At 37.8% G+C, this 72,089-nt stretch overlaps 1 protein-coding gene across 1 annotated transcript; it reads right to left on the bottom strand.

Moving 5' to 3' along the window:
* Window positions 1-37,736: 37,736 nt before the first annotated feature.
* gnai1 (guanine nucleotide binding protein (G protein), alpha inhibiting activity polypeptide 1) lies at window positions 37,737-69,792 on the bottom strand. Its single transcript, XM_059325763.1, has 9 exons — window positions 69,331-69,792; window positions 58,629-58,671; window positions 54,747-54,888; window positions 53,299-53,456; window positions 47,351-47,479; window positions 44,278-44,407; window positions 43,136-43,289; window positions 40,367-40,591; window positions 37,737-38,989 (listed from the first exon to the last, which is right to left on the bottom strand). The coding sequence occupies exons 1-8, from the start codon at window positions 69,446-69,448 to the stop codon at window positions 40,401-40,403; spliced, it is 1,065 nt and encodes a 354-aa protein (XP_059181746.1). The 5' UTR covers window positions 69,449-69,792; the 3' UTR covers window positions 37,737-38,989; window positions 40,367-40,400.
* Between the last annotated feature and the right edge of the window lie 2,297 nt (window positions 69,793-72,089).

Raw genomic sequence — 72,089 nt, 5'->3', positions numbered from 1 at the left:
CAAAAAAAAACCCCACACACACACACCTCCTCTGCAGAGCGCACCAAAGTCAGACAGATAGATGACGGCTACTGGTTCTTTGTTTCTTAGTTTGTCGGAGTTTAATTCGCATCAACGGTGTCATTGCGGCAGAGCGGCTTGTTGAGCAAACATGATGAATAATTGAATTGGGCCTGGACAAACACGGCTCATGATTAAAAACAGACTGTGACAACATTAAGAGCTCGACAAACACAAATCAGCAGTCGTGGAAGAAAACGCGGGGCGCCGTCAGGAAATTGGTGGGGTCCTACAATCGCGCCCTGAGGGACAACTTGCACGCCCAAACTGCTGATTTTAAACAGAATAAAAATAAATGAAGGACTTGTGGCTGTAGGTAATAGAGGTGACTGTTTGTTAGGGCTGTTTTGGGACAGAGCCAGACTCTCTGTGGGGAATGGCTTTTACTTTACTTCAGACTGTAGAGCAGGAATACCAATGAGAAATTCATAACTAGGACCGCAGCCAAAACAAGCTCTCACAGCCTCCTTTCTAGATGGGCTCTGATGTCCCTGCTTAGCGTGGTAATAAGAAGCTGGAATTAAGTATTGAGGCTGAGAGAGACGGGTTTGCAGTGCAGGAAACGCCTCTTTGCATTTCTCTCTCTGACTGTAGGTAGGGGGTTAAGTGGGTATATTAGGCTAAGATCAAAAAGATGATTATGATGTGCTGTGAAGTTGCACTTGAGTCTTAAAACGCTCCTTGCTAATGTGTCATTATTGCAAACAGGCATTACTGCTGCTCAGAGTGAGGCAGACATTTCCAGCCTTGGATGTTTTGAGCCTCACAATAAAGGGACTTAATAACAGTTCACTCTCAGCACAGCCACACTCTCTTTCTTATCAGAACCACAATGTATTCAAGTGCAAAGTGATGCCAAAGTGCTAATGGAATCAAGAATTAATAGAACACATTCGTAAAAATGCTATCACATGCATAAGTGATAGTAATATTGTAATTTAATCGACTAAAGGCATTACACAACTTTTTACTGTATTATTCACTTTGGGCCCAGAGTTTATAGGATAATGCTGGTGATGTGCTTAATGTTGTTTTATTGTCAACAAATCCCATGAAACAAACTGTGTATCTGTGTATTCAAAACCTGTAGAGCTCCATTGTTGTAATATAATTTTTATATATATATATAAAAACACCAGAGAGCCACATTGTTGCTCTGGGTAACATTTTCCTTCATTAACAAAGGTCTTGTAGCTTATATTGAATCAGTAATACAACACCGTCTTGTAAATACTCAGAGCCCCAACTGTTAAAACTATTAATGCCCAGCTGTTTTAGAAAATGATTTTCCTTGAAAATGTCTTCTAACGACAGTTAAGGCTTTGGGTTTCAAATAGGAACAAATGGGTGTCCTATATTCTTGAATTTCTTAGCTATTGTAAAGAATTATCTCTGTTTTTGGGGGATGAGGTGGATGGCACAAACCTAGAGATATTTTTTGTGTCCTGTTGGAAACTCCTTTACTCATGCGTCGTTCCGGTGAAATATTTGCATCCAGTAGTTCTGTACGTGAGTTATTTTAAACCTGTTCTTTTTCCTAACCTTAAATAGGTGGTTTTGTTGGTTAACCTTAAGCAGTGAAGTATCACAATGTTACCAATGTGTTTAAAACAGTGTCCATGAGGTGTTTAAATAAAATCGCTATTTCGTAAGATATCATGCGAACAAAAATAACAAAGTTTTCATTAACTTTGGTCGTCCACTGATCAGCAGGTGGGTGGTTCGATCTCTGACCATAGCATCCTACATGTCAAAGTATCATTGGGTAAGATTCTGAACCCCAAATTGCTCCTGATGCTGTATGCATCGGTGTGTGAACAGATTCCTGATGGTGGCAGGTGGGACCGTTTAGGGTAGCCTCAGCCACCAGCATGAATGGGTGTAAATGGGTGAATGAGCACCATCTGTAGTGTTAAAGCACTTTGGGTAGTCAATAAGACTAGAAAAGCGCTACAAAAGGTGCCACGAAAAGAGTTGGGAAGTGAAAAAGTCTTGGGGTAGACTGCTGCTAACAAAATTTGATACAGGGTCATTTGAACTACAAATCTTTGAAATGTTATCACATCTTTCAGTGTTGAAAAATACTCAGAAATAGACTCCAATGTCAATTTTGCTTTGTTATACAATGAGAAAAGGCAAGGTCAGATATGTTTCTTTTTCCCAGTGTTATGAGGGCAGTTGCAGGGGGATTGTGTAAGCTTCAAAGTATGCGTCATCCATGACGATAATCGTACAGAAATGTAGAAATGTATTGCAAAATACAAAAGTAGAGTCATAAAACATCTTATTAGGAGAAGCTAAGGTCCCACGGGCTTCTCTGTAATTTTCACCCTGCACTCTCCATGATTATTTCCTCTAACAGAGTCATAAACCAGAAGTATTTTCTTTTAACAACACAAACTGTAGCTGTGACATACTGTATTTCCGGTAAAAGTTCAATTTGGGGTTTAATTCTGTTCCCTTGAAGCAGAAATGAGCGCATTTATGTTTTCCTTTACATATTTGATTGCATCTCTTTCTTTTGATGAATCCTTTGCCAATGATGAGCTGACTCGCGGAGCTCTGGGATTGTAGCGATGTTTTCAACATTCCCCCAAATTATTAAACGCACAAAGTTAGAGTGCACACTTGGACAGAATTCAAAATGATACGAGGGTGTCAACAAAGTTTATCTGTGAACTTGTAGTGTGTCATGTTTCCCTCCAGAGGGCAGGTTCATGACACGACCATGAGGCCAATCCTGCTCTACTGAACTCGTCCCTACATGCAGGCACAGTTTTTTCCCCTTTGCTTCATGCACACTATTTGTCCCGCCTGTCACTAATGCCTGATCTGGGAGCAGCAGAATGCACTTTGCTGCTCTCCAGTCAGGCATCGGGAACAAGGCGTTTCCAGGCTAACAGCGTCCTGAGTGGATGTCACTCTGGCTCTAACGGGATAGAGAAGCACAGAAAGAAAACAGTGTGCAGCAATTCATTATCAAGGAAATGTTAAAGGCCTTTGTTTGTCCTTTCACCTGCTTCTCACTTCAATGGAGCCACATTGCCTCCTACAGTATTTTCTTACCGCTCTATTCCTCTTTCATGTCTCGCTTGACCCCGCCTGCACTTTCCCTGTCTCTGCCTCCTACGATGCTTGTTTTCTGTCACCTCTTTACATTTCTATTTTATATTCTTCTCTCCTTGTGGCTATGCGCTTATCAGCGTGAGCAACAGAAGATAAGGCTTGAACAGCAGGAGCATTTCTGGATTGTTTGAAGTGGTGAGATACCGGAAAGGTAATTTGGACATTCCAGTTTTCCGACTCCTGCCTTGAAATAGTAAACAGTGAAAGACTTTCTGGAGGTTTTCTAAGGTCGAATGTTAAGATTAATCAATGTGATTGACAACTTGTGTTTCTTGACACCATCTGACTTCCTTTTAGCAACGTTATTTTTACAACCGATGATGACAATTTCATCCGTTACCATATCGTCTGGTCCTCTCTTCTGTGCTCTGGGGGTGGGGAATGTGGTTGTGAGAATATTGACTGATAAAAATATTGAGCGGACTTTGACTTTGAAAGCTGCTTGTGGAATATTTATAGCACAAATAACACATTTGAATGCTAAGATAACATAGATCTATACTTAACTTTATACCATTTAACTTTAAGTGAAATTAAACGTGTATGCCTCTTTTAGGGCCTGTTTTGTGCAAATTAAGCAGTTTTTAATAAGACCCCAGGGCATTTCTTGCATGCACAAAATCCACATACTATGCAGGTAGAACCAGAGGTGTGGACTCGAGTCATGAATTTCTGACTCAAATTGACAAAATGTAAAGAGACTTGCAACTCCACTTGGACTTAATAACTTGTGACTTCACTTGGACTTGAGCCTTTTGACTTGAAAAGACTTGCTACTTTCCCCAAAACCCAAAGATTAAAAAGTCTGTTACTAAGGACCGCTCCATCTCTCTGTGTCTGTGTGTGTCTGACGTGTCCTGTCGACACAATGTCCAATCAAATTCGATCCACCTTATTTTGATCCAAAATCATCCATCCAATCAAATTGCAGGACAACCAATGAAGAAGAACTGTCAAAAAACTGCGCCAGTTGGCAAAAATGATGCCAAAGATAGTAAGCACACACACACTCACATTTTTTCAAATGTGTTTGAAGAATGTTCTTGCAAAAAAGTTTTGATAAATAAATGCAGATTTTAAGAGCATACATGATCCGTGTAAATATTATTACTCTGTTGTTAATAGGACTCAAAAGGCCTTGAAACTCAAACTGTAGGACTCAGGAATTGACTTGAGACTTGTCAGTCTTGACTTGGGACTTGAGGGCAAAGACTTGAGACTTACTTGTGACTTGCAAAACAATGACTTGGTCTCACCTCTGGTTAGAACTCACTGCATGCTCAGTTTTACATTATACTTATGAATGGTATAGTATGAATGGTGAACAGTATGTTAGTATGCAATTTAGAACACATAACATTGTATTATAAGATATAAATGAGAGCCAAAAACAGACTGGAATTATAATAAACTGGAATTATTCTTTATAGGAAGAGTTTACCATTTGGGAAATATGCTTTCTTGGCAAATGTTAGATGAGAGGATCGATACCACTCTCATGTCTGTGCACTATGGAGCTATTAGAGCCCAGAGATGATTAGCTTAACTTAGCATAAAAACAATGAGGGAACAGCTCACTATTTCTGTGTTCACACATAAACAATGTGGATGTATTTATGTGTGATTATCTATTACTTTACACCTTGCCTGCCCTCCTTTGTGCAGCCTCAGTTGATCGATGCCTGCAAAAGGTTCTGGGGGATACAAATTCAGTGCAGCAGAAGTAGCGGAAACGCCGCGTCACCAGCCTGCGAAAGGTCGACCGGAGTGCTGACCGTAAAAGGTCCTGTCACGAGACGCCAAGCTCACGAGCCCAGGCCGCAAACTGTCCGCCCCGAAACCGCCAGCATGCACTTCAGCCCTCTTCAGGGTGCCAACACAACAAGCAACATCTCTCCAATCTTTGCTGAGTGCCATCCTGCTCTTGTCGAAAGCTGAGAGAGCGACGGCGAATGCGGCAACAGGGCCATGCATAAAAGATGAGTCATGAAATAATGTGAAAGTGCATATGAATGAGTGCATAAGTGCACGTCTGTGAGTCTATTCGTGCGTGTGTGTGTTGGTTGCAATGGACAGGAAGAAGACACTCTGCACCCACTGCCTCTTTTATCTACTCCTTTTGTCATTCTTTCTGCCTTTTCCCGCATCTCAAAGGGATTAAACGAGTAAAAGGAATCCGTAGACTTCCTGTCTCAATCTGGCCATATTTCAAAAAGGTGGATAGGTCGTGCAGAGGCTTCTTAAAAAGGCCGAAACGAAAGGTTTTTGTTTGGAAGACACGCTGAGAGAGAGAGAGGGTGTCAGTTCAGCTTTTCTCGAGAAGTTTTTGTTTTCAGAGGGAACACGAGGTGAAAGTACAGACAAGGTGAAGTGGAGATGAGATATAGCAAACTCAAAAGAACTGCAAACACACACCAGACTGTCCTTTGTGTGTGTGTGTGTGTGTGTGTGTGTGTGTGTGTGAGGAGATGATTATGCATCTTCCTGAAGCACAGAGGAGGGGTGAGGATGACAGATTTCTCTCCCCTTGACTGTCAGCGCTTCCGGTCTCTGTGTGGGCTGATAACACGGGAGTGTGCTAATTAATTACCTATTGATGCATTTATCGTCTGGTGCGAGCATTCATAACAGTCAAACACCCGTTGGCCTTCAGACTAGGGGGGCACTGATGCCCTGTGGACGCCGTTGAATAGTCAGCTTCTTCTTGCAACACTGACCGTCCGCTGCAATCGCAATAGCTTCTAATCACACTATTAATAATAAATCACTCCAAGTGCTTCACAAAAGGCATGAAAGCATGAAGCACAACATTTGAAATGCAACAATGCCACGATCCAAGATTAAAATGCTTTACATTATGTGTTACTAGGATGTGCAAAAACAAGAGCCACGAAAATCCACATCTTGTTGAGTGATTTTGATGATTATTGATCCCAAAACTCATACATTTCATAATACAAGAATGTGTAATAGGCAGAGATTATTTCCCTTGTTTCCAATAGAAAATAATGTTTTTACGATGTTGATGATTATCCTCAAGTATAAGGAAAATCACTTTGTTTTTTGTTGTTGGTTTTCACTGTTGGCACTATTTGTATCTGCCAATATACTGATTGACAATTTTTTTTTGCTAAATTCCTTAAAACAAGGAAGCTGCAAATGGGGAAACTGGAATGATCTTACCTTATCTTTGGAAGAAGAACAAATCTGAATGGATATAAAATGACACCTTCAAATGGATGTTCTTGCTCTGGACTGTGACTTGAAAATACTTGCACCCTTCCAGTGGAAGTACAAGTACAATGCCAGTGGCTCTCTAACAAATATGTACAAATTTGCAAAAGCATTCAAATTAATATATTCTTACTCTGCATTTCATTCGGTGAAGAGCACATTATCACTTGTTCAGGACTGAAAATTGGAAGTTCAGGACGTGGGACTTCAGGGCAAAAACTTGGACTTGTTACCTGCAAAACAATGACTTGGTCCCTGTGCTCTGAATTAAATATCAGGGCCAGCAGAAGAACATTTACTCAATTTAAAGCAGAACTATGCAGCATTTTCAACTTAATAAAACAGTTTACACTGAAAAAAGAAAATAGTTGAACCAACTTAATTGAATTGTTTCATTTGGTAACACCTAAATTAATTAAGTTCTTTCAAATTAATTTAATAAGTTAGATTAACACAACTGATTTTCAATTAATTTGAAAGAACTTAATTCATTTAGGTGTTACCAAATGAAACAATTCAATTAAGTTGGTTCTTTTTTCAGTGTAGAAATCATCCTTCCTTCGTTTTCGTCTTTGTCAACTTTTTTCATACGTAAACCTTTTTGGTTGATTTGAAATGTATTTCATCTATCTGGTTTTATGACGTAATAAACTTAATGAGGCTGAGATGGATAAGACAAAGGAAATAAAAACAACATTTATTGTAACTTTTTTGAATCTGGCACCAAACAAATACCCCATTACAAAAAACTAAAACTAAAACTAATAAAAACTAAACTAAAACTTTTCATTTCCAAAAAATAAAAACAAATTAAAACTTGTGAACTCACTCTAAAAACGAATTAAAACTAACTGAATTTGAAAATAAAAAGTATTCATTGATTAAGTTGTGTAAAGCTCTTTGAGTGGTCGCAAAGTGACTAGAAAATCGATATATAAGTGCAGGTCCATTCACCGGTCCATTACCTTTAACTAGATTCCTTTCGGGAATAGCATAAAAATATCAGTAGTAGTAGTAACATAGAACAACAACCATGGCAACGTTGGGGCAGACCTATAGATGGTGATTTATCCTCAGTAACAAAGACTTTCATTCATGAATTATCTATAAACCGCTCTAAAATCAAGTCATGGGGGGCTGGAGCCAATCCCAGCTGACATCTGGCAGGTCGCCAGACTATCACAGGACAGAAGATATTTAGAAAATCCAAAAAGATTCAAGGTTTTTGAGAAAAGATTTGAGGCTAGAACCCAAGTAGGGTGATTCTCATGAAGCCAGTCTAAGCTATGTCCGTGAAGATTATAAGGACATACTTTATTAAACTAAATATATTTCACTTTTATATGAATTAACAATATAGCCATAATGAGGCACAATTCATTGTTTTGTGTTAAAATAATATTTTCTATATTTTTAAACATATTTTTGATTCACAAATTCATTACCATAATGCGTCCAGATAAATGGTTTCATGGTTTCCCCACACTTATATACAAAAAATATTGATAAACTTTATAAACATAAATATACATTTGTTTAAAAATGTATAATTTAACAGAATATAATCAAACATAATGGTTTTTAACTGTGTATAAAGAACAAAATCTGAATGAGCATATTTAAGTGCTTGCCAAATTTAAAAATGTGTTACGGTAATGAATTTTGCTCAAAGTGTCTCTTAAAATGTCAGAAAACACCTTAACATTTTTAAATAGATTAGAAATTCATATTAAACAGTGACTTAAGATTATATACAGTACAGGCCAAAAGTTTGGACACACCTTCTCATTCAATGTTTTTCCTTTATTTTCATGACTATTGACATTGTAAATTCATCAAAACTATGAATGAACACATGTGGAATTATGTACTTAACAAAAAAGTGTGAAATAACTGAAAACATGTCTTATATTCTAGTAAGCAAAGGGTGGCTACTTTGAGGAATCTAAAATACAAGACATGTTTTCAGTTATTTCACACTTTTTTTGTTATGTACATAATTCCATATGTGTTTATTCATAGTTTTGATGCCTTCAGTGAGAATCTACAATGTAAATAGTCATGAAAATAAAGAAAAACGCATTGAATGAGATGGGTGTGTCCAAACTTTTGGCCTGTACTGTATGTTATAAAGGACCAAAGAATATAGTATTCAATAAAAAGAGTATCCAATTCTCTTGGATTTTTGCTATGAGCTGTACCATGTTCATGAGGATCACTCAGTAGCCACCGTGCACCGCCCCTGGGCTCAACTTCGTTAAGGTTTAAGTTAAAATGCCGATATGTTGTCTAAGTGGCACAGTTTTACTGTGACTCTTGATGGAATTAAGCAATCTTCTAAGCCTGGCAGCCAAGACAAGACAAAGTGTCTGCTTTGACAACTGAATAGTGTTAAGAAAAACACTTGTTCAGAAGCCAAAACTAAATGTTGCAGTGTTATCTTATTAGAAAAGATACCCTGCACATCTAAGCATGCCATAACAAGCAAAAGCTGCAATTAAGACACAGAAAACAAACACAATATGACAGCCTTTTGATTTTGGGACACTAATGGTCTTGAAGATGAAGATCAAAGCTAAAAGCCGATATTAGAATTTGAGAGAAAGTTGTCATAAAAATGTTACTTGGCAGTGTCTGGCGTCTCCCGTCTCTGCAGCGCTTTTGCTTCCACATTATAATTAATGTGACAAACCCAGACCATTACAGGCAGGATTGGCAGCCTCTGTGGGCCGCTACATAACATTTCAACTTCTGTATCGAGGAGTTGGGTTTCAGGGGAAAAGTGCTGATGTGCGTTATCTATTCCAGCTACATAGTCTCAGCTGTATGGTGTTTGCAACAGAATTCACTGGAGTATTTAGGAAATATAGTCTCAATTTTGAGTATATCTAAAAATGTTATAGTCCTAAAACCCTAAACCTGAACTCTTCACTCCACCTGGTCGGCAATGGAGAGATTATAAAAGTTGGGATAAATGGCACCAACTAAAAACTCTCAACTACTGAATTCTTAATGAATTGGAGATATGAGAACATCTTAGAAAACTGGGAGCGTCTGGGTAGTTTAAAGAGGAGATAAAAGCATGAATGACCTTCTTTAAATCTGCAGAGGATAACAATGTTTTGATGTTTGAATTGATTCTCAGTTGGCAAAGTGGATTATTGTCTCTACCTGCTTCTTGGGGATCTAAACAGGCCCTTAAAGTTTCAGGCCTCTGGCTTAAAGTTGAAGGACAGACCGCCAAGATCACTTCAAATTATTTTGATTTTCTCATCATCAGTTTGTCATAAATGACTGCAAAGGGAGAATTATTGCTCTGGGCCAATCTTGTTTTCTGCAGTCTTTTGACACGGTGTGATGTTGCATGGTGATTGGGTTTGCCTTCCTATTGCTCATCTCTCTGCCTTCCCTTTCACTGCTGCCATCAGATGCTCCAGGCACAATTTTGTTCTTCTACTTTCATTAACCTGAATAAATATTCCTGGCATTACAATCACAGCAAATGATTAATTTGTCACGTTTAGGGCATTTTATTCTGTTTTTAGACTAATCTAGCCGTTATCTGGCAGAAAAAGGGACTGATGGGGGGAAAAAAGAAAAAGATAATGTTTTATAATTACATTTCCCAGTGTTTTTATTATTATTATTTGGCAAAAACAACAAGCCAATTGGATCTGTATCTGTGTCAGAGTAGCAGTCATCCGTCAGTGTTTGTTTATCTGGGTTACTTTCCTGATCCAGGGCACCAGAAGACACATATTGGTTGACTTATGACATTCTTGTTTTTCTTGCAGATAATTTTTTTCTGTGGACTTAAACAGTAGCTGTGTTTCCATTAAAGTCGGAGCAAATTCTGAAGAGAAATCTTCAAAATGTTGCATTAAAGAAAATGCAAATTAGGGACGTTTCCATCAACGGGTTTAGAGCAATTAAACAAAGCTGCAGTAACGTATTTTGGTCAGAAGATGGCAGTGTAATGCGTTGCTGTCAGCTAATCTTTCAGTAAACAGTAGAAGAAGTAGAGAGAAAACAACAACAACAAAAAGAGGTTGATAATTGGACAACTTTGACCACCCACAACAGAAAATGGGGAGATGTTTTTTTAATGTTTCTATCTCCCGTTTAGTGCATTAACTATTTTCCGAAGTAGACAAAAATCACCTCAAGTGAGCGTGAAAACTTTTATGCGCATTTTCAAAAAGTTTTATCAAATTTTGGTGTTTCCATCAAGCTTTTCTCATGCAAATCTTCAAAATTTGTTGTTAGAAACACGACTGCTGTGGTTCTATTGCAGATTTTGTTTGAATAATGAGGATTTTAATATTGAGGACATTTTCCTGACACTTGTTTCTCAAATGTTCCTGCGATGTATCAGATAAAAGTATGAAATCACACTCCATGATTCAAGGAAAGAGTGAGAGGGGATTATAAAATAAAATAAAAAATAAAAAACACTGACACAACAGTCCAATGGGAATCATGCAAGAACATTTTTCTTTTACTTTATAACTTATAATTCATTCAGGATGATGAATGAGTGGTTCTTGCATGACGCCCATTGGGAGTAAACAACTCTTTCTCCAAAAAATTATGCTTATGTGCTACAAATTTGTTTTCTTCATTAAGTTTTGTTGGGAAATGTAAATGCTGCCTAATTTGTGTTCACATGCAGTGTGTTTAATTGTGCCGGTGTGTAGGAAGTGGTCTAATTATGTACTGCACAAATAAAATACAATGTCAGTAAACATTTGCTCATTGTGTTGATAGAAAAAAAGATGATCTGGACAAGATTATGCTTCTTTCAAAATGTGTTTATAATGTGACATGAATAATACATAAAAAATGGCATGGATGACAAGTTAACATACTGATACAACAATTATATATACGGTATTATAAATATGAGTTTCTCAGTGTGTGCTGGATGATCGTCCCAAGTGGCCAAATATTAATTAATGCAGCTTTTAATGCACCATGTGGTTGGCTAATTTGTCATGAAGATATACATAATAACCATCTGATGTGAAGATAATTACAATACGACCAGAACAAATGCAATGCATCATGTTCCTAATGGATTCAGGGGCTTGTGACTATGTCACCATCTAAAACTATATTTTAAGCCCCTTTTCTTGCCTCTCCAGCAGGAGCTGACAGCTCATCTCAGTGAGTCATGACGCCATAATCCACAGAGATTACCGAGAGTCATATAAGGAATCAGTATCAGAGCCACGACTCCATCTGACTCCGGAGCAGTCTGGACCAATAGGGATGGATAAATGATCCTCATCCAAGAGGTGAAAGTTTGCAAAGTGACACTTTATTCATTTTCTTCCATCTTCCAACCTGATCACCTCTACTTTTGAAAACTCTTTGTCCCTGTGAGAAACCCATTACTGATCTTTATTGTGATCACCCGTCAGTCTTGCTGCTGGTGACTGTAGTTCACGCCGAGCTCATTCTCACACTGGAAGATTACAGGAGCCTCTTTCTTTAATAGGAGAGGTGCAGGAGGTGAGGAGAGAGGCATCAGGCATTAGCAGAGCCATATTTCACTTGCGCTGGAATGGTGTTGTCAGACTTTTTTCTTTCTTTTAATATATTCACCTTCAAATGTTCTCACACATTGTTCAGGTCCTATTATTTGGGGGGAGTGCAATAATGTCATGGAGTCAGTTTTCTGTTTGCTACGACAATAGATGTATAAGAACTGGATACGTCATTCGTTCCTATGATAGAGGAAGGCAAAAATTGTTTTACTTCCGGGTATAAAATTACCTGCATCTATGGGTCCATAGAGCAAGCAAACTACCGTTCCCTTTAGACCCGCCTCCCAACTGCAAAGTTTCTGGCTCATTCACACCAACAGAGGAAGGAAAATAATTCTAGATTGGGCCCTGTTCATTCCTATGAAAGAGGAAGACAAAAAAGTTCAACTTCCAGGTATAAAATGACTAATAAAAAAATGATCTATAGGGCCAATAGAGCAAGCATAGTACCATTTCCTTTAGCTCCAGAGGATCACAAATAAATATAGATTGGGCTATTATTTCAACTTTTGTGACATAGGATATGATTTCAATGTGGGCAAAAAAAAAGATAAAGTCTTTTGACCTAAAGTTACCAAAGTAAATACTGGCTCCATTTTTCGCAAGCCACATGTTCCCTGAACATACTGAGACAAAAATTGTATTTTCTGGCTGGACAAATCAAGAATTAATTGTTTGAGACCTGTCTCAGCAACTCATTTTCGGGACATCTGGCAACATAGATACAGTAGCATTAGCATTACCCAAAGTCTTGCCAGACTTTGCCAAAACTATTAAGGAACGTCCTCGCTAACTCATTTTTGTTATACTAATTGTGACTGTTCTGATCTAATGTTAGCAAAAGAAATAAAATATTCTTGACATTCAGAATACTTCCAAATGAGTTGCAGAAGAGGCGACCAGGCCCACTAAGGAGAAAGAAAGTTCATACGATTTTGTTGCATTGGCAAAAGCATGTAATACACCATCTTCCTTATATCCAGTATCTTTGGTATCTTTGCCTTCAACTCTCCAGCGCCCCCCTGTGGAGGCGTGCCTCATCATCTAAAAACCTCTCCACAGCCGAGGCCCTGTGAGGAGGTTTAAAAGGTAACAAACCTCTACCTCTAGGAGAGGATGATTACTCATTCCTAATCATCCAGTCTTGGGATTCAAACTGGCAACCACATTGGTTGGCACAGATGTGGTAGAGAGCACAGCAGTGTCTAAATTGCTTCCACAGGGCAATCCATATTGTTTACACAAGTTACTCCTGCTTATCACAAAGTCATTACAGCCTGAGGCGGATTATAAAATGCAGCTCTGCCCAAACAACAAAGTGTGTGTTGAGTGCAAGGAGCAAAAAAGCTGGTCTCACTGTGCGATGGTGTGGGTTTGACACTGCAGTGACTTTGTTGTTTGTTGTGTGTGTGTGTGTGTGTGTGTGTGTGTGTGTGTGTGTGTGTGTGTGGTAGATAGAGGGTGAGCTTGTGAGCGAGCTCCTCCAATGAGGAGAATGCGTGTTCTTCTCACGCTCCGCTGAAGCATGAACAACACTGTCGACAAGCAGCCTGGCAGCCAAATCAACACACACTGTTGGTCAGAGAAACCTCTTCTTCTCTACGATGTGACCTCTAAGGATCAGAGAAAACTCAACAGTGGATATCAATTATCAAAACCTGCGTATCTTGTGTCTTGTGTTCATGCTGCTGCGTTAGAGTTCAGTGATATGGCTTCAATCAGTATCACAGTATTCATGGCTATGTGGCTCCATTGAAAGGAGCTGAACCGAGTAATTCAAAGCTTCGTTCCTAACGTTGACATCTAATTTATTTGCATGTATGTTCATTCTGATAAAACCCAGTATTTCTGCACATTTTTTGAGCACCATCTTTGTTTTTTGAGACCAGGAGAGACCATATTTTAACTGGGGTAGATTTATGGGTGTATCTAAAAATCAATCTTTTAGTACAAATGAACGCTGAACCAGACATTTTAAATAGCAAAAAATGTTCAAGTAAACTTTCTGGAACTGAAAACACACAGTGAAAGGGTCAAAGTTAAATAGGTTAACGTCTATTTAGATGTACACAGTGCCGTAGATATGTATTGTTTTGCATCTCTCCTGATGATAGCTCACTTTGTTAGTGACCTGTCAATCACAAAGGTAGCCACGCCCCAAAATGGGACCATTATTTACACAGTTAACATCATATTGTCTTTAAGAAGACTTAAAATTAGTGATTGAGACCATAATGTTGCCACGAGAATTGTTTCTGAGGTAATATATCAAGTGACAAATAGTCTCATTTTGTATTGAGATAGATAGGACCGGACTTGCTTTTGCAACCTGTCCTGAACTGCCTCCAATCCCCACTGGATCAGCAAACTTTCTGTTACTGGTTAGACCTAGCCTGCTGTGAGATCCTGCATTGGGATTTCAGTACAGCTAGTGTTGGGTACCAGACGAGGTACTTTTAAGGGTACCGACCGAATTATGTCGGTACTACTGAGTATTGTTATGTTCAATCAATCGGTACATTATTTTGGTACCTCAGAGCGAATCTGGTTGAGGGATTAAGTTTTTTTTACAGCATATGTCTCTCAACCAAATGCACTCTCAGGTACAAAAAATCCAGGGACAGGTATCAGTATCAGTTCAAATTTGAATGGTGCCCAACCCTCGGTACAGCCTCGGTACCAAATGTCATGTCTTAAGATGTTAAGTCTAAACATATCAATCTATTTTTTGATTGATGGATAATTTAACTCTCCTTTACTCACTTTTATGAGCTTTCAAGACTCTAGACAACAACAAAGATGGAAATGTCTACCTATCTAATAAATCTGTTCTCTCTGAGCTTAAAATCAGAAACAGATTCCTCAAGATTAATGATTTAAAGGATCAATGAGAGGTAGTTTAAGGTGACTCTGTAGTGTGTTCCCTGATACAGCAGAAACATATCTCAGTCAGCTCCAGTGGAGTGAAGCAGCCATGCTGCCATCTGCTGGCGGAAGACACCAGTTGGGTGCCAGAAAGAAACTTGATGTGCTTTTCTAATCTGTTGCACAAACACACACATAGAAAATCTATAAGTTAAGTTAAAAAACTATACAAAAACTCATGTTCAAACACATGGTTGTAGCTTTGAAGTAAGACCGGCCACGAGTGTAAATCCACTCATTCAATCCGTGAATGTGCCCTGGGAGGACCTTGTGGCATCATGTCATGAGTCAACTTCTGCTGTGTCAACAAAGTTTAAAAGCACACACACACACACACACACACACACACTGTCGTGCACGCTAAATTTGTCATTCACACAGCGGAGTGCCTGGAGCTGCAGCTGAGTGACTGTTATATTGATTCAGAAGCTTCTCCTCACCTCTGCCAGCGATTCATGCCTTAGTTAGTTTCTGCTATTGATCTCGGCCCTCTCACAGCATCAGCAGTGATCGACCCATCAGCCAGCTGATTGAAGATAAATTTCACAGCCATATCACAACCCCGGGCTGTCTACAGCTTAATCCACTTATGCTTTCCTAATTACTGGAGTGTGTCAGAAAATGGAACACAGCATAATTTAATTCCTATTTTCTCAGATGTGCCCGGCACACTGAAACAACTAATAATATAGGCTATACACCACAGTGCCCCCCCACCCTCCCCTCCCGCTCCGCGGCTATCGCCTGTGGCCAGCCCCGTGATGTGACTTCCAATGAGTCCCTCTGTCTGACAAGAGGAGCCAAGGACGATCGTTCAGAATGGGAGGCAGTTTGGATAGATATGCAATGGCAGACATGATCCCTTCTGTGGACAAACAACGGGGTGTTGTTTGGAGGCACGATCGCATCAGCGGGGAGGGAGGGGTGGACTGAAACAAACACACCCCGCAAAACAAATTGATTGCTTGCGCCGCAGCTTACCCGACGTCCACGCCGTGACGCGTAGACGGGGAGATGGACAGCAGGAAGTCGGGGACAAACTCTATTTTACACTTTCACTTATTCAATCAGTCGCTTCACTGTCTCTCACACAAATCCATTTCCCTTCTTGTAGGAGGGAGACACACTGAGAGACACACTGCTGCACGCTGAGATCAAAGCCACAGATGACATATTGATTTCTGAATAGTGACTTACTGATTTAGTTTCATGGGATAACGCTTTTCATCGCGTCGCACTGCTCTGCTGGAGCACAACTGCTTATTTTAGACACAGGGAATCCTCCATTAAACTTTATCCAAACCATTGCCTCACTGAGGGGGCTCTGGCAAACAGGAACTGAATGGTGGAACATCAAAAACAATGTTGTATTTCAAGGGGACATCTGTTCATTTTCCTCTCTGAGAAACCTTGAAAAAACATGATTGGCCGAGGCCCGTTTTTTTTTTTTTTCTGCTGTGATGAAATGATAACTGTGGTGAAGATAAAGGGGGGGTGGGCTCAAGAACAAACAGACACACGGACATGCATCATCTGATGGATGCCAACCACGCGTGTCCTTGGGTTGATGTGCTGTTTCCACAGCAACACGGGGGTCTTTATCGTCATCACATGGAGAGCCGGGTTACGCCGGTGCAGGAGTTCTTTAAATAGCCATCGGCGGTTCTCAACGGCGGATGATTAGGCCAAATGCTACGGAGTCTAAAAATTGTCTGTGTCGTCAGCATCGCAGTAATTATCTCCTTTCTAAACAAAGTCACGCAGGTGCTCTGTGTTCCAGAGAAATTAGAATTAAAAGCTTGAATGAACTGCAGTGGGAAAGAGGCAGAGAGATACAATAGTGGTTCAAAAAATGGAAAACAATCATAAATAGTTCCATGTGCAAAGATGCAACAAATAGATCCTGAAGAAGAATTTAAGTGCTGACAGAAAACACCTTTACTCTCTACTTTCTTACAGGATTTAGGAGTTTGACCTATGAAAAGACAGAAATCTTCTCTGCCAATGACTTTATGTTGACAGAAGAAAGAGAAGATCTAGTATAAGGACAGACGTGGTCAAATTAGGAGGTGAAAGCCCTCATCTCTCTTACATCAGCTTCATTACCGTCTCATTCTAACAACTCTTCTTCTCAGACATTTAGTTTATAGAGACACCACAGCAGAAAACCCAAGACACTGTTTGGTGCACTTGACTACTACTCTAACTATAGTATGAAAGCACCCTGAGAGACTGCACTGCACTCAGTAGAATGCACATCTGGATCTGGAATACATTTACAGATGTACTAGTTTGAAATGGTACCATCTGTTCTATGGGTGCCAGTTTTTGAGCCATGATAAAGGCTAAAGTGTAGCCTGCAACAGACAAGAGGAGGCTTGTTTTTAGCCAACAAGATCTCCAACCTAAACAACAAAATAGAGTGATTTTGCAGGTGTAAAAAAAGCTGCAATTTAAGTGAATTTAGGCTACAAAACCACTGATGTAGGTTTAGGGGGGAAAACTTCCTGGTTAGGCGTTATAAAAGACAGTTTAAACAGTAAATGAAGTAGTTACGAGGGTGAAGTGAGCCATGTTAGTTAGCCAAAAAAACTTAATTCACTGAAGTTACGTAAAAAAACGTATTCACATGGGACGCAAACCCCGTTCTCCTGGGTGAAAGTTTGCTGTTTGTTCTTTTTCCTGAGTGTGACATCTGCCATTTAAACTCCACATAACCATCAAATACTACTACTATGTTAGCAAGATGTCAGTGGAGGATAGTCTAAAACGTAAATATGAGTTGTGTGTATGAGTTTTGCTGCCTGTACAAATGCCCTATATAGTTGTTTTTTGAGAGACACTGAAAAAAAATATTTTTTTTGGCCCTGTAATTATTATTTCAATCATCTATATAAATTCTACAAAGAAATAAGAATTCAGTGCTTTTTCTTTAAAATAGCAGTTTTTCATGTTGTGCATTACTTAGTGATTGTTTGTTATTATGTGTCCTCAGTTTTGTTCAAAGTAATATTCACTAAACCAGTTCAGTTGATATTTCCAAGTAAAATGTAATTGAGGGACATCAGTGAATCTGAAATTTACTTGTGAATTTTCATAAAAAAATAAGTGGTTATATTAAATAAACATTACTTAGAACAGCCTGAGTAAAAATTACAAACACTTTCTGTGTGGGAAAAACTTGCCTAGCTTTTTTTTAGTAAATGTCACTCCAATTTTTTTCAGTGTACGGTTGGGCTGAAGGATGATTTAAAAACCTGCCACCCATCCACACTTACACCTGGCCGTTTGTTTGAGTAGCATTCATTAAGAGCTTAAAAACAATTCTTATTTATTCAGTGGTGCACGGATTGATTTCAGGAGTGTGTCACTGAAGGTGCACACTTAGGCTGCAACATGAAAGAATCTAAAGTAGAAAGAGAATTCATTCAAGCTAATTCAAACAAGCATACACTTATCTTTAGAGTCTATGTAATGCACTTATTTCTGGTAATTTTCATATTATTTGAGTAGTTTGTGGGGACAATATCATCGTCCATCTTGATGTTTCATTGCGGACATTGTCATATGTCAATTTGGTAGATATTACCCAGCCCTATCTTGCACGTTACCAAAATAATATTGTTGCTAAGCGGAAACCAATTCAAACTGAGGTTGTTGTTAATGACCTGGCTGGTTAAGAGCAGCAAGGTGTCAGCAACCAATGATGATATACTACAGTCAATAAAACAGGTTTATCAAGAACTGTGAATGATCCCAACCACAACCAACAGTAGGCTAATGACCCCCCCAGGCTAACGCCTGGTGGAGGCAATAAGCAATAGACAAGCAAAAGGCTAATGGGGAAGACAATGGTTTTGCATGTATTTGGGGATAAAGTCCTGGAAAATTAACCACTTTTGACCTGAGGATGGCACTAGATTAAAAGGCAAAGTCGGTAGAATTCATCCTATGTGGACCAATAATACATATACAATATTTCATGGCAATCCATTCAATATTTATTGAGATATATCAGTGTGGTAGTCTCTCGAGCTGGTGGCTAAAAAAGCTGAAACACGTACATATACACATCCAATTTATTTTCATTTCAGCTAAACTGCATATTAGTCATTAGTGTGCTGCAGAAAATGGAGATGCATTGGAGTTAAGTTGCCTAATTATCTTAGTGAAGGTGATAATAGTGTAGTCATGATGCTCTCTCTATTGGCAGTATACAAACAATGAAGTGTTGCCTGTAAATTTGCTGATTTACTGTAAAATGATGACAGTTTTAAACAGCTATGCCTGGTGACAGATGTAGCCACCTGCACAAATTTAATAAGAAAGCTGTTTTTTTTACAAACACATTTTACTTTTTAGTCCTGATTGTTATGCAGCGTTGGTTGAGTCAGACTCCCTAATTGAGAGTTTTCTCCCTCCTACACTAGACAAAGAACAACACTGCAGGTTAATTGGCGGTTGTAGGGCCCACCGGGAGAGCTTTTAGCCGCCTGATTTGAAGCCATCATCATTTCTTTCTTCTTGTTTTTTTTTTTCCTGCATGGCAGATGTTGGAGGGTTAATTTGTGCTCGCGCACACCTTTGCTCAAGTACATTTAGGATGACTAAAAATGCTCTATGAATAACTTAGTTCCTCTTCAAATGCAACAAAACAACAAAAGCAGAATTATTCGAGGCAAGGTGAAAGTACCACAGAGTTTTAATGAGTTTTTACAGCTCCGCCAGTCACACATCATAAACTCTGGCTATTTATACTGAATAATTTGCAGTTTGATTAGACATACTTCAAATGTCTTTTTATACATTCAGACCCATGACACAGTTTTCTCTTCTGTTTGGGCTGTGGTGTGTGTTTGATTACTGAGCATCTTTTTGGTGTATACAGCTGAATTTAAAAAATGGATCCATTTCCTGCATATAAAACATGTGCAAGGGAGCTACTGCAGTTTACAGACAATTTACAATCTGAATGGTTGAATGTAGAAACAAGGAAAACAAGTGTAATCCCCAGAATGTCGGATTTCGAGGAAAAATGAATGGGTGATGAAGACGGGACTAATTAAGGGAACACAACAACTTTTTACAACAAACAAATTGATCATAAATCATAAATTTCAAATATAATCATTCCGTTTTCACACAGGTGTACAAGGCAGCCTTTATGACTGAAGTGCTTGACTAGGGGCGCAAGTAACAATTATTTTCATTATCTATTGATCTATCAATTATTTTATTTATTCTAGAAAATGCTAGAAAATAGAGAAAAATGTTTTCAAAGTCCAGGGTGTCCTAAATGTCTTGTTTTGTGAGTCTTAAACCCAATAATATTCAGTGTAATATGATACAAAATAGGGAAAAAAAGCAAGAAATCTCTATATTTTAGAGGCTGAAAGCAGCATTTCCCACTACAAAATTATGCTTAACAGAATATCAGAACAGTTGTTGGTCATTTTTCTCTCAATCGACTACTCCATTAGTTTACAAAATATTACAGGCCAACCAATATTGGATTTTTGAGACGGATGCTGATACTGATTTAAGAGGGGGAAAATTAATCAATAACTGATATGGTGGCTGATAAAGTCATTTTTTGAGCTGGAATTTGGAGCTTTTTTATGTGGACTGTGGACTCTGTGGACTTTTTCATCATACAAACAATGTAGCACATTGTCAGTCAATAAAAGTAATTCTATAAATGATAACTGAGAAAATAAAGAGTAAAAAGGAATAAAATAAACATCATTAATGTTCAGTCAATTGCTGAAGATATAAAAAAAAATTAAATAACAAAAAAAATCACGCCAAGCAACATTTTCTGCTTTATATTGTGTAAAGAAGTTTTCATAACCACACATATTGGACTGCATATACACTGATACCAATATGGCTTTGATAGGTCAATATCAGCTGATAATATCTGTTGGGCTCTACTATATATTGCAGTTTAACTTTGACTGTGCAAAAGAAAGACTATTTTAATTTCATGCCGCAATCATGTTTGGCAAATAATTTATTTTTCATACAACTTAATATCAAATTCATATTCAGAATTTCAGAATCAGGTAAAAAAAAACTGTAAAAGTCACATAATTTAACATATCCTGACAGTTTAGAACATATATTAATGTTAATTAAAATTCAGTTACGCTGTACATATAATTGTAGGTTTTAACTTTTTACTTATTTAATTAACATTTATATATGTGGGTCAGTGACAAATAAGGGTTGGCAAGATGGTGTAACCACAAAAAAATGATAAATATTAAATACTTCATCCACCTACATTGTATTTACGTGGACTTATACATATAATTACTTACTTTTAAAAAACATCAAATTAATTTTTTTTTTTTTGTATTTCTACATTTACACATTTTGTCAATATTGAGCAGAACATATTCTAAATACAATCATTTTTTTCTAAAGTTTTGACAAATGATGTAAAATTTGTCATATACCATAGTGTTGCAATGTAAACATGGATTATATTTTTTTCTCATTTTAGTTCACATTTATTTTCCTGTATATAATCAGATTTTTATGGGGAAAAAAATACTGGTTACACCAACTGGCACTGCGTTAGATCACGTCATTGACCCATGTACAGTATTTGTAGCTTTGTTTTGGAAATTCATGCATTTTATGATTACCATTATTTAGCTTGTTTATTATTTATATTTCAATAGAATATTGTGAAGCAGATGCATGCACACACACACACACATGCACACACACAGATATACCCCCCATGGCCACACATCATCTCTTCCATGCTGCTTCGTCACAGATGAGATTATCAGCGAGTTGTGGGTGGGGGCTGACTCAGGCGGGAAACATTCATCAGAGCTGTGTCAACATTAAGGTGTTGTGACATCAGCTGCATCTTCCAGCGACTGCAAACGTAGGAAGTGAAACCAGTCTAATCCAATAGCATCTAAACACTTCTGCCATAATGCCACAGTTATGCTATTACAGCTCAGGAAATTCCCCCTAATTGAAAAGCACAGTGTGAGCTCATACTTCACACTGCTGTAGTGCTGCAGAATGATCTCTAGAGGGAGCTAAGAGTATGGAAGCCAGGGCTGACTGTGCTGCATAATGTCCAATATCATACTATTATATTTTCATTCATATTTGCATCACATTTTGGGCAGAACAATAGCAAAGCAGCATTTGTCCTTGGATAGATTTTCAAAAATGTCCAGTTTAATGAACAAAACTGCATTTAAAAAAAAAAAAAAAAAAGGAAAATTGGAGTTCATTCCATATGTTTCTGGTGTCAACTTGCTTTCTTTCACTTTTCAAGTGTCAATCTATCAAAATAGGGTTGGGCGATAATTCAATATGACAATTTATCATCTTTCAATGCAATCTTATTGACACAATTAGGTCATCTAAATTGATTGAAAAAATTGAACACCCATATTCTAGTAGGGGTATAACAACACATCATTCTATATTGACATATATATCAATTGAATGATCAACGATACATGATGCGAAGTGAAAATATCAGTATGTATAGTCATCTTTAAGATGTGCCTTTATTTTGAAATCCCACCTTTATATTCTCATTTAAAAGAATCGATTGATTTTTATGTAAATGTCTGAAAAAGCTCAGTAAAGTCAAATCATGTTTTATTGGCTTTTAGGACTTGACATTGAATTACGACAAATTTATGAGATATATCATGATTGAGATATGAATTAACATATTGGGAAAGAAGAATCTGGCCATATCGCCCAGCCCTATGTCAAAACAATTTGAAAATAAAGAACATTTTGACGAAAATAAGTACTGAAAGAAATGTATTTTGCATTGGAAATAGGTTTAAATGGCCCCACAATGCTTGCACACTATTCTCATTTAAAAGAATCAATTGATTTTTATTTAAATGTCTGAAAAAGCTCAGTAAAATCAAATCATGATTTAGTTGCCCTTTGTGACCAGACATAGAATTATGACAAAACATGCTATATCATAAGATATATCATTATTGAGATATGAAATAACATATTGAGAAAGAAGAGTGTGGCCATATCGCCCAGCCCTATGTCAAAAAAATTGAAAGAAAAGAACATTTTGACCAAAATAAGTACTGAAAGAAATGTATTTTACATTGTAAATAGATTGGAGCGCCCCACAATGCTCGCACACTATTCCCCTTGTGAGAAAAGTAAGATTAGAAAAGTCAGAGTTCGATTAAGCGACGAGTTAAATTGGATGATGTTGCAGTGCGGCAGCCTGCTAATGTGCACACCACATAAAGCCATTAAGTGGACGCCGGCCGAGATGTATCCACTCTGACACTGTTTACTGTTGACAGTCAGCTCCTCCTCCTCCTCCTCCTCCTCCTCCTCCTCCTCCTCCTGCCTTTCTCCCTGTTAGATCACACACTGCTTCTGCTCAACCACCCTGACAGCAATTTCCGGATACAAAGATGAGGCGGGCATTTGTGTATGTGTGTGTTTGTTGGGCGCTGGGCGTGTGGATGTACGTGCGGGCGAGCAATCACAGAGTGATAAATAATTAAAGCTACTTTTCTGGCATAAAACATGTGGGAACAGAAATGATTTCAAAAGACACAGGCCGAGAGAGGATGATAATTACGGCTCCTATTGATTATGTGCTTTGCCTCTGAGAGATTTTTTCCCTTTGTAATTAGGCATCGGATTCCACTGGAAGTGCCTCTAAATGACCATTTACAGGATTAAATATAGATGAGTGCCGGTCTGAACCCTGCAGGCCCCCACCCACTGTTCCATTAACAACCATATCTCTTCATGCTTCACATCATGAACTGATGAATACAGATGACAGCGTGAGTTCAGCGGAAAGAACTTCCATTAGCATATTTACTATAGGTTTGTGCTTTTAAATGGATGAATCCAAAAGTTGTCTTCCACTGACTCAGAGGAGGTGATGAGTTCAGAGGAGATGCCCCTACGCAACGACAGACAAGCACGCAAATGGACGTGTGTTTGTGTTAATTGCAAAAAAGTGGGACAAAACAATAATTTCGTGCCACGATATTATGAATAAGGAGTGATTCATTCACAGTGAGAGCAGCAGAAGGCTGCTGCCCACGGACGGGCTGAGTAAGTGGAGGAGGGGGGTCCGCTCGGCAGACTCACACAGGAATATATTATATATATATATGACAGGAGCTGCATGAAAGCCGAGCATCTCTGTTCGACCGTGTTGGGATAAAAAACAGAAATCTATTAGTCGTTTCTTGTGGCTCAATTAACTCAATTAATGACTTGAACACAGTGAAATAATAAATCAAGTATTGAAGAGCAGAAAAAAAAAGTTAAAAGAGAAAGTTTGTGGACAATAATAAATGACAGCTGCTACGTTTAAAAATACAGCAGTAAAATATAAAACAGTGATTATTTTCATTGTCGTTCTTATGTTTTTATTAATGTATTTTTTTTTCTTGTATGTTCTTATTTTATATCTATGTACACATCATGTACGGTGTTTGCTTTGTTTGTACTTTTGACGCACACTGAGTCTGCAGCTGTCGTGTGAAATGCGCTATATAAATAAACTTGACTTATACGAGAGGAAACTACACATATGGCATAATCTCTGTGGAACAGTCACGCTCCTATTGGCTCTCACTAGATCGTGACTATAAATCATATATTCATATTCCCTCCACTTTGAAGACTAACTTGCTTAGTTAGTCTTACAGTGCTATGGGCTGGGCAATATGGCCAAAATCTTCTTTCCTGATCTAAGTCATTTCATATCTCAAAAACAATATATATCAGAATAAATCATGTTTTCTGTTTATTTGGTTCATAAATTGTCTACATGAAATAACTAAAGTCTATTTTTGTCATTTTTCTAAATGACATTAATCTTGTTTTAACGCAATTCGGCCGCTGGTTTTTGACATTGTGATATATTAGACAATGCGTTATATAAAAAAAATATATATAACAACCTTTTCAATATTGTTCAGGTGATATATAGCGCCCAGGTCATATCGCCCAGCCCTAGTGCTTGCTAGTATCAAATAAGACATGTCATTTTGTATCACGATATCTCGATTTTTGCTTTCATCACGATATGATGTCAATGAAAGACAATTAATTATTGTATTGAATTATTGCGCAGCCCTAGCAAAGACTAATAGATTTACTCTGCTGATTTTCCCTGCCATCATACAGCTGAAGATGGAAGTATATTTCCTTTTGACTGCGTATTTGTACAAATGATGGCTGCCTTTCATATCCTGCGTTCGATTGGATCGTTGACGTCCTCAGAAATCAACGGCAGGCGTCCGCAACATGCAATACTCGCCATTGTCACTATGGCTTGATTAAGGGGCATTTCCTACTAGGGGAGTTACGATACATTGATATAGATTGATATATTGATTCATCTGTGAATGATCAAACTGCAGCGATGGAATGCCCAAACACCGTCTTTAATATACGCTTTTATTTTGACAATGTCCCTGTTTTGTTATGAGCAGTCAGCTGAGCACACAAATAGAACCTGTCTTGGGAATGTTCATAATTGAAAGACCATCACAGGCTCTTTAAATTAACCCATAAAAAAACATTTGCACTTAAAAGCAATGTGGCACTTTATAGTGAACAGACGGTCTATTTTTATTGTTTCTACTAAAAAAGATTGGATTGTTTTTCATTTAAATATGTGGAAGAACTTTGTGTTCAAATGGCATATGATATCATCTCATATCGATCACAGGCCCTTAAATCGAACTGAAATAAAGTCGTATCGCGGCAGACTTTGCGATATCGGTAAATATCATATAGCTGTAATATCATATCGTGATGAAACCTGCCATTTTCACCTCTATTTTGTACCATCTACGTTGCTGCCACTGTCGCTGTTTCTGCTGTGATAAGTTACTATAAAGCAACCTTGAGTGTCATTAAATTTATTGTTTACATCATGCAAATCGAGAAGTTCTATACGGTCTGAGTTCTCTGGTGTACCTTTTATCGAAATCCTACAGTAATACATTTAGTGAACCTGGTCTCACAGGAATCCGTGAAATAGCCACGGATTCGCTTAACTCAAAATCCGTGGAATAGCCACGGAATAACTCAAATTTCCGTGAAACTGACACGGATTTCGCTACAATGCAAGTTAATGACGGTCATATCCCGTAGCTATTCCATGGATATTTTTTCCTTTTGGTTTCTTCCAAGTCACATGACTTTCAAGGTCAGAACAAAAAACATGGCGGACAGTTCTCTCATTTTTAGTGAAAAAAAAATCAATATTTTGAGTTAGTTTCTGCATAAAAATGGATTTTGATCACATTTCTAGCGAGAAATATATGTTTTATTTTCTAAATATTCACTCAGTGAATGTACATAATCACTTTGTATGTTGGGATAGCCACGGGATATGTCATTAACTTGCATTGTAGCGAAATCCGTGTCAGTTTCACGGAAATTTGAGTGATTCCGTGGCTATTCCACGGATTCCTGTGAGACCAGGTTGCATTTAGTGCATGGGTAAGTATGTAACCTTGTGCAAACATAGGGTTAAAATCGGGTATATATGAGTGTAAAAACCATGTGGAGAGCATCTGAAGGAGCCGACTTCAGCCAGCAGTGCAGGGTCTTTCCCTCTGCTCGTACAGCGTGTGCAGGCAGTCAGGAGGTGTGGGGCGGGCTGCAGGACGCTGCTTGCTGCAGGAGTGGGAGTTTAGTTGCAGTGAGTTTCTCTGATTAGGTTGTCAATGCACTTTAGTAGCACAAGAGCCACAGCTCTTATCTCATAAAAATGTTCTGTTGAGGTTTTTTCTATTGAATCTAATTCAGCAAAGTTGTCTCCCTCCTTCCTCCTTCTGTAGATTTTATTTATTGCTTTCTTTACAGAGACTTATTTGGCTAATCATTTTTATATGGCTTTAAGTGACCTCTCCCTTCGTGCAACCAACACACCACTAAGCTTTATGCACTTGTGTGATGATTTAACCAACATGCAAATAAGAAAATTTGCACAAGCCGTCTAACAACCTAGGGAAAACCTTGGATAAGGTCAAAATCTCCAGAATAAGCAAGCAGATGTGTTGTCAACCGACCAAAATGATCAAGAATGAACTGCAAAGCTAAAAAATGAATGGACTTTTCTTATTGTACTTGATGCATAACAGATTCTAAATTTGGCACCAGATCCTCTCATCCTCTTATTGTCATGAATCAGGGAAACCAGACTATTGCTATCAGGTGGTCCTGATAACTCATCTTTGTCCCAGCATGTATGAGACATAGATGAGTAATGGTAGTGATTATGAATCACGTCAAATTCAGCCTCATGGCAGCAGTAATAGTTCTTTTTTGGGGGCTGGTAACGTGATGTTGGAATCTGTGTGGGGAAAGCTAATGCCACTGTAACACTTTTGCTCGTGTCGTCTACAGTTTCAGCTAAAAGGCTCATGTGACCGGCGCTGGACCTTTACAGTTCCTCAGCAGTGGGCACACAGGAATGTTAAGAGGCTGGAAATGCACTGTTTAATCCCAAACATCCTCATCAAAGCCTGCAGGGCTGCTCTCACTGGACCATTGTTCAGACTGTGAAGGAGTGAGGCAGAGAGAGGAAGGGGCAGACCTGCTTTCATCCTTAGCTCGACACTCAGTTTGCCCTTTACGTGTTATTAATAAGGGGCTTTGTGTAGACAGGCATGATTTCAAATAAATACACATTTAACTAGGGTTGCAAAAGTCCAGGAATTTTCAAAGTTGGATCCTTTCCATGGGAGTTAATGGCAATTTATGAGAATTTACAGGAATTTATGGGAATAAACAGGTATAAACCGTGAATTTACTAAATTGAAGGTTGGCCTTCAAATATATTTGGGGAAAATATATTTTTAGCATAATCTTGACTAAAACAATCAGATTTCATGCAAGTAAATTTCAACATTGACGCTATTCCTGCGTGGCTATTGAGGCCACGCCCCCTATTGAAACCACGCCCTCTTTTGGGGTCTTTTTTGGGGTAGGGATTATTTTATTAATAAGTGGGGTCGGGGGCAGACGAGAAATATTTAACTCAACATTCATGTTTTTGTTGTTCAATGATAGAATTGATTGTTCAATAAAATAATTAAAAGTTGATAAAGTTCTACTTACAAATAAATCTGTTGAATGTCATGTTTTTTTTGTTTTTTAAGTATTTTCAAAATTCCCCAACCTAACTTCCCATGGAAATTTCTGGTTGGTGGGTCAACTTGGACCTGGTGCACCACCGGGCTTGCAGTACGCTGACGGAAACTCTACATGTGGAGGAGAACGTAAAATAAGGTTATTTTACTATAAAAATAGAAATAAAACATTTGTTCCTCTTACAAATGATGAATTGAATTGTGTGAGTTTATTTTTGTTTATCTAAAACATAACAACAACCTGTTGTGAGATCATCCATACGTTGATATGGTTGTAATGGATTTATAGTTAAAATAGATAACATCACCAGTCATAATCCTCCCTATTAAGCTCTGATTGAGGGAGGAAACCGCTGTCAATGAGCACCACACCAAGGCAGTTTGAATTTAAAGAGATCAAAGATGTAAAGATCTAAAACTAGGTTAAAAAAATATTGCAATTCATGTATTTCATAATGCAAAATATGAGAAAAAAAGAGTATTATTTACTATTATTCATCTTATTTATAAAACCAAATTTATCTTGTGATCACGTATAAATCTCCTGACCCCCACAGGCTGAAATCCACTGGTATAGACAACAAGTTACACATTCATACATCAACTGACTGCAAAAAGAAACGCTTCCAGAAAGACTCCGCACCAAATTCAACCCGGGCAGCGACAGGAACGGAGGAACCAGGGATGAGGCAGAACAAATTAGAGAGCTGGAGGGGAATTAAAACTAATCACATGGATAGTGAAAAGGGAATGATTGAGGACAGACAATAATAAGAAAGTTATAGAACGAATGGAGCAAAATAAGAGTATCCATGCCAGCTGTGAGCCATTTATAGCTTATTCAACCTCCCAGCACTTTCTGCTTTCTGCACCACCTGCCACACTGATAAAACTGAAATAACATGTCTATTCCTGACAAAAAAGTTGCTCCTAAAGGGCCACGGACGGCTGGCGTCACTCTGAGTGGTCTAAAATTGCCACTCGACAAAGACATAATGTTCACCTCCCCTGCCATCCAAGACCCACCAACCGCCACCGTTGGACACCTCGAAGCATCAGGAGCTATTTATAACAACTACATCCCGTCACTATGAAGGAATAGCTCGCCGTTTACCTTCTCTCTCTCTCTCTCTCTCTCTCTCTCTCTCTCTCTCTCTCTCTCTCTCTCTCTGTCTCTCCTCCCTTGCTTCCTCGCTCACTGTTGCCATGGAGCTCGGAATCAATGACATCACGGGGAAGAGTGTGTGTGTGCTTACGTATGTGTGCGTGGAGATGAAAGCTGGAATCTGCGGACTGAATGAACATGGCCAGCAAATATCAGGTGACGAGCAGGAGAACAGGCGGCAGGCATCCAGCTGGAACACGCACACACACACACGCACACATGTACGTACGTGGCACACAGACATAAAACATCAAACTCATCCAGCACTCCCCCCTCGCCCACTAACACAACCGATCTGTCACACACCCGCACGTATGAATGACCAAAAAAAAAAGCCAATCGACAATTACACAGAGCACATGTACAATTATTTTTCTTGTTTGTTTGTTTTTTGTGTCTCGGAGGTTATTAGTTCTTCAGCTGGGGTAATTATTACAACACTTTCCTGATGAAAAAGGAAATTACCCAGATTGCTCAAATGTGTCTTGAAGACATAAATCACAAAAAATTAACAATTATTCGAATTATTACCACCCACCACAGCATGTTTATCTATGGGGGGGTTAGACAAAAATGTGCAATTACCAAACCATCATGCTCTGAACAAATGCATTACAATTTGGCATTTTCGAACATAAAAATAGCTAAATTAACAAACTGCCCCAGTACTAGGCATCATGGGAAATGTAGGTTGTCACTAATGGGGCTACCAAGCTTATTACTAAGCCTTGCTTTGGTTCTCTTACGAAAATCAACCCTACAGGGTGCAACAGGAATGAGTTCTTAAACCGGGAAGTTAGTTAGCATTTTAGCACCCTGGGGTCTCTTCTCTCAATGACAGTATGATGATTATGAATGTGTTGGTGGTTAGATGCCTGAAATAAGGTCTGTGGTTAACACAAGTTTAAGAGATGTTCACATTTTGTTGTACGACATAAAATATGTTAGTAAACACCCCTACTCATGAATTTTGAAGTTTTTAAGTGTTGTTAAAAAGGCGGTTGCTAACGTGGCTAAATCTATAACGTACAATATACAATGTCATTAGGCAGACACTTTTATCCAAAGGGACTTAGATTTGAGAGTTCATACAACACAAGCAAGGTTAGGACGTTAGGACGATAGTGCTTTTTGGACGTAGTGTTTTAAGGACGCAAGTGCTTTTCAGTAGTGAGCCCAGATGGTGTAGCTTTTTTAAAATATTATTTATTTATTTTTTTAAAAACACGCCCCCAGTAGAGGTGTGTAGGGGGGTCGATACAGCATAGTATCGCGATAGTTCGCATGGCAATATTATATAGATTCATGGCCACCAGGTATCGATATTTAGCAAAAAAAAAATACTGGAGATACTGGTATCATATGAAACTACAGATGTAAGGAATATATAGGCGTCATGTGCATCAGGATATTGTGTCAGGAAGTTGTAGAAATAACGCTGCAAAGTTCGGCTTTTTTATGTTTCATTCAAAAAAATTCACAGCAGTGAAACTTAAAGTTTAGGAAAGTGATAAAATGCTGCAGTTGTTGTCGTCCATTAGTTCAGTTTGACTGAATACTTTGTTGGTCAGTCTGTGGGTTTGACTCTCATTGTGGAGAATTAAAAAGAGATGAATAGAGTGAGAATTTTCTCTTATTTGACAAAACAATTCTTGATTGAATTTAATTTTGTGGACACAAAATGCAGTTAAACAGTTAAATCACAATATATTGTATCGCAATACTCAGCAAACGCAAAATGCTTAAAATCGCAATAAAAACTTATCGTGACTCAAGTATCGTGATAAAATCGTTTCGTGGGGCATCTGGAGATTCCCACCTCTAGCCCCTACAGATTCTCTGTGCCAGCGGCCAATCAAATGGCGGCGATGGCCGTCTATACAGCGAAACGAACACCTTAAATCGACACACTAACCACCTGCAATCAGCTTAGATCCTCATTAAAACTCAAGCAAAAGTATTCCAGAAACCTCATTAACCTTGTTGCTGTGTGCTACTTCAAAAACCAGGCTTGTTCGTAATTTGTTGTAAATGAGACTACAGAGGTTGTCGGGGACATTAAACAGCATCACATCGGACACGGACGGCAGCTCTCTCACTAGTCCGCCTCAAAGCCTTGAGTCGTTTTTTTCAGAGCTCTTTCAAACTCTTGTATATTGTAGATTTGGTTAATGAACAATTATTAGGCTAAAGTTTCACAAGCTTGTAAAAAAACACTAGTTAGCTTGTCAGAGACCGTCTGAAGCATAACAGTAGTAAAGTTCAAGTCATGCAACTGTGGTGTAGTTTACTATATCACATGCGATAACATTGCTATCAAGATATGAAATTATCTATAGATCAGAATAGAAGATTTTGGCCATATCGCCCAGCCCTATTTTTGGCACGGGACTGAAATTGCAAACCAACTTTAGCAAACAGACCCTGTAATTATCTGAGACAGGCGGACATTACGCATTACTCGCTGGATGAGAGGCCACTTCAGAGTGCGTGGCTAAAGCAGCAGAAAATAGAAATCTCTTGAAAGATAGACGAGTTATGAGATAAAAGAGTCAACCATGAGTAATCGACGTGCATGACCCGTGACGTCGACTGCACTGTCTGTGGAAGAATGTGCCGCACAGACGGAAAGTGTGTCTAGTTTGGCGTTACAATGGCTCCTGTCCGACATGGCTGCGGAGCTGATAAGCCTGTCTTATCTTTGTTTCCAACTGCTGCCCCCAGAGAAAGTGACTGAGGGGAGAGCAGACAGTAAACACGGCGATGGACCAACACTGAAATAATGCCTCCATTGTTCCATCTATTTACACCCTCCTCCTCTCCCTCGCACACACACTTCAAACATTCCCTACCCTCTGTTCATCGCTGAGAGAAACCTCAACAGTGTCACCCGTGTTGCTTTTACACCGCTACATCATGGCCGCCCCCTTGTTTACTCTGTCTTCTTCTTCCTCTCATCTTTAAAGGTGCTATTAATACAGCATATGCCCCCCACCCACATACATACACTTCAACACTGGCAGCACACATGAGAGCCAAACCCCCCCTTTCCCTTGATAGCCCAGCATCGCATAAACCCAGCTCTTTTCTCTCATGTATCTCTCTCAGACTTGTTCCACCTTCAGCTGTCAAGCTCTAATGGGAGCTCAAACATGGAGACGTCAGGGTTAACGCTGCTGCACAGGAGTGTGCCAGCACACATGCAAATCAGCAGTGACAAATAACCCACGCATGCAAAGTATTTGTGGGCGCCCAGATCGCTTAAAATGTACAACCGACAAGGGAATCCCTCGCAACAAGAGAAGTAAAAGTGTGTTTGAGGCTGAAACTTCCCTCAAAGCAGCAAGGCTGTGCAGCTCTTGAGAGAAGGAATGACACATTCTTCCTCTTACAAGTAAAAGTTGAAATCAGAAGCAATAACACACACTGTTGCTCAACTCATCACACTGAGAGTTTTTGTTGCTGCAGCCTCACTTAGTCTGTTACGACCCGTTGCTTATGGTGGCTACTAGCAAACTTAAATACTGCTGCGACAGTTCAATGACTTTATGACTCTTTATACCCTGTGCTGCTGTTATAATAGCTAAATATTTTAGCAGTAAACATGAGGAATGCACCAATATTGACTCAAATAGCTGGATCGGGTGTTGTGACAATGGGGCCGAACTATTCAATTAAATTCTATGTTAAATAATATACACACATATACTGTATATTTATGTTTTGACCCATTTGTTATTGTATTTAAAATGTTTCCACTTGATCTAATTCCTGTTAATTGTAACATTTTATTCTCTTTGTGCACGATTTAATATTGTTCTAATAAAATACCATTCACTAAATGTATATTTATGTATTCATTTGTTACATTTTGTTTTAAAAAGCAATGTTTAAATCGAGCCTGATGCTTCCTTACACACAAATGCCTCAATTAGGCATAGGAGGATATGAAAAATTCATGTCACAATTATCCTGGCCTTAATACTTACGATTCATAATATTATTATCAGCAAGAGAATGTGATTAAATCTCCTTAAGTGGTAAAACATAATGGAAACAGAGTATTTAGAGTTGTAGCAATTTTCATTTAACTTTGAAGACAGCCAATAATATCTGTTTACATCCGACCACATTAGGCCTATATTAGGCCTTCTGTATGTTTTCTATAATATTACATACGTCATATACCACTTATACTATACTGTGTATATCTCTGCATATATTTAAATATATGTATTCATTGATGTTCATACCACTAGACGCAACAACCTATTTAACCTACTTAACATGCTAAAATATATTTTCTCCAATGTGCAATCTCGGTAAAATGCAAAGTACTTTCAGGAAACACGAACAAACACAACAAATATATATTAATAATAAATGCCAAATAGCAGAAATGTATGTATAGAATGTGTATATAATGTTTGTACATGTCTTATTCTTTATATTCTTTATTCTCCGTATCTATGTCTTTATCTTGAGCTGCTGTGACAACTAAATTTCAAATAAATAAATAGAGAAAATCAGGTGGGCCTGTGCCTTTAGGAGCTTTAGGTACAACATTTATTTGCAAAAATAGGCAACTATCACCCCAATGTTACACCAAAGATACCTAATGACATAGAATGACTTACCTGACACCTGCATGTTAACATAGCGTGCTACTAACCTGAAAAACTTGCAGCTTACAGCCACATAATGTTAACGATATACAGTCATGGAAAAAATTATTATTAGACCACCCTTGTTTTTGTTACATAGTGCAAAAACAGAGGCTCAGGGCACAGAGTTGGAACAAAAAAGGCACCATTCTTGCTATTTCAAGTCAGTGTAGCATCCACATGATTTTAAAGCTTTTGGGTAAAATAGTCAGTCTACACATGCATTTTTTAAGTATTGTTGCATGGATTATTCATTATGTGTCTGTTTTGAAAACATCATGGACTTGTGATGTTGGTTTACAGAAATTTACATGACCATAATGAGTTTAGAGTCCATAATTGTGCTGTTAATGTGAGGCATACAAAATATCTGAGCCACATATCGAGGGCTGCTGTCCTTGTAAACAGTCATGGAAAAAATAAGTGAGTTTGGTTATTATCAAGAAAACCATGGAAAATGTCAGCTGTTAAATTAAACTCTTAAGAGCTATTGTTGTTGTTATCATTATATTTGTCCAAACAAATGTACCTTTAGTCGTACCAGGAATTAAAATGAACAAAAATTGAAGAAAACAAGGCTGGTCTAATATTTTTTTCCATGACTGTAGGTCTATGGTACAGATAAAACACAAGCAACAAAACTAAATCAACGCGCTCCCCTGTGATTCACTAACTATAATGCTAACAAACAACAGCCCGGAGAAATATGTATTGTAATATGTATTATAATATGTATAAATATGTATACATTAACTAGCTTACCTGCGATGACTTCATTTCCAACAGTGGTTCACTCAAGTTCACTCAAGCCCAATTAAGACCGGTTCGTTTCAGGGGAAACATGAAGAAAGTTCAGTCTGTTTTGGCAACACTATAAATTCAGTATCATGCCGGTCCTTAATGAAGTTTTCAAGTTGTTGAAAAGTAGCTGCATCCACATCCGTCTCCATGGCGACGAAAACAGCGCAGGTGTTTAAATGTCGCAACTTTGACAATGACGGTTGGATTCACACGTTATTTTCCTCATATATATAGGGTTAGGGTTAGGGTTACAGTACTTTTTTTTGTCTTTTTTGGCATATTGAGGGTGATATCTTAAACTGGAGTTGCAGTAAACCCCAGCATCTTTTTTTCCTGCTTTCCCCTATGTGTCAGGATACTCTCTGCCAAATTTTAAAGTTGTAGGACTATTTATGCCTTTGTATTACCTAAATATTTGCATTTACAAAATTTCGCCAGGAAAATGTCCCCAAAAGGGGGATTTTGGCCCCCTGTAGCTTTCCAGTAGCTAGTTGACCGGGTTGTCCACCCAGGTTGTGATCCTTGAAGGTCCTAGATATCATTTCTGGTGTGAAACCTTTTACAACATTCCGTGTCGGTTTTTTTACTTTGCCCCCTGGGTATCATATATATAGGGTTAGGGTTAGGGTTATATATATATGTATATTTTTTTTAACTTACGATTTTTAACTTCTTTAACTTAGGTCATAATAACATACCTCTACACTTAAAAAAGAAGAAGTACTGTATTATTTTACAGGGATTTGTATTGGTATTTTTATTTTTATTTTAAGTGCCAATTCCATTAAAAAAGTAAATTACTTCTCTTACGAATATTAACAAAGAACATGGACATTGACATTGAAATCTGTAGTTTAATATAATGGGATATAATACATTTTTATTTTTTTCACAGTATTATTCAATGTGGTCAGCGGTTTTAGCCTCTTTTAAATCATTGTTTTGATATATATATATATATATATATATATATATATTGACATCACTGGGTGCAGCAGGTCACTTGTTTTGATTTGAATGCTGTATGATGTATCATGTGTTTTATAACAGAGATGACAGAGTCTTTTGGATCATAGGGACAGATGAAAAAATATATATTTTTCATGTTGAAATCCCATGTATTAGAGAATATATATATATATATATATATATATATATATATATATATATATATATATATATATATACACACACACACTGTTTTGGTCATAGATCATACGTCAAATCTAAACATAAATCAAACATAAAGTCTACACTGTAAAAAATAAATAATTAAAGTTATTTTCAGACATTTACTGTATAATATAACTGGGATATTCTTGTTTTTTTCTACACTAGGTGCAAATGCTATTAAAAAAATTACTTTTATTACAACTATTAACCATAAAATGAACGTTGAAATATGTAAATAAATATCATGCCACATTTTAGTTATATTTTTACAGTATTATTCAATTGCTTAATTACCTTAAATATTAATTACCATAAATGCTATGTAAAAATAGAAGAAAAATACACATCATATTGCTGAATGTAAAATTAAGTCAACTGTCTGTTTTTTTACAGTAAAACTTTAAATTTAATGCAAAAAAAATGTAAAAAGAAATGGGAAAAAATGGTAAAGTCACTTATCAAAAAACAGTAAACAACCATAAATTATTTTGGATAATACAGTAAATATCTGTATTGTAAAAAATATAATCTTAAATGATTTTCTGCAAAATACAGTTGTTTGCCATTATTTGGCAGTAAGACAGTTTTTTTTTAAAGTTTTTTTTTCTTCAATGTATGGTTTTGATTGGGCACGTTTCTAGACATTAGAGAAATTTGCCTGCATTTTAGACTAATTTAATGTCAAAAACCATCAATAGCTGATGGAAACTGTAGCATTTAGTAACAAAGGAGCCACATACTTCCATAATTAGATAGATATGTGCACCTTTGTCCCTTTCATTTTCACCTCTGAGGAGGTGTTGTTACAAAGGGAAGCCACTGCTGTTGCTTTTCATAGGTAAGTCAAGACACATTTACAATGCAAATTGTCTCAGGGTGACAAATGTCCCAGGTAAACATCGAGGAGAGAGTGGAGACCACCGTACATACTTTACATCACAGCCATTTGCAAACAAAATAGGATTAAGGTGGTTTCATTTTCAGTACATGCAGGTTAACCTTTTCAACGCGGCGAAATGTTCAGCCATGATCAATTTTCATCCAAACAAACCTTTTCATTGAGTCGAGCTGCAGGTAGCGCAGCCTTAAAGGCCACAGTGGAATACAAATGTGATGGAGGTTGTGTGCAGAACTGACAACATTGTCTCTAATTGCCTCTGTGGGACTCCCTGTTTGGAGATAACAAGGTGCGCTGCTTCATAAGAAATGCATACAGTAGTACCTGCTCTGTATAGCAAGCTCACCATTCATGAAGATCTGAAGTGGCTCACAGTCCACCACACCGATACAGAAGCATCAAAGCATGAGTGCATGACCTGATAAAAGGATCTTCTAAGAAAGTGGAATTTGCATTTGAGATTCACGATGGAATAAAAATAATTTAAGCATATTTAAGCCTCTCAGGTCATTAACACACATTAAAATAAAGTGTTTCTTGCAAGGGGAGCATAATTGAGTAGACTTATCCTGCTTTGTGCTTTAGCTGCTTATGGTAATTAGGGTTGTCAAAAGTATCGAAACTCAAAAAAGTATTGATACTAAAACGTTGTATCCGGATACGATACTCATTTTCAAAAGTATTGAGTATCTGAAGCTTGTTATCATAGTTGCAGTTTCTTTTTGCACAACTGTTTTTTATTATAAATATTTAACCTGTGGTTCTGTTAATTTTTACATGTTGCATTTTTCTTGTTAATAAAAATATTTCTGTTAAATTTTGGGGTCTTTGTTTTTATCCTTGTGGTATCGAAAATGGTATCGAGTATCGAATATTTCCCTGAGTATTGGTATCGAGTTGAAATTTTTAGTATTGTGACAACCCTAATGGTAATAGTGCAATAATTTAGCGACATAATGATACAGCAACTCCATGTGGTTTGTAAATGGTTTTTATTAGCAAAATAAGGGAGATGAGTCTACAAAGATCCTCCAACCAACCGTGGAGAACATACACATACATTGACAGTTGTGGCAGTTTCTTTATATGAACAGATCCAGGACCATATTTATAACTCTTCTTGGCAAAGTAGTACTGATCTCAAATCACAGACCAGGCCTCCCTCGACCATCTCAGACTCCATTACCTGAACGAAAAAGGCTTCACTGATCCTCAAGCAGCGCCCAGCGGACCCAGTAACATCGTCTGAACCTTATAACATTTCAGACCTCCAACCTCGCCTTTACATCCATCTTTTCACCCCAAAAACTCTCCTCCAAATACATTAAAATGTACATTAAAATGTGCCTAACCCTGGTCTTTGTACTTCAAACACTTATCGAGCGTATTATAAGCTCAATGCCTCGACTAACCATTTTCCGAATGATTGGGAAGAATGGATATTTTGTACACCGTTTAAAAACCAGAACCCCGGATTTGGGGGCGAATGTAACAATATACATCTCAGTATTGTACTGCGTGATCGGCCGGCGAGGCCTTCCATTGTCATGGCTGGTGGGGGGATGGGGGGGTAGGGGACTGTGGAGGCTACATGTTGGTCAACCATGGAGACCCATGTACCTTTAGACCAGAGGGAACTCCTCCTGCTCCTCCTCCTGATAGCTCAGTGGTGTGCACATAGAAGATAGCAGGGACACTAACATATGAAAACAGTTTACCTCTTTATGTTTAGAACAAGTCAGCAGGCAACAGAACAAGCATTGGGACTACGACCGCAGTAAAAGGCATGCGAAGGCACAAGTACCAACAAACTGGACTCAAAGTTGTACCCCTTTTCTTCCCTTTTTTTTGGTTGTAGGGAAGGAAGAAAAGAAGCATTTCCACCAACAGCAAAAGTTTCCTTTTTCCAGAGACAGCGGCAGAAGGAACAGCAAAAACGTGATCTCCTCCTCCTCCTCATCTTCGAAAACATTTTTTTTTCTTTTTTTTCTTAAAACAAAATAGAAACTAAATTTTAAAAAAGTGTGCGAAAAATTGTTTGCGGTGACGCTTTTACAATGATACAAACATCCTACACAAATGTGGTAACACTAGTTCAAAATGTTCCAAGACGAAAACATAAATAAAGCTGTTAAAAGTGGCATATAGTACAGCACTGGTCCGTGACTGATCCTCCCGACTCGTCTCATCTTCCCCACCAAAGATGCACAATAAACTGGCTCCACCGCCTGAGGACACAAGGAGAGAGAGAGAGAAAGGAAACATGAAGGACGTGATGAAGGAACAGGGATGGCTGGGAGGTTCTGGAGAGCTCGACCTTGGCCGCTATCATTTCACAAACATCCAAATGGAGCGGAAAATGTATTTAAGCCTGAGATAAAAGACGCCACTGATCCCAGCAATTTAATTGTAAATAATGTAACTCATGTAACTCATAAAATGTGTTTATGATGGATTTCGATGCATCTTTGTGGTCCACAAAAAAGTTAAACAAATAAATAAATAAGTTATTTTCTAGACATTTACTGTGTTATTTTACACAGATTTTCTTGTTTTTACTACACTAAGTGCAATTGCCATTAAAAAGGAAATTACTTTTATTATTCAATTGCTTAATGATCTTAAATTGTTAAATTACCGGAAATTCTATGCAAAAATAGAAAAAAAAATACACATCATATTGCTTAATGTAAAATTAATGTAACTTTTTCTTACAGTAAAACTTTAAATTTAAAGGAAAAAATGTAAAAATAAATTATTTTAAAAAATGGTAAAAAGTCTATCAAATAACAGTAAAGAACCATAAGTTATTTTTACAGATAACTTCTTTAAAAATATGGATAATACAGTTAATATCTGTATTTTTAAAAAAAGCTCTGTAGAATAACTATCATATATTATTCATATTTTTTAGGAGATTATCTGCAAAATACAGTTGTTTATTTTTTTTTATTTTTATTTTGCAGTGTATGGTTTTGATTGAGCCTATCACACACACACACACACACACACACATATATATATATATATATATATATATATATATATATATATATTACAGGCATAACTGCCTGCATTTTAGACAAATTTAATGTATGATTATGATGGATTTCGATGCATCTTTGTGGTCCACAAAAAAGTAGTTATTATGCATTATGGATAATACAGTAAATATCTGTATAAAAAAAGATCTGTAGAATAACTAATGTATATTATTCATATTTTTTAAGAGATTATCTGCAAAATATGTGATATTGTATTATATTTTATTAATACAATATCACATATTTTGCATATATTATGATATTACAGTCATAACTGCCTGCATTTTAGACAAATTTAATGTGTGATTATGATGGATTTCGATGCATCTTTGTGGTCCACTCCAGCGATGCTCCTTTCATAATTCTGAATGCTTAAGCTCTGTAAACGAACCATTTAAAGCCAATTTGTTAAACAAATTTAAAAGAGGAAAGCCAGAATGCAGGCATGCACTTAAAACCTGGCTCCCACGGTTTCCTCAGCGACTCCCACTGCATCCTAATGCTATGGATTACACACATTCAATCATAAAAGCTGTGGTGCGATTATGACGAGTTCCTTACCAAGAAAAAAAGGTTATCTTCATCGTCATTGTCCTCAGAAAAGCCCACAGTCTTTCAGGTTGTTCTTGATGATGACGTCGGTGACGGCGTCGAAGACAAACTGCACGTTCTTGGTGTCTGTTGCGCAGGTGAAGTGGGTGTAGATCTCCTTGGTGTCCTTCCTCTTATTCAGGTCCTCGAACTGACACTGAATGTAGGCAGCTGCTTCCTCGTACGTGTTGGAGCCTGAAGCGGGAAGTCAAAGAGGAAGTCAGGAAGGAAACATAGGAAGTAGGGTATTGAAATTGTATATTCATATTGTTTGAGGAGTGAGTGACATGGCTGGGCTTCATCCTGCTCACTGGGGCATTCTACTTGTTAAAGTCCCACAAGGTTCAATATTGGGTCCTGTCCTTTTTTACCATTTTATTAACATTACATCCACTATAACAAACTGTAACGCCCATCTCTACGCCGATGACACAGTTCTGTATCTGTATTAAAGTTGAGCATTGAAAGGAAAACTAAAACTTAATTGACTTGTTTCGTTAAAGAGGCTGTACGCAACATTCAGAACATTATTAAACAGTTATGGTCTATTTAATTTGTAAAAATAAAGTCGAGTAAAGGTGTCCTGACCAGAGAATGAAGTGTCTCTCACTTTGTGTGTTTTAATCTGAGTTTATCTGCTCTTTGTTGACAACGATAGAATAATTCTACACGATAATTCTACTCCTCAAAGAATTGTCACTAGCACTTATGATGCACTAATAGCTCTTATTGCACTATATCTTGATTGTTTGCTTTTACTCTTCCTGTAAGTCGCTTTGGATAAAAGCGTCTGCTAAAAGACTAAATGTAAATGTAACTAGGGTTGCAAAGGGGTGAAAAAATTTCCAGTAAATTTCCAGAAACTTCCCATGAGAAGTTAGGCTGGGGGATTTTGGAAATAATCAAAATTAAAAAACATGACATTTCAACAGATTTATTCGTAACTAGAACTTTATCAAGTTTTAATTATTTTATTGAACAACAAAAACATGAATTTTGAGTTAAATATTACTTATCCCCCCGACCCCACCCATCAAATCTGGTTGTTTTAGTCAAGATTATGTCCAGGAAATATATTTTCCCCAACTATATTTAAGTTCCCTGTTAAGGGCCAACCTTCAATTTGGTAAGTTCCCAGTGTATTCCCACAAATTCCAATAAATTCCAGTTAATTTCCATGGAAAGTTCCCAGCTGTAAAAAAATCCCGGAATTTTGCAACCGTATTGGCAACAAACAACAAATTGTTGTGGTAGCTGGTCCGGCCACGCCTAAATGTCCCTAAAGCCATTTTCACGCTGCGTTTCTGCAAAAGTGCCGTAACAAGCTCTGCTGTCATTTCGCCTTCGGGCGTTCATACTGGTTCCGCAACGGCGTAATATTGGCGTCCATTCACATCGCAATCCTGCATTGTGGAAGGAGACGGTAGTGGCATGTAACAGAGCAGCTGCAGTACAATAAGCGACAGCAGCGGCGAGTGCATTCAACGCAATAATGTTGGAAGAGCTGCCTGTCGTGCTGTTTCTCACTGTAGAGATTCTACAGCAGGGATGGGCAACTTAAATGCTGGAAGGGGCCACAATTTTTCATGGACACTACCAGAGGGCCACATATAGGACCGTGCCCTTATCTGCACCAGATATGATGAAACTTCAATTTTAAATATGTTTACAGTGCAGTAACTTAACATATTTGATGCTCAAATGAATGTATTACAGTATAAATAGGAATACAAGAGGTTTGAAGCAAATAAAAAATAACCACTTACTGTGATTTCTTTTTTTTATCAGTGCAAGAACAGCAGACCAACATTAACTGCAAGAAGTCATTTTGTGCATTTTTACACTGCACTTTATAGATGTCATGTTCAAATGCATGTAGTTGTACTGAGGGCCACTTCGAGTGAGGGTGCGGGCCGTATGCGGCCCCCGGGCCTCCAGTTGCCCATCCCTGTTCTACAGACTCAAGTAAAGTTGTTCTGCATTTTGCTGAACATGATTTGAGAGGCGTGTTTCTGATGATACAGTCCACTTCCTGTCCTAATACGAGCATTGGTCGCACAAATAACATATGTCACATATTTTCTGTCTCGCCAATTTAACACCTCTGTTACTAGCTCTGAAGGCAGAACAGAGCCGGGATCTCTTGGTCCTCCCATCACGCCTCTGGCGGGTTCAGACCGAAGCGATACATCACAGAGGCGGAAATATATATAAATAAATATCGCGGTGGTGTGAGAGGGGCTTTTGTTGTCGGCTCCCCCTCAGGTCACACTGTTAGTTCTGTCTCCTCTTTAGACGTTTTTATGACTTCCGAAGTCCACTGGCAAGTTGTGGAGGGTTAATTTGAAAAATAACTAAACGAATAAAACATGACAAGTTGTGGATTTATGGGGGGTTATGCTCTGAACTATTTCTTGGCAGGGTGCAGGAACTTCCTGTGCTGTCTTCTCGATCACTGCTCCCAGCAAAGAAATAGTTCACATAAACAAATAACCACATAAAGAACAACTTTGTTTTAACGCTTTGGTTTGGTTCAGGAAATACAATGTGATCATTAGGGAGTTTTAGAGGAGCTGGTAGGCAGATTTTTCTTCACGCTATCTAAAAAGAATGCACGCATTAAACCCCGTGAGCACATTTTCAAACATTCCATATCAGCAGGCTCTCTTGGCCTCATTCGTTAAAAATAAATGAATGAATAATTCTGAACATTTTTGTGTTAAATGCTGCCAGTCTTACCAGCGTATTCTGGGTAGCAGATGGTCAGAGGACTCTTCTTGATCTTCTCCTCGAACAGATCTTTCTTGTTGAGGAAGAGGATGATGGAGGTGTCTGTGAACCACTTGTTGTTGCAGATGCTGTCGAACAGCTTCATACTCTCATGCATCCGGTTCTGAAGGGGGGGAGAAGGGAAAAGACTGTGTTGATGTAGGGCTGGGCGATATAAACCAAAAGTCATATCCCGATGTATTTAGGCTGAATATCGATATACGATATATGTCCCGATAATTTAATCGCAAAGTGAGAGCAAATGTTCAGTCAATGTCAAAGCCAAATATGACATGTTACAAGTTATTTTATTGAAACCGTTTATTTAAGTCAACATAAATACTGCATGGGTCAATGACAAATAAGGGTTGGCAAGATGTAAAAAAAAAAAAAACACAAAAAAATGATAAATATTAAATACTTCCTCCACCTACATTGTATTTAAGTGGACTTATAAATATAATTACTTAATTTTAAAAAACATCAAATTATTTTTTTTTTAGTATTTCTGCATTTACACATTTTGTCAATATTGAGCAGAACATATTCTAAATACAACCATTTTTTTTTAGAGTTTTGACAAATGATGTAAAATTTGTTATTTACCATAGTGTTGCAATATAAACATGGATTTTATTTAGTTTTTCTCATTTTAGTTCACATTTATTTTCCTGTATATAATCAGATTTTTATGGGGGAAATTACGTCGTTGACCCATATAACAACAGGAGTACCTTTTTTTTTTTTTTTTTTTTTCTTAAATCAAAGCTCCATAAAGTGCACATTTAAATGAAAAAATACCTTAAATAAAAGCTGCAACTTGCATGGAGCAAGGATCACAGTGCACAATTTGAACTATATCGACATATGCGATAATCTAATTCCATATCAGATTTAAAAATATATTGATATGTCCTTTATATCGATATATTGCCCAGCCCTAGTGTTGCCCATTCTGCTTTGACATGAAAACTGTTGAGCGGAAGCTTTTCTTTAGCTCTATTTGTCTGACCTATCACGACTCCAGTAAACAGAGACAAAGTTCCTGCTGTGTACGAACACAGAGTGCCTGCTATTATGCTCCTGGGTGAGTCAGAGGCTGCAGCACTCACCATCTCCTCGTCCTCAGCCAGCACCAGGTCGTAGTCGCTGAGGGCCACGCAGAAGATGATGGCGGTCACACCCTCGAAGCAGTGGATCCACTTCTTCCTCTCAGACCGCTGGCCGCCGACATCAAACATTCTGGCAGGGAGGAGAGAAGTTTCAACATTTACCTCAGAGTAGAAAAACATACATATACAATGCAAGCTGTGTTTATGAAACCCCAAAGGCAAGAAATAAGTGGAAGAAACCCTGCGACCGCTCTGGCCTCGCTGCAGTGATGACACTAAGTGATAGAGCGGGATGGGAAACAGAATTTCTTTTGTCTTTTGTTACTTGGAAACAATTGTGATAAAATCTTAGCAGTGCAGAGGATACTCAAGTGACCAGAAAACGTCTACACAGATACAGGAAAAACAATTCAGAACAGCTGAATTAGATTTGTGTTTTCTATTTGCTCTGTCAAAATCTACACGTGGGGGATTCTATTTCTTGCTTTATGGTGTTTAATGTCGGCCTATTCTCATGATATACAGTCATAGAAAAAATGATTAAACCATTGTTTTCTTCAATTTCTTTTTCTTTTTAATGCCTGGTACAACTAAATGTACATTTGTTTGGACAAAGATAATGATAACAACAAAAATAGCTCATAAGAGTTTAATTTAGAGCTGATATCTAGACATTTTCCATGGTTTTCTTATTTAGAAAGATTTTGGTTATTATTATTAAAACTACGGCTGGGCGATATATCGATATAAAAAAATATATCTATATATTTTTATATTTATTTAAGATATTTTTTATTTAAATGCGCACAAATGAGCTTTGATTAAGAAAAAAAGAGGTACATCTGTTATACAGTATTTATGTTCACTAGAATAAACAGTTTCAATAAAACTACTTGTGACATGTCATACTTGACTTTGACTGAACATTTGCTCTCACTTTGCAATAAAAATATCGGGATATATATCATATATCGATATTCAGCCTAAATATAGCGGGATATGACTTTTGGTCCATATCGCCCAGCCCTAATTAAAACCATAGAAAATGTCTAGATATCAGCTCTAAATTAAACTCTTATGAGCTATTTTTGTTGTTATCATTATATTTGTCAAAACAAATGTACCTTTAGTTGTACCAGGCATTAAAATGAACAAGAAATTGAAGAAACAAGGGTGGTCTAATATTTTTTTCCATGACTTTATATCTTCATACAATTCTCGCTTTCAGGAACAATTTCTACAACTACAAGGAGAAATCAGATTCCAGAGAGGAATTGTAATAAAGGATCACATAAAAATGAATGCAGCTGCGGCACAGGAACCAACAAAAGCCTCATTTAGCATTAATAGCATCTAGTGGTCTACTAAACTGCAAAAAGCTGCATCTGGAAATGCTATGGTTTTTAAAAGGCATGACTGGAGGAGGGATTGTTAAAGAAAATAATAAATGTATAATTGGTGCACAAATAAAAATTTCATCAAAACATGTGAGAGACCGACATCCTGGCTGGTGAGCCCCGCCCCCTTTCATTGTGTTTATCTGCAGTCATTAAACTGTTGAAATCTTTAGTGAATGCAGGGCAGACAGCAGGGGTTGTTAAGCTTTTTCGAAACCTAATATTTGCAGATTCTCAAAGCCTTTATGATCACATCAAAAATGTCAATGTGAATGGGAAAAAATGAAGTTATCAGAAATAATTTATAACCACAGAAATCAATGTATCTTGACATTTTATGTCATTTCAGGGTTGGTACGGGTGCTTGAAATCCTTGAAAATGCTTGAATTTAAATGTTGTATTTTCAAGGTTTAAAAAGTGCTTGGATTTTGGATAAAGTGCTTGTAAATGTTTGAAATTCTTACTGTATTTCTCTTGCAATCTGACTATATCCATCTATAGACTATAGATAATCACATGTTCAATGTAAAAAATAATGAGTAGCCTATCTGAAATGAAGACCGTTCCTCCTAAAAGTGTAACACCATCACTGTTGGTATGGTTCAGTGAAATCTCCCCCTTTTAGTATGTAAGTACTCATCTAAAACATGCAACTTACAACAGGTGTAAGATACTGGAAAAGCTTGAAAATGGACCTTGAAAGTCCTTGAAAAATGCTTGAAATTGACTACTGCTAAAGTGTATGAACCCTGTATTTCTTGGTCATTTTATGTACTTTTTTAGTCATTTTGTGTCTTTTTTTAGTCATTTTGTGTCTTTTTTTTAGTCATGTTGTCTTTTCGTGTCTTCTTTTTGCTCATTTTGTGTCTTTTTTTGGTGATGATTTCAAAGTTGTGGAAAAGTCCCATGTTGCATTGCAACACTCCCACATGTATTCTGATGCATTTCATTGGCCAAGAGACCGAAAATAGGTGGAAAAAACTACAAATACTACAAAACGACGTATCTGCTTTCCTGGCTTTAATGGTAGCAAAACTCAACAGCGCCCCCGGTTTTAATGGTAGAAATGCGGTACTGCTTTCCCGGCTTAAATGGGTTAACAAAGTATGGTGTATGCTGCCTTATTTTCATATCGTTCGGGCTTTAATTAAAGATTTTTGGTCACATGAGTGATTGTGAAAACACAATGGTTAAAGTTATTTCCCAAACTTTCAGAAGTACTGTGATGTGTTGTAATACATGACTGTGACAATAACGGTGTGTCATCATGACACTGTAGTTAAGCTGCTATCACACAAAGAACCCTGTTATTATTAGGCTTTTGTATTTGTGTGTGCGTGTGGACTATATAACATAAATTTCTCTTCTGTTTTGTGGCGCAACAGTGTGAATTTCAATGACACTGGCACCAGCTATCTAACTTCTGCTATCATGGTATCATCAGGCCTGCTGCCTCCACTTCCTCTCTTGTTTTTTTTGTACATGGGGCCACAACTGAGTCATCGCTGATGCGCGCAACACCTTCACAGAGTGTGTCACAAGTTACAGCTGTACATGTAAAAAGGGATTTTCTATGGGAGTGAATGAGTCAGTGACAGGAAGGAAAGCTCATTAAGCCATCATGGAAAACACTTTGAGGTGAAGCCAGTTACAGTTACAGTGGAGACATGCTCACTTGAAGTGCAGGTCTTTGAACGTGAAGTGCGTCTCCACAATGCCCGTGGTCTTGACTCGGGTCCTCAGGACATCCTGCTGAGTTGGGATGTAGGTGGCCTGGGATATCCTGTCCAGGTCGTTCAAGTAGCTGAGAGAAGGACACAAAGGAGAGAAGGGCATGTGGAGGGGGAGAAAGAGGAAAGAGGGAGTGAGAAAGAGGAGGGAGGGAGGACAAGTGGGAGATGATGTGTTAGAAATATCAAGGTCAAGAAGGGAACTTCCAGTTGAACGAACAACCCCAGTGCACTCTCACTTTCTGACTCAAACACTGTACTTCTTTGTCTTAAACCGTGGGTCTCAAACTCATGGCCCGCGGGCCAATTGTGGCCCTCGTGACGATATTTTGTGGCCCTCACCTTGATATGAAAGTTTAATGTGAGTTTTATATGAATGGCACTTTACCGTGTTATGTGTGGAAGGTCCCTTTATTGCACAAGCTGGAGCTTTGTTTCACTTGTTTCTATGACGACGTAAACAAAAAGAATGGCAGCTGCTACCGGACCGTTTATTATCTGCCGCGTTGGTGTTACTGGAAGAAGTGGAAATGTTATGTCATGTAATTTTGTGTCTTTTTATTGGTCATTTTGTCTTTTTTTTTTATAATTTTGTGTCTTTTTTGGGTAATTTTGTGTCTTTTTTGGGTAATTTTGTGTCTTTTTAAATAGTAGTTATGTTACACACTCAAAATACATTTCTTGTGGTTTGAAAGGATTTCATGTAACTTTTTCCATTTACACTTTTGAGGGATACAGCTATGTAATATGGGTAAAACTAAAGAAGATTTTAAATTTTATGTGTGTTTTTTGCACTTTTAAGCAATTTATTTCATTAGTGCGGACAGACACAAGTCCTAATATATTATTAAAATTTGGTATGTAAGGGTAATATTGATTTCATAGCATTTTAAAATGCTTAAAAAAATGGCATTACAGCATGTATAAATGTAAGTATCTGCTCTTGCGAACTTGTTCTATGGCCATAGTCAAAGTTAATAGTATTTTGTAACGAATATATTATGTGTTGTGTACTATATATGTGTGTGTGTTATACTATATTGTGTGTGGTTTACCAGAAGAGCATTGTTTTCAGTTTTTGTTTTTTTGTTTGTGGTTTCTTCTTTGTTTTTAGGTTTAAAATGTGCATTGCAGCTAGTATGAATGGCAAAAAAAATTCACAAATGTAAGTTAAATAAAGATATTGTGCAAAAAAAAGAAAGAAAAAGTTTCAAAGTATCAGATAGCAACACATTTTGTTAAATTAGGACAAGAAAAAGGTTAAAAAATGTGTCATTTTCTTGACATTTTCAGTATCAAGTGTCACCCGGCGCAAGGTTAAGATCAAAATCTAAACACGCAGTTAAGGTACGAGATAAGACGCATAATTTGCCTGTGGTAAATTTAGACATGATGGCATAATAGCTTAGTGGTTAGAGCTGTTAGCTTACAGCAAGCAGCTGGGTTTTAAGCTGGTATTTTCTGTTGGGAGTGTTCTTTGTTTTCACGGTGTTTGGCCTCACGCTGGGTTCATCCCCGGGTCTAAAGATATGCAGCTGATGGAAACTCCCTACGTTTATGAGTGAAAGTGTTTTGCAGTCTCTGTGTTACTTTCTATCACACACTAGCCATCTGTCCAGGGTGCTGTCCCACATTTTGCCAAATACCTGCTGGGACAGGTTGAGAGAATGGATGGAATTTCTGTTCATTTTTCTTCATTTTAGCTCCTCTTCCCTCTTGGTAAAACCCAGAAATACATTTCCCACGGGTCGGTCAAAGAGCACTATTGTAAGGTCAAATGTATCTAATGTATGTTAGTGTTCATTTGTTGGATGGATGAATTGAAATAAATGTCTTATTTACGTCTTTCTCTTGTGGGACTGTTACTGTCTCAGAGACATTTTGGTGTTTATTGAGTCTGTTTCAGACATAAAATCATTTAAGTTCATAAAGTCATTAAAAGGTGATTCAAATAGCAATAACAAGGTGTTAAAAAGGTTGATACGTAATATATTTAAAGGGTAATTAAAATTGGTGATGCATTTGAAGTTTTTTAGGGTTTTTGCAGTATATTATTTGTGCTAATGTGCTTCAGACTTCTAAACAAGTCAAGTTGTGTGTTTCTGAAACTTTTACGTCTTTATTTTATGTTGTAGTTTTCACAGTGTGCTGTAACACACAGAGAGAGACCAAGAGAGAGACAGACAGACAGAGACAGATACAAAGAGACAAAGAGACAGAGAGACAGACAGACAGAGAGAGACAGAGACAAAGAAACAGACAGACAGAGAGAGACAGACAGACAGACAGACAGAGAGACAGAGACGGAGAGAGAGACAGACGGAGACAGACAGAGACAGATACAGAGAGAGAGACAGAGAGACAGAAACAGAGACATAGAGGCAGAGAGACAGACAGAGAGAAAGAGACAGACAGACGGAGCGAGAGACAGAGACAGACTGACAGACAGAGACACAGACGGAGGGAGAGACAGAGTTAGAGAGACAGAGACAGACAGAGACAGACAGAGAAGGAGAGAGAGACAGATGAAGAGAGACAGACAGAGACAGATACAGAAAGACAGAGACAGAGACAGACAGAGACGGAGAGAGAGAGAGAGAGCAAATAAACCTTCAAAGACATCTGTATGAATCGTGGCCATTATTTGCTTGGACTGGTGTTGTTACGGCAACCATCTGAATCTTAAAACTTTCTTCTTCTGAAAAAAAATATAATAAAAGTTTCCGATTTAACTCTTTACGATGTGACCAAATGTTAAAACTTTTATGACACGTTGTCTTTATCTTCTGAGGAACTTGCTGTGTGTTGTTGCTTACAGATTCATCATTTGTTTTCGTGGTTTGGTCTCATATTCAGTACTTTCACACACTCTGGATGTTTTATGACCCTAGCACATAACTCAAGGTTATTGCTGATAAATTACAATGGAAAAAGGAGATTAGTGACCTCAAGTTGCTCGCAGACAAACATAAGTAATCTCCCCTTCACGCTCACAAGCCTTTTGTTTGTCTTGCGAGGTATTAAGTGAAGTGAAAAAAAAACACACACAAGGTTTTGCAATGGTGTTTCCTATTCATGACAAAAAGCCCCTGGACAGCAGGATTAGAGGAACCAATTAGAAAAAGGGCAGCGGCTGCAGCTCATTCTACGTAACCAGCTGATGTTTGCACTGCGGCAGCAAAACAAGGAGAAATGGCTTTTCTCTCCGAACAAAACACAGGAGCTGCCCCGTGATGATATCATTAGTTTGGACGCCAAGAGGCTCTTGCGCAACATATAAAAGATTCAGGCTGGCCGAGGGAGAAAAAAAAAAAGAGAGGAGATTTTCTCTGTTTTTGTGGGATCGCACGTGATAAATGTTCCTGCGTCGAGGTGTAAGGTCAAAGATTAAATTGTCTTTCCAGCCACCGCTCTTCAGGCTCGGTAGAGGAGGGCAAATATTGACAGAGTAAAAGTCCAGACAGGAGCCTGGAGCCGCAGCTTTCTCCTCTCTGAGTGGTGGCTGAAAGGCTGGGGCAACTTGTGTTGTCTGATTAAAAATGCAAAAGCTGATTTAAAATTCGATACAAAAGGTGTTAAAAAAGGTTGATAAGTCATATACACTACCGCTCAAAAGTTTGGGGTTTCTTAGGAATGTCATTTTTGAAAGAAAAACACAATTTTTCTTTAAAATTAAAATATCAGACATACAGTCTAGAGCAGGGGTCGGCAACCTTTACTAACAAAAGAGCCATTGTTGGCCAAAATAAGAGAAAAATTGTCGGAATCAAGCCGCAAACCTTACTTTGAATGAAAATAAAATAGCCTACTAAGTCTAAATGAGTCTACCAACATGACTAATTGGTCAAAATGAGCATTTATTAAGATGATTTTGGAGTTTGTAATCGAAAGCTAGTCTAGCTAGGGAAACTTAAAACTAGACTTGAAGACCAATGATAAATTAAAATTAAAATGTACATTTTTTTTAGTCACAGCCACATGGAGCCACCGCAGATGGCCTGAAGAGCCTCATGTGGCTCTGGAGCCGCAGGTTGCCGACCCCTGGTCTAGACATTGTTAATGTGGAAAATGACTATTAAAGCTGGAAACAGCTGATTGTCTTATGAAATATCTTTTATATATTGTCCTGTGTTCCAGTGGCACATTGTGTTAATCCACGTTTATAGTGTTGAAAGGCTCATTGATCATTAAAACATGTGAGCATTATGTTAGCACAGCTTAGGGCTGGGCGATATATTGATATATATTGTTATATTTTTAAATGTGATATGGAATTAGACAATATTGATATTGTTATTTTTTTTTCCTCTTTCTTTCTATACAAATGTTGCCCTTACTAACGTTTGTCATGTTATTTTGTAATAATCGTTATTCTTTTCTCATATAAATATATTTATGTCAGAAAAAGGCCAATTTCATTTCATAGGCTATTTTTGTTTGTTTTTTATTTTTATTTAAATGTGCACTTTATGGAGCTTTGATTTTAAAAAAAGGTACTCCTGTTGTTATACAGTATTTATGTTGATATCGGGATATGACTTTTGGTCCATATCGCCCAGCCCTATCACAGCTGAAAACTGTTTTATGCTGATTTGAGAAGCAATAAAATGATCCTTCCTCAGGCTGGTTGAGTATCTAGAGGTTAAAGTTAAAGTAAAGTTGGAGATTTGTGCAGGTTAAAATGACTTTTTCTACCCTTGTCAATGCCTTTACTATAGTTTCGATTCATTTTGTAACTCATTTCATCAACAGAACAGTTTGTTTTCATGGAAAACAACACAGACAAGTTGTGGGTGACCCCAACCTTTTGAGCGCTAGTGTACATCATGATGCCAATTCCTATTTTTAGGCCGATCCCAGACAGTTACCAAATAACTTTCAAAATATTTGTTTTATGACTGGACTTCTGATTGATTGGAGCTATGTGATTTGCATCTTTTTTTTATTGACTTTTAGTGTAACCGTACCACCTAAAAAATGTGTGCTTCAGCTTGTAGTCAACACATGATAAGACTCACACGACACTAAAGTCCACCTCAATCAATTTTATATTTACGATTCATTTTGGAACTCATTTCATGAATAAAACAGTTTGTTTTCATGGAAAACATAACAGACATTTTCTGGGTGACCCCAAACTTCTGAGCACTAGTGTATCGAAAGCGTGATTAAACATGTTTGTTGTCAATGTGGACATTGGTGATGCATTTTAAGTTTTTGGGGGGTTTTTTTCAGCACATATCTGTTGAGTGAGTGGTAGTTGTTGAAGAAATGCAGATACAATTTTAAGCACTTTATCCAAAATTCAAGAACTTTTCAAACCTTGAAAACACAACATCAAAATTCAAGCATTTTCACCAAAAAAAGAAAAGTAATAAAAATAGATAAATAAATAAAAGTTTTTTTTTTTTGGAGTATTCCTTGTCCGCGTGCTGTGCTATTTGTTTAAAATAAATAAATAAATAAATACATTTTTCCGTGTATTCCTTGTCCGCGTGCTGTGCTATTTGTTTATTTTTTCCCCTTTTCTGTGGTTTGTCATGTGAGTGCTTTATGTGGGAAATAAAAATAAATAAATAATATTTTTTTTAAATTTGTGTGAAGCATCTACATATTATAATTTGTAAAAAAAATAAAAAAAAATAAAAAATAAAATTCAAGCATTTTCAAGGGTTTCAAGCACCTGTACGAACCATGTGTGTGTCTGTGTGTGTTTTTTAACTTGTTTTTTAGTGTGTTTGCAGTGGAATGGCAGTAATTTGGTCATCTGATTTGACTTTGTCATTAAAAGTTGTTGACACATATATTCTTTCCACTGACTCAGAACTCTGGACAACTATGGGCAACTGTTGCGTCTCTTGTTTGTGTGTTTGTGTGTGTGTGTGTGACTCACTATGCTGCCGAGTCATTGAGCTGATATTCGCGGGAGCGGCTGAAGCAGGCCTGGACCCCTCCGTCCTTCCACAGCCGCTTAATGACGCCGGCCAGCTCGCCCGTCATGAAGCCTTCCTCTGCGGAGCCCGCCAGCACGAACAGCTGCCGCGCGTCGTCCTAGGAGAGGGAGCGGCATCAAAGTCAATATCATAAATCAAGCATCAAAGTCATTAGAGCGCCATTATCATTAACAGTAATCTGCTTCCAGGCTGTAATGGCAGTCACAGGGTATTAAGGACATTTTGGAGATAGCTGCTAATTTAATTTGACTTAAAACAAAGTTCAAATTAGAACCAGACAGATATACCGGTTGACAGATATCAATGACATATCTGTTTCGGTGTACATGCGGTTATGAAAACTTTTTTTCACCACAATATACATAATACAGGAAGCATTGCTTGGCGTGATTTAGAAATGATGTGAGACTTTATTGTTAGAAAGAGGGCTTCTGAATTTTGTAACATTTGGACGATATTTCTGGAACTGTTGAGGAGTGGAGATATGGAGGAAGCAGTGGGAGAATAAGAAAATGAAAAATGTCTGATTTTGTTGTTGTTTTTTGTTTAATATATCTACATTTATTTCGGTCCTGTCAGTATTATTAATATTTTGAATATTATTTTCAATACTGCCATAGGTTCTTGATGTTTTAGGTATTGGATGTTGGATGTATTAAATAAATAATATACATTTATTCTTTTTTTCCTCAGTTATCATTTACAATATAATACATTGTTTGTAAAATGTATAATTATTATTATTATTATCATTATTATTATTATTATTATTATTAATAATAATAATAATAATAATAATATTGATATATGTCTACTACATCCTGCCATGTCATCTGCACTTTACTCCTTAGACACTTTATTTTTTATTTTATATTGTTATATTTATATTACATATTGATATTGTTACCTATTTTGTTCACTGTTTTTTTTGTTATATGTAACAAACTGGTTAGATTATCAATAACAGAACCGATAAAATATGATAGATAGAATGGCTTCCATATTTTTTTTTCATTATTGTAATTGTTTTGAAATTTTCTAGCAATCTGGAACCAGAATTTCCTTCGGGATAAATAAAGTTCTATCTTATCTTATATTAATAATGTTACATATATTACGTAATATTATATAAATTTTATGTTTGAGAAAGTAGCTCTCTGGGTAGATTTGCATTTTGTGGTGAAAAATCTGTGCAAAATCCACATTAAAGAAGTCTATTTTCATTACCAGCTCAAAAAATGACTATATGAATTAATTAATCCCCCTCCCTCTGACTTCTCTCCCAGGAGTTTTTGCTGACTTTTCAATATTAGCACCCGTTTGTTTCCCACCATCACAAACTCACTCCAGGTTTCTGCCCCCCCCCCCCCTTCTTTTTGTCACTCACAGCTCTCGCAGCATCGCCGAAGTCGATCTTGAGGCGCCCCATGGCTCTGATGATGGCGATTATGGACTGGATGGTGTTGCTGTAGACCACAGCCTTGTACTGCTTGCATTCCTCTTCTGAGTATCCTGCCTCGTGGATGATCCTGCAGGAAAAAAAACAAGGGGGGAAACACAGTCAGCATGCTGCCGAGCCATTTTCCACCACTGCAAAAACTCTCCTGATGCAGCAATAAACAGTAACTGGATTGTTCCGAATGCGACAGAAAACTCATCCTCTCATGACACAGTCTCACTGCTGAATGATGTCTCTTCTCTTTCAGCCCTGTGAGAAATGACTTATTTCCGTTCTCCGGTCTTATTCAACATCTCTTTCACTGCTCTGACCTTACATGCTCATTGTGACTGCAGAAATATCGTCAGGCCACAATCACCCTGAACTCTCTGCTCCTTATTTCTAGCTGCTTCAATGATGGCTATCCAGGGAAAAGACATTTTTTAAATTGTTGCACTATTAGTTACTCTGGATTAGGGTTGCAAAAAGTGAATTTTCAAAGTTGGGAACTTTCCATGGGAATTAATGGGAATTTATTGGAATAAACAGGAATATATTATTATATTTATATTATATATATTGGTATTGTTATCTATTTTGTTCATTATTTTTCATATATTATCCTATATTGTGATTGTTTTTGTAACTTGGGAGCAATCTGGAACCAGAATTTCCTTCGAGATTAATTAAGTTCTATCTTATCTTATTTTATCTTAAACCGGGAATTTACAGAATTGAAGGTTGGCCTTAACAGGGAACTTAAATATAGTTGGGAAAATATTTTTTTTAGCATAATCTTGACGAAAATAACCAGATTTCATGCAAGTACACTTGAATATCTGCTATTCCTCAATCACATGCACTGAGGCCACGCCCTTTACTGAGGCCACGCCCCCTAAATGCACTGTTCATTCCTCCATCACATGTTCAACTCATTTACATGTTGAATGGGACTTTTTTTTGGAGAGAGAGGGGCTTTATTCATTTTTTTTCATGTAACATTTTGGGGATTTTTTAAGGAGGGGGGGGGGGCATTTTACTTAATTTCTGAATGGGTGGGGTCGGGGGGATGAGTAATATTTAACTCAACATTCATGTTTTTGTTGTACAATGAAATAATTAAAACTTGACTAAGTTCTACTTACAAATAAATCTGTTGAAATGTCATGTTTTTTTTTTATATTTACAAATTTCCCCAGCTTAACCTCCTATGGAAACTTAGCAGAAATGTTCCACCCCTTTGCAACCCCACTCTGGATAAAGCATCAGTATACAATGTCAACATTATTATCTTGGGATTCAATGTTTATTGTGCTTTTTATAAGAGTGCTTTATAATAACAATCTATCGATCGTCACCCTGCGACCTGAAGCGTTTATTCAAGCTTCAGGTCTATTTTTTCACAATACAAACACAAACGCAAGGTGGATGTCCAATAAAAAGACACTGAATAAATACATTTATCTACATTTTACAACCCAGGAAACCTCCCTTCACTTTCACCCAGCAGCTGGGAAGCAAAACGCAGGAACTTCTCTGTGTCTGGGCAGTTAGAGGGGAATATGTTGTATCTGTTGCCAGCCAATAAATAAATGGTTGTTAATTCATATTTTCCCATCTCATCTCAAATTTGAATCCTTAAAAATGACAGTGTTGTTAAGAATTGTTAATAAATAATTATTTCTGCTTTATAACTAAAGACTTCCAATAGATCCAGTGATCAGTGAAGGCCTCAAAAAATCCTCATCAAAACACCCTTAACCATCTATTATTTGACTTAAATTCTAAAGAGACTTGATTAATAGGCGTCATTTGTTTTCTAATTTACTGGCATTAGAAAAAAAATAGTTTTTAAAGTACTCGGCCAGCAGGAATTGAATGCAAAATACAATGGTGTGAATCACTGCTGTGTTTTTATTAGTTTTGGAGAAAAATGTGGGTCAGTGGAGCAGAGGAGGCTTTGGCTAAACAAGCAATACTTGTTGGTAGCAGTTATTGTCATTATTGATTATTCTACCAATTATTTTTTCATTAATCTATAAAATATCCGAAAATAGGTAAAAATGGAAGTCACAATTTCCTTAAGCCCAGGGTGACATTTTAAATTGCTCAGCTAAGAAAAAAATCTATGTACTACCTACCATCTACCAATACAGTCTCACAACACATAATATGGAATACTCTACTGGATTGATATTTTCTTATACTTACAAATAACAGGGAGGCAAGATATTGGATTTTTCGCTATCCAATATGCCGATATTTTACAACTAATGTGGCCGATATTTTCCCCCCCACACGTAATTGCAGAGATCATCAAGTCTCTTCTGTAGTGGAATTAACATACAGTTTTATCGTGTATCCTGCAAATACAGGCTTAAAATACATAGCTTAAAATTATGTAATATTCATCCCTTTTGCCCGGCTAGATGGCGCCAAAGTCGGGCGTTTAATCAAGGAAGCAGCAGCCTATTTCTTTATCGGTTTATTCTTTCGGCAGATAAAGCCAGTATGGGCCATTACAGATAAAGTGCTGATAGTAGGGCTGGGCGATATGGACCAAAACTCATATTGCGGTATTTTTAGGCCGAATGTCGATATACATTGGTATTTTAAACAAAATTTGCAAAGTGTTTAGCTTTAACTCAATGTCACAAGTAATCATCAACAACGTGTTTTTTTTCACATGACTTCCCAAAACGATATCCTGACATACTTGGTGCCTATAGATTCCTTAAAACTTCTGGTTTCATATGATACCAGAAGATCCATCTCCAGTATATTCCTAAAATTGAGCCGATCTGAATGCTAAGCGGCTTTATTGGTATGGCGGTTTTCTCACTAAATATCTCTTTTTCGAAAATATATATCGGTTTAACTCGTAATACCGATATATCGCCCAGCCCTAGCTGATAGTACCATGCATTCCTAAAAAAAAAGTCAAAGAGGAGCAGATATCTTTACATTTGACAAACTGGAACCGGAGAATGTTTGGTAGTTTTGCAAGATAAATTAATAATAATTTGATACTTAATAGTTGCAGATATTAATTTTCTATCCATTTGCTAAGTGACTGTTTGAATTGTTTCTACTCTACATGTTAGTTGGATGAATTTAAAGTCAGTTTGGTCTTTTCATGGAATTGGGTGACAATAAGAAAAATACAGAATATCACAAGCCTTATCTTTTTGTTATTAGAAAACATGCATTTGGCAACTTTCATGTAATTTATGAGCTGTTCACTACAACGAATCGCATTAATAATCTCCTAAAATCTGGCAGATACTGTACCATATCTCACAGCACAGCAGTGTTCATTGTGAGCAAAATAACATTTGTACAGAAACCCACATCCTGCACATCCTTTACAGATAAAGAACCCAGAGAAAAAGCCATATAACAGTATAACAGCTGCTTAAAAATGTAAAAATGAAGTGCATCTGACATGTACATCTCCTGATTGATGAGTCTATCCATGAGGGTGCTTATGAAAAATGTAATTCATATGTAGGACGCATGCAGATGATGTATAGGCAGAGTTTATTCTAATGTATTCTGCCGGGTTGCCGTCGTGATCCATTATGCATGGTACCGGTTTGTAATGCGGATCACAGATCATAATGTTACCCAGAGAGACGCTGTAAGAGCATGATTGGTGTTTGACACTGTTTGTGTTGTGGAAAATGAATACTCTCTCAGTGCCATTATGCATATCTGATGAGACAAGTCATTGTCGATACACGGGGAGAAGAAGAAGAAGGAGAAAATAAAGTTTGTTTTGCTTGTTCGGTGTGTGAAATGATCAGACGAGACGGAACAAAATGAACTCACTTCATCTGCTTGACAATTGTACTTTTCCCTGATTCACCGGCACCTGCAAAACACAGAGAAGAAAGAGAGATTTATTAGAGAGTGTAAATATTTCAGGAGGTTAATGTTGCCTGTAACGAGGCGCCGTGTTGCTTCTTATTCATTTTTTAACCCTTATGTCACCAAGCTCACTTCCTCTTTTCTGCATATTTCTAAAAAAGAAGCACTTCGGGGTTTTTATACAATGACCTAATGTGGCTAAACGGCGTGAAGAGGAACCACGTATATGAAACCTGAGCAGAACCACCTCCACCAAAGCAGAACTGAAAACAATGAGTGTAACTTGAGGTCTGCATATGACTTCAGTGTTTAAAGGGCACTTCCACAACCCAAACTAGAAGTTTGAATCAGAGTGAAATTGATAATTTTGTTTCATTTTGTATTTAGTCTGCTTTGATTTAACAGGGCATAAATAGACACATAGAGACAGCGGCCTTTCAGGCTCTCATTCACTCCTACGGGCAATTTAGAGTCACCAATAAAACCTATGTGCATGTTTTTGGACTGTGGGAGGAAGCCGGAGAGAACCCACGGGGAGAACATGCAAACTCCACACAGAAGAGTCACAGGTGGAAATCAAACCGGCGACCCTCATGATGAGGCAAGAGTGAGCTAATCATAAGTGAAAAAAATTAGATTTGAGGGGCGTGTACGAAGGCGGAGGGCTGGAAATATACTTGCATTATTAATTCTTATTGGTTGGAAAGTTGTTGGTGGAAAATCTGTGTTCATGATGGATCAGTGCAGAGTCAAGGTGCGGTCTGCTCCATGTTGCTTTGTTACTTTGTTTCCTTTCTCCTCCGGTCGATCCCGAATGATTTTCTAAACGCCATTGTTTTGTGGACTTTATTCGGCGTCTCCTGTGTTTGTTCTTCAGCCCAGATGTCAAGCAGACATCTGCAATCTACTGCATTTTTAAGTTTTCCCAGTGCTTGTATTTAAGCATTACCATAAGAACATGTTGGACCCGCCTTCAAAAGCAAACACATGTAGCTTTCAAAATAGGAGCACATGGATGTGTTAACAGAATCCACCACATAAATTACAAGAAAACTGTCAAAATATGATACCTTAAATAAAACACAGAAGAACCCTCATACACCGTCACAATAATTCATTAAAATATGCAATAATTAAGATGGAATAGTGGCATTAGAATGTGCAAGAGGCCACCAAATATCATAAGAACCAGAATATCCTGTGGGAAACACTGGTTCTTATGATTGTTTTGCAGCAATTTCTAAATTGGTGATTGATATTTACATGCGGAACAAATAACCCTTTACCCCTGCTGCTGAAAAAAAAATCCTCGAGAGGAAAAACTTTTGGTTCATGTCCTGTAATTGGGTCGAATGACGCCAACAGTGGAATCGAACGGCGCTGGGGTTCTTTTGGAAACAGACGGTTGTTTTGGTCCACACCATAGTACGATTGGAGCATTGAGAAGCGACCAAACAAACCGTAACAAGGATTAAACCGCACCAGAGTTCAACTGAAATTGACTAAACTTTGGGTTGTGAAAGCGCCCCAAGTTAAGCCCTGCTCCTGGCAGTAAATACTGATTAGTCAACGCCAACAGACTCAGTCAGATGACTTGTTACTGAATCTGCCGTTGTAGAAGGACACTGTGCTATTCTATCTAAAAAAAAAAAAAACAACATTATCAAGGCTCTTGGCTGGACATGGCACACACAACTACAGATAAAATAGATTATTATTGACAGAGTTGTGAAGTGAGGAAAAACATGCTGTCACCTCAGGATGCGAGGGCGCTCTGCAAACGGCCACTAATTAGATTGACAGTGTTGTAGTTGACCGATGAGATAATACTATGACAACAGGAGCGGGGGGGTGGGGGTGGGGGTAGCATACTGTTGGCGCGCCTTTTGCTTTGCGCTTTCTCTCAAACGTCACAGCGCCATGGCAACCGCTCTCGTTATAACCAGGACATCTCTAGCGTGAGGCCAAAGTCACCTGAGGAGGCTTTGTGGTTGCGAGCATGTATGTGTGTGTGTGTGTGTGTGACAAATGTTGGCCTCAACTGGGATATGTATTATGCATCCTGCTGCTCTTTTTTTTTTTTTTTCCTTCTGCTGTAACCAGTGCCTGGAAGTGCCCTCAAATGTTTTCTTTTTTCAAATCAAAACCATCTGTGATGTCCACAAACCACATTCATTAGACTCTTGTCCTCTAATGGGTATTATCGTAAATTGGATCTACTTATGTTCAGTCAATGTTCCTGTATTTGGAGGGCTGTAGCGAGGCAATTGGCCAGTAACGTCTATGACGTAACGCCGCCGGGGAAGATTTTTCAAACCGCTTGAGAGCGGCTATTCCCTGAGTGCACGGCTCAGAAACCGAAAAAGAGGAAGTGGAATCATATCATGAAGTCTACCACTATCTGGAACCTCGTGATACTGTCAGCAGAGACGAGAAGGTTCACTCTTGCATAATAAATCATCCTACTAATCTAGTTCCACTTTCTTAGACGTTGCAAAAACAACAAAATGAGACACTTTTTGACACATGCCATGAGTAGTCGTGCCTGTAAGTAACAGCTCCTCCTGAGCATTATTTATTAAAAAGTCTTCACATAAATATATATGCATCTTGGCACACTATCTGTCTGCATTCCTACAAACTTTCCCTCTGCAGCACCTGCATGCTGATAGTGCAGTCCTGGCACTTCACCTTCAGGATAATTGGATGTGATTCACCTGAGGACACATTATTTTAATTACGTGTCACCACTCGGGTGCCGGAGAGCCCTGCAGGGTGGTGACGGTGCCGTGGCAGCTCCCTGTGCTCCGAGGCCAAACACTGGCTGTGTGAATCCCCGTGGGACGTGCACACAGACGGCAGATACGCTGCTTGCTGCTCGCGGCTGGCCGGCGAGCTGGCACAGTCGCAGCCAGAGAGCCATTTTCGCAATGCCACAGACACTTCACATACCGAGGCAGTGGCTCTCAGTGTGGTTCACATGAAAATCCACTCCAGGCAGCTATGAGCTCACACTGAACTTCACAGTAGACTCCTTATTAAGGAAACTTTTAGCTAACCACTAGTTGTGGGACTTCTCAATGGTTTTCTTTTATGGCTTTTCGACTTAAGTAGTCCACTTTACACAGGCTTTTACAAGCAGGAAAATTGATTTTGATATTGTTTCAGCAGAAATGACAAATGTTTCCTAATTTTAGCTACTTATATGTACTTTTATTTTATATCCAGGGTCCAAAATTGATCAAATCGTTTTTTAAACTGGCCACAAAAGTGGATAAGTGGCATAAGTACCACTTCTTGGTAAAAAAAATGGATTTTCATTGTTTCCCAATGTCCTCTTCTTTTATTCTTTTAGGTTGATCTATCCTGGCAATGTGCCAACAAATATTGCAGACTCTTCTGTGTAGTACCCGACCAGTACCCTGCTAATCAAGTCGAGTAGTGCACTAGAAAAGCAAAACGCACCTGTAGAAACGGCGGACAGCGTTGTTGTGATTAGAGTTGAAGTATGAAGGCCAATTTCAGCTAATTTCGTCTATGACCAGTGAACTAATTTTACTTGCATTGTGTGAGAAACTGGTGCTAATTTTGGATCCTGTTCAGATCATTGAAAGCCAAACTGTAAACCAGTTACCATTCAGAGGTTCTGCAGGCGAACCCGACGTTTTCTATTTCTTCCGAAGGGCGTAGTGGGCTCAATTTTAGGAGTATACTGAAGATACAGATATTATATGAAACTAGAAGATCTAAGGAATATAAAATAATAATAATAAAACAACCCAAAAATTGCTGCAACAACTTATGAGACATAGTTGAACATGGAAATTGACTTTAGAAAGCCACCAGGAATGTTATGACCCTTTCTTCATCCTAACAGGTTTCAATAAATGAATAAATAAATAATTCATTAAGCCGTTTTTAGTTTTGACCAGAACAACTCGACACACAGTGCTGAGCTGCATCTCAAATTAATCAAGTGATGTCTACCACTTGTTGTTGACCTGCTATCTCCCCCTAAACATCCACTGCCCACAACCACCAATTCTCATAAAAAAGGACCTCAAACGGTAAGTGGTTAAAAGGGTAAATAAAGGAAATAATATTTTGTTGCTGCATCAATGAGAAAATAGATATGTCACTATTTTCCACACATATGGGAAATGAAAACGTCCAATTCCTCATCATTTCTATTGAACTGGAAAAGAAATCAGCTCAAATTTAAGAAGGAAAAAACATTGACCTTTAATTTTGACTTTAAAAAGGAGCGCTGCCTTTGATGACATTTCGGAGAACTGCTGCTTAAATTTCCTGAGAAAAGAATAATGAGATACGTCACACTGATTGAGAAATACTTGGATGTTGTGCATCACAATGATTAAATAAATAATGTGTGATGAATCATTGTGGGAATCTACTGTCACTGTGGAAAAAAATAGCAAAATCTTTTTCCATCAGCATCATAGAAAGGTATATAAACTGAAGCCAGTGCCATAACTGGTATGGTAATTCCAGGGGTTGAAAGTGGAAGAATACCATGAAGCCATTGCCTTCAGGATAATCAATGAGAAGTGAGCTCTGTGTTTATGTAAGCGACTTGGCCCTGGCTTCTCCACACCAGTGATATCATTAGGGTGTGGAAGCCTCGAGGCCTGACGAATACAAAAACACAGAGTCGTCCTGATTTTGACTCACACACACTCTCACAGACCTTCAGGGGTTACACGGCACCACAGACCTGACCTAACAGTCCTCATGCAGAGTCATGTTACACACCCGCAGCTTTGATACACCCACCCCAAAACAGCTACACACTCAAAACCACTGGAGCAGCTGGTTTCTGTTTCTGGCGGTTTAAACTATTTTAGGAAAATCCAAGCTCACCCTTCCAGTGAGGCTTTATTTCTTCTTCTCGAAACAGAGCCGTTTCTATCTACCGACCGCAAACACATCTTTTCTCCTGGAGCTTCCACTGGTTGATCTTCTCGAGGCGGCGAGGAGATTTTAAAACAATGGCGGCGTAGAGACGGATGTGATTAAAAATGGCGACCGTGCGTCCATTTATAGATTAACCATATGTGCCTGCGTGCCAAGCGAAGTTCGTAAAAATGTCTATTTTCCAGGCTCCCGATCGATGGCTTGAAGATGGATTTGTGTGGGTCAGGAGGTTTATGGGGACCAGGCTACAGACCCAACACTTAAATGTGAGCAGTCCAAGGACTTGAGGAGGGCTTGGCACAATGTGCAAACCACATTAGTGATGCCACATTAGTAGCATGAGCCCAACACTTCCAACCCCCCTTTCTCTCTTTGTTTCCCCTCTCACTCCGCCATATACATCCCTCTTCCTCTTTTGCATTCTCTCTCGTCTCTTACAGTCATTTTCCCATTATAATCTATTGTTCCTCTCACTCGCTATCCAATTCCTCTTTTTTTTCCCCGCTCTCCCTCTGGGGGGATTTAAGTATGAGTCACTCATGAAGGATTCCAGGAGCCTCCGAGCAGCGCTACCCACCAGGGGAAATGACCAGAGGGATCGATCTGCCAACAAGCAGATCGATAGCTAAAAGATTGTTTCCCACACACACTGGCACGGAGAGAACTATTCACTGAGATGTCTAATGATGCTTACAGCGATATTGGAATGTGAACAATTTACCGACTTTGATTGTTCATGTTTATTGCGAGGGGGCCCCTCCCGATCTTTAAGATGAGTAACGCAGCTCCACGTTTGGCCATGTTGGTTACATAATGTAAAAAAAACCAAACATGGCAATCATTAAAGAGAGAACAATGACAAATGTTAGATAAAGGCTAAGGATTATTAATAAAATCTTCCCACAGTTGCACGACAGCTATAGAAAGAATAATTAGGCTGAGGAGATTGTAATCTATTTTAGCATGTAGATATGAATAGGAGGATAATTGGGTCCTGGAGATGATGGAAATAAAATGAGAGCCAAATAAAGACTAAGAGCTAAATGAGAAATATGTTCACTTTCTCAGGGAAAAAAAAAGATCACATTCCCTCGCTCTGCAGAGACACCTGAGCCTGCCAGATAGTTTGGATTTGACAGCGTGCACACACAGATTCAAATCATTTTCATGCAAATCTGGAGGTTTTTGCGTCAGTGTAATTATTTCTCGTCAGTGACAGGCAGCGCACGTAAGCCCATGATTAAGGTTTAGGACAGCGCTGCGGAACCAGGTGGTGAACACATGAAACAAGCACTCACAGCAGCACCAGCAGGCACTGGACACAAATATCAACACATTTGATAACTCCATGTGATGCACAAAACACACACCGGTTTTTCGAGTAGCATACAACAACCCTGCCTTCTTTCGCTACCGAGCCTGTGATAGCGCCCCACTGCAGAGCTCCAGCCTCAGGCCCACCTCCAACACTGGGACCCATCTCGATTGCCAGGACCCATGGTGGAAAATTACACTCTTTAAGGTGGAAAATCACCTGATTTGAATTGCACTTCTTTATGAATACATAACATTTATACACCACTGTGTTACACTATCCAGTCTATTGTTTTATCGCACCTATCTTTAATAAATAAAGTAGCCTAATGAGCGTATATATAATACATTGTAACTTGGTCATTGTACAATGTCTATGCCACTCTATAAGTAGGCCCATTACAAGTTGACTGATTACATTTGGTTTCAATTAATAAGTGTATTGTACATTTAGATGCCATTGTATTGACGATGAACAGGATATGATGGCATGCGTTCATTAGTTTTTGAATAAGTTCAAACTCAGAAAATTCAGATTTATCATAGGTTAATTATTTATAGGTTAAGTTTATTTTTAATGTATGTATAGTGTATGTTAAATGTATGTTTGAATGCTGCTACTGGATGCTTGAATTTCCCTTGGGATAAATAAAATATCTATCTATCTATCTATCTATCTATCCATACGTATCTACATCTAAGCAACAAGATCTCCACTAATAACACCAAGGTAAACTATACAACCTTAATATTTTGTGTTAAGTGTGTAAATTTTAAGTTAGGTAACGTTAAGCAGCAAATAACGTAATGTGGTAATGTTGCAAACCAACGTTAAAATGATCTGTGATAATTATTTAAGCTTTCTGCAGCTGGCTTGCAAGTGCACCATATTTTCTGGGGGACGGTGTGCTGCTTTACCAATGTTAGCTACGTTACAAATTCTAGCTAAAATATACAAACAAATACAATAACGTTAGCACAAGAGCAAAAAACTAAAATGCTAATTGTAATAATTTCAGCCACCGTCAGTAAACTCATAAGGTTCGTACACGTTTACTATAGTTATACTCCATGTCAGCATAACATCGCAACTATGCTTTGCTCCAACTTTGCTCCAACTTTGCTCCAGCTTTGCTCCAGCTTTGCTCTAGCTTTGCTCTAGCTTTGCTCCGATCACGATGTAGATCACGCCCCAAAATGACATAAATATTGCCATAACGCAGTTCGGATGCTGTTTTTTTAACATGACAATAGAAACAATATAAAAAACTATATGCGATAGACATTATTATATCACGATAAAGATATATCTATATATATCGTCATATCAGCCAGCCTTTCTGCTAATCGTCTCTAGCTCGGAGATGGGCCTGAGCCTGGAGCTCTGCAACTAGATTCTTCCCACCAAGCCACATGTTTTGCTGACTTTCTATCTATGTTGACAGGCTGTGTTTAGGGAAAAGTATACTCCAGAAGTGCTTGCGAATCAACAACTCCAAAACAGTGTCTTTTCACTGACTGTTTATCCGCAAGGTAAACAACTCAAACTCTGAACTCAGGCCCCCCTGTCTCCCTGCAGCAGAGCTTTTTCATTTTTAATGCTTCAGTCATTAGCAGTGTTCTCATCTTACATCCCCTCTTTTCCTTTCTCCTGGCGTCCTGTGTGTCACTTCATGCGGTAACCCAAAGAGGCCCGCCACGCTGAATGGATTGAACACAAATGGCAGGAAATGGTGCCAAGGCAGCCACGCGTGGGGCAACACGACCTGGCACAGAACTGTCACGACAGCTATTCTACCAAAAAATAACAGAGAGAGGTTCAACAAATGCCACATGGTTTGTGTCAGAGCAAAGGCTGGTGAAAACTCATACTGCACCCTGCAGCAGCATAGCAGGGACTTGACCTAACTTGCTCGCGTCTATCAGTCAGTCCCATTTGGCCTCCAAGCACCTGAGGAATGCGATTGTCTACCTTGAGCAAAAAAAATGTTGTTCAAACAAGCCGTATGTCATATATCCCAAGAAATGTAAAGATCGTGTCCTTTTGACGTGTGATGCAATGAATAAAAACAATCACCACAGCAGAAAAAGTGTTGCTAAATTATGTCAAGAGCATGAGGAAATGTTTATCTCGCTTTGGCTCACAAATCTGTCCACAAAAGCCTCTAACAGCTCCCGTTCTGTGCCTTCTGTCAGGTGTTTGCCTGATACTGGTATTGGCTTCAGACTTCGTGTCCTGGTAACCCACATACCATGTGTGTGCATGTCAACATTTCCCAAAGCTAGCCACCTAAGGGCTTGATGGAAAAGTTTTTCACCTACGGTCTCTATTTACAAGGAAAACAGTGTTTCCCCACATGTAAGTAATGCCGATAATTTACACATGGCTGGCTTCTAAAAGAAAGTAGTTCATTTAATTGTGATTACAGCGTTGTAAGAAGGAGAAATGACCTGACAAAACACATGTAAGAAATTACAGTAATGAAGTATAAAAGACTTCTGTGAACATAATGCATTCTTGTGGTGTTTTATAGGGATATATCAAAGATAATAGCCTACTGTGGAGTCTCAACTCAATCATTTGAAACTGGTTTGGTACTCAAAGGTCAGTCAAAATTGGCCACTGCTGAGAGAAATTAAAGGGCCATGAGGCAACTGTATCCAATGTCATGTCATCGAACTGCTTTGTTATTTAGGTTGATCAATGGTAATTTAGTTCAAACTGCTGCTATTTCAATCTCATGTTTATGAGGCGTCTAAGTAAATTACACTTCATTTTTGTAATTTCATGCATTTGTTGCGCAAGATGTTCTTTCTTTTCAGACATCCGGGTAGGTTTGTTATTGCTGAACTTAGGATAAGTAGAACTGTCCTTAACTTAAAAAATTCTCATACGATTTTGTCGACTAATCGATTAGTCTGTAAAACTGAGTGTCTCCAAGAATCATGCAAAATAACACGTTTACCAGAGATCTGCTTATAAAGTTCCTGTAAATAAGTCATTCAAGATTAAAAATCGACTAATCTACTCAAGAAATCTTACTTGATTAATCAGACACAAGACAATGCAACAAGGTATACATATAAAAAACACTACAAAAGAAAGAAAAAATCCCATAAATCTCCAATAAGGCTCATCTTTGATGCAGAAACATGGATTGGACATTTAAACATCCCAAAATGACTGGAGCTAACAAAGTTTCCAGTCCCATTCAGACAGGCCTGGGCCCCCCAGTGAAGCCTGAGCCTGTTTCCACTGCACTGCACTGGACCAGACGAGAGGAAATGTGCCATTGTTGAAAGGATTTAGTCAATATAAATGGTCCACAGAGGCGACTGAATGCATGTGATGCCAACAGCAGGGTGGAGAAGAAGAAAAAAAAGAAAAGAAAACTTTCCATGTATGTCAGAAATGTATTAAAATTGATTTAAAAACACAAATTTGGTATAATAAGATTCAAGCTTTCCTTTATTGTCATTGTATTAAAAAAGTATACAACTAGATTTACATGTGCTTCTCATATATAAGGTGCTTTAAAAAAGACATTCAGACATTACGCATATGTAATAAGTAGTCTAAAAAGATAATAAATAGTTTAAAGGTAAAAGATAAAGTGGTGATGGATGCAAATGGTGTGTTATTGTCTATTTAGGGTTGCTGTGGGAAACAGACTATAATAAACATAATCATAATAATGACTCAATTGATCTCGATTTGCAATATAAAAATGAAACATTTTTTCAAAAAGTCTTGTAATATCCTCCAATAACACTTCAGGGGTGCACCGATTGCAATTTTCTGACCGATAACTGATTTTTAAAAAGCCTGACCTGCCGATTCCGATTTTCGCCAATACCGATTTTTTTTTTATAACTCACAGCATACACCTTCAATGTTTAAATCTTACTTTATTGGAAAAAAAATAACACAGCAGTATTTTTCTTTAACAAATAAAGGAAATCACAATGTCTGAGGTAGTTAATAAAACATTGAACTAAAAATAAATACTTTCAGACCTTTGCGCAGGGAGATAAGATCGCTAGTTAAGATCGGTTTGACGTAAAAGAATCGGCCGATCGCCGATCCCGTAAAATTAAGGAATTTTGTGCCGATCGATCGGCCGGCCGATATAAAAATTTAACATTTTGCAAGAAGTCTTGTAATATCCTCCAATAACACTTCAGGGGTTACATTTTAAATTTCCAGGAGTGCCCTATAAAGGGTTAACTCAAGCAGCAGGGAGGGGAGTTAACAACTGACCATTAACCAGAAAATTAATACTAATGTGTGTTTTTATGACACTATGTGCTACCCTTTCTCTTAGATATCAGCTGCCATGGGCGAACACACAGCCGAAGTTCGTCCAGCGACCGACCCACCGACCTCCTCCTTCTCCTCCCTCCACCTCCTTACCGAGCAGCAGCAGCTTGACCTCCCTGGCCGCCTTCTCTCCGTCGTCCCGCAGGTTCCTGTCGATCATTTTACTGCGCTCCACCGCCGCCTTGTCCTCTGTGCTCAGCGTGCATCCCATCTTCGATTCTGTCCTTCAAGACCCAGATGGTGTAAAAAAAAAAATATCTAAAACACCATATATGCCCACATTAAATGGTTAAAACTGCCTTCACCCCGCACACACGCCCTTTTTTAAATGACAGGCAATCGATCTGTTCGGAGGGGAAAAAGGGAAGCGATTTTCAAAATAATAGTGTGGCGTTTTTCTTCTGCCCGCGGGAGTAGTGTCGGGTTAAAATCCTCCTTACATCCGAGGGGAAAAAATATTTTTGATAGCGAAACAATTCCTCAGTGATGTCTCTTCCACCCGTTCGCCTCCATTCGTTGCGGCGGCGACTGCTAGTATTGTATGAACAACGTCGACTGGAGAGAGAGAGAGAGGAGCTCCGTGTGTTCAGCAAGCAGCGGCCATAACCTCACTTCCGCTCTGATTCTTCACAATAAAATACATTTCGAGTGTATAAAGATGATATAAATATAAATATAACATGAACAGTATAAAGATTATTAAAATATAGATTGTAAGAAGATTATATAAATATATCACAGACTGTGAAAATATTATATAAATATACCATAGACTGTGAAAATATTATTTAAATATGAATATACCATAAACTGTATAAAGATTATATAAAAATAAATATCATAGACTATAAATGATTATATAACTATAAATATACAACAGACTATTTAATGATTATACAAAATAAGATAGATTGAAAAATTATTATATAAATATAAATATGCCATAGACTGCAGAAAGATTATATAATTTTATCATGTACTTTGAAAAGAATATTATCTAAACATAAATATGAAAGATTGTAAAAAATATACATATAAATATACCATATACTAAATAGAGATTAAATAAATATAAATAAACCATAAACTATAACAGATTATAAAAATAAAAATATCTTAGACTGTAAAATATCTATAAATCTTAATTCAAATGTTTTATGTATTTATCTATTTTATTATCTATGATTTAGATTAACATTTGCAAACATTCTGTGCAATCTTGTCGGTGGTAAAAACTGTACTACAATATACTTTCCTAAACTATTCTAAACATAGTATTAGTACTGTACATTTTAACCAGTGTTCTTATTTGTACTACAATCCCTTATTAAAAAAAAGTTACAATATTGTCTAAAATGTAAATAAAACAAAATGCCACACACATTACATCCAACTGAAAACTGTACAAAGACAAGTTGTTAAACTTTTGTTTTATGTAAATATAGGCCTAAACTCTGAATCCTGAATTTGATGCATTCTTTTTTAATTCACGTTTTACACAGCGTCACAAATTTGGTGTTGGTAAAAATTCCCCAAAAGTAGTTTTCTGCTAAAATATACAGGGCATATTATTTCCCAAATTATATGTCAGAATTATTTCCTAGGCATTAGTTTCAGTCCCATTAACTATAAAAATCATATACTGTATTGTGTGAATTTGTCTTGCAATGTCCCACATGTAAAGTCTTGACTTCTGGTATTACATAATCAAATTTTTTAATAAAAGTGCAGGCATGCATGAGTATACATCCCACATGCACACTTTATATTAAGTTACAATCAACGATTATAATTATTGCAGTTTATACAGGAAAAAAAAAAGAAAAAGTATTATTCTGACGCCTTTATTTTGGAAGTAGACGCCCAAACCGGAAGCGTCCTAACATCGGAACGCATTTTAAACCTGCACACCCGCAGCTTTACTCACTAGTACAAGTAAAAACTCATCTTTTTCACTTTATTGGCAACAGCTTGTGGCTTTTTTGGTGTACAATAAATATTATAATTATTACATTTCGAGTATCGATAACAGGAGTTTAACAAAATGTGTTATAGATATAGGCTATTATAGCTACTTACAGCATATATTAACACTTCTCTGATCATATTACCTGTGTAGTCTACACTGTAACTGTGTCACCTACATTTCTAGCAGGTATTGTTGCCATGTGAACCACCCCTCTAACCCAGGCAGCTCCGGTTAGTCCCGCCCCTTACTCATTCAGCTGTACATGACCATTGTTTGTGGTTTAAATAATTTAGCCTGTCAGGACAAAGTCAAGTGTGAAAGTCAACAGCCACTCTAAAGCAGGGGTCTCAAACTCAAATTACCTGGAGGCAGTATTGAAATGACCAAAAAAAGACACAAAATTACTTAAAAGAGACTCAAAATGACCAAAAAAAGACACAAAATTACAAAAAAAAAGACACAAAATGACTGAAAAAACACTAAATTGCCTTTTAAAAAAGACACAAAATGACCAAAAAAAGACACAAAATGACCAAAAAGATACACAAAATTACTTAAAAAAGACACAAAATTACTTAAGAGACTCAAAATGACCAAAAAAGACACAAAATTACGAAAAAAGGCACACAAAATGACTGAAAAAATACTAAATTATTTTTAAAAAAGACACAAAATGACGAAAAAAAGACACAAAATGACGAAAAAAGACAAAATTATTTAAAAAAGACACAAAATTATCAAAAAGACACACAATTATTGAAAAAAGACACAAAATTACCAAAAAAGTAATAAGGGAACCTTCCACACACAACACAGTAAAGTGCTATTCATTTAAAACTCACATTAAACTTTCATATCAAGGTGTGGGCCACAAAATATTGTC

The sequence above is a fragment of the Centropristis striata genome, chromosome 22, assembly GCF_030273125.1.
Source record: "Centropristis striata isolate RG_2023a ecotype Rhode Island chromosome 22, C.striata_1.0, whole genome shotgun sequence".
NCBI classification, from domain to species: domain Eukaryota; kingdom Metazoa; phylum Chordata; class Actinopteri; order Perciformes; family Serranidae; genus Centropristis; species Centropristis striata.
This window is presented reverse-complemented; position numbering and strand designations above follow the sequence as displayed.

Bases quoted from the DNA above. Each gene is read 5' to 3' on its own strand.
- gnai1 (XM_059325763.1), bottom strand. From the start codon at position 69,448: ATGGGATGCACGCTGAGCACAGAGGACAAGGCGGCGGTGGAGCGCAGT. The intron at 44,408-47,350 runs GTGAGCATGTCT...CCTCCCTGCCAG, and splicing joins TTCAAAGACCTGCACTTCAA to AATGTTTGATGTCGGCGGCC. The intron at 43,290-44,277 runs GTGAGTGCTGCA...CCCCCCCTTCAG, and splicing joins TGGCTGAGGACGAGGAGATG to AACCGGATGCATGAGAGTAT.